Raw genomic sequence first — 72,089 nt, forward strand, 5'->3', positions numbered from 1 at the left:
TACAATAATTCTTATGGTAATTTTAATAAGATGCCCTCTGATTTTGAGAATAGTGTTAAAGAATTTATGATCTCTCAAAAGAATTTTAATTCCTTGCTTGAAGAAAAATTGCTTAAAGTCGATGATTTGGCTAGGAACGTTGATAGACTTTTGCTTGATGTTGATTCTTTGAAACTTAGATCTACTCCTCCTAAGTGTGATATCAACGAGTCTCTCAAAGCTATGAGAATTTCCATTGATGAGTGCAAGGAAAGAACTACTAGATTGCGTGCTAAGAAAGATTGCTTTGTAAAGGCGTGTTCTTCTAGTTTCCATGAAAATAATGATGAAGATCTAAAAGTTATTGATGTGTCCCCTATTAAATCTTTGTTTTCCAGTATGAATCTTAATAATGATGGGACTGGAGATGAGTCAACTTTAGTTAAAAGGCGTCCCAATGATTCAGAGTTTTTAGATCTTGATGCTAAATTTGGTAAAAGTGGGATTGGAGAGGTCAATACTTTAAATAGCATTGAACCCACTGTCTTGGATTTCAAGGAATTTAATTATGATAATTGTTCTTTAGAAGGTTGTATTTCCTTGTTGCAATCCATGTTGAATTCTCCTCATGCTTATAGTCAAAATAAAGCTTTTACCCAACATATTGTTGACGCCTCGATGCAATCTTATGATGAAAAACTTAATTTGGAAGTTTCTATACCTAGAAAACTTTATGATGAGTGGGAACCTACTATAAAGATTAAAATTAAAGATCATGAGCGTTATGCTTTGTGTGATTTGGGTGCTAGTGTTTCCACGATTCCGAAAACTTTATGTGATCTTCTAGGTTTCCATGATCTTGATGATTTCTCTTTAAATTTGCACCTTGCGGATTCCACCATTAAAAAGACAATGGGAAGGATCAATGATGTTCTTATTGTTGCAAATAGGAATTTGGTGCCAGTAGATTTTATCATTCTTGATATAGATTGCAATCTTTCATGTCCTATTATTCTTGGTAGACCTTTCCTTAGAACGATTGGTGCGATTATTGATATGAAGGAAGGGAATATTAGATTCCAATTTCCATTAAGGAAAGGCATGGAGCACTTTCCAAGAAAGAAAGTCAAATTACCTTATGAATCTATCATGCGAGCTACGTATGAATTGAGTGCCAAAGATGGCACTACTTAAATATATCCTCGCTTTTATGCCTAGCTAGGGGCGTTAAACGATAGCGCTAGTTGGGACTTGGGAGGCAACCCAATTTTACTTTTTTTTGTTTTTGCTTATGTTTATTACTAAATTTTGCATCTACCTTCTGTTTAGATGTGTTTTCATGTTTTAATTAGTGTTTGTGCCAAGTAGAACCTGTAGGATAACCTATGGTGATAGTTAATCTGATTCTGCTGAAAAACAGAAACTTTGCACGCAGGAAAATAATTTTAGTAATTCACAGAAATGTGATTTTGCGCTGATTCTTTTTTATGTAGATCAATAGACAAATTTTCCAGGACTTCCTATTTTGGTAGAACTTTTAGAGTTCCAGAAGTACCCGAGAGTTACATATTGCTACACACTGTTCTGTTTTTGACAGATTCTGCTTTTCGTGTGTTGTTTGCTTATTTCGATGCATCTATGGCTAGTATGTAGGGGTATGAACCATAGAGAAGTTGTAACACAGTAGGTTTAACACCAATATAAATAAAGAATGAGTTCATTACAGTACCTTATGTGGTGGTTTTTCTTTCTTTCACTAACGGAGCTTATGAGATTTCCTGTTGAGTTTTGTGTTGTGAAGTTTTCAAGTTTTGGGTAAAGATTTGATGGACTATGGAATAAGGAGTGGCAAGAGCCTAAGCTTGGGGATGCCCAAGGCACCGCAAGATATTCAAGAATAGCCAAAATCCTAAGCTTGGGGATGCCTCGGAAGGCATCCCCTCTTTCGTCTTCGTTCATCGGTAACTTTACTTGGAGCTATATTTTTCGCCACATGATATGTGTTTTGCTTGGAGCGTCTTTTATGATATTAGTCTTTGCTTTTTTTTCGTTTACCACAATCGTCCTTGCTGTACACACCTTTTGGGAGAACCCACTTGATTGGAATTTATTAGAATACTCTATGTGCTTCACTTATATCTTTTGAGCTAGATAGTTTTGCTCTAGTGCTTCACTTATATCTTTTAGAGCACGGCGGTGGCTTAATTTTGTAGAAATTGTTAATCTCACATGCTTCACTTATATTATTTTGAGAGTCTCTTAGAACAGCATGGTATTTGCTATGGTTATAAAATTGGTCCTAGAATGATAGGCATCCAAGTTGGGTATAATAAAAACTATCATAGGAAGTGAATTGGATGCTATGATCAATTTGATACTTGATAATTGTTTTGAGATATGGAGGTAGTGATATTAGAGTCATACTAGTTGGGTGATTATGAATTTAAAGAATGCTTGTGTTGAAGTTAGCAAGTCCCGTAGCATGCACGTATGGTAAAAGTTATGTAACAAATTTGAAACATGAGGTGTTCTTAGATTGTGCATCCTTATGAGTGGCGGTCGGGGACGAGCGATGGTCTTTTCCTACCAATCTATCCCCCTAGGAGCATGTGCGTAGTGCTTGGTTTTTGATGACTTGTAGATTTTTGCAATAAGTATATGAGTTCTTTTTTGACTAATGTTGAGTCCATGGATTATACGCACTCTCACCCTTCCATCATTGCTAGCCTCTTCGGTACCGTGCATTGCCCTTTCTCACCTTGAGAGTTGGTGCAAACTTCGCCGGTGCATCTAAACCCCGTGATACGATACGCTCTATCACACATAAACCTCCTTATATCTTCCTCAAAACAGCCACCATACCTACCTATTATGGCATTTCCATAGCCATTCTGAGATATATTGCCATGCAACTTTCCACCGTTCCGTTCATCATCATGACACACATTATCATTATCATATTGCCTTGCATGATCATGTAGTTGACATCGTATTTTTGGCAAAGCCACCATGCATAATTTTTCATACATGTCACTCTTGATTCATTGCCCATCCCGGTACACCGCCGGAGGCATTCATATATAGTCATATCTTGTTCTAGTTTTGGGTTGTAATTCATGAGTTGTAAATAAATAAAAGTGTGATGATCATCATTATTAGAGCATTGTCCCCAAATAAAAAAAAGGCCAAAAGGGCCAAAGAAAAAAAACAAAGGCCAAAAGAAAAAAAAAGAACAGAAAAAAGAAAATAAAAATAAAAAAAGGGGGCAATGTTACTATCCTTTTCCACACTTGTGCTTCAAAGTAGCACCATGTTCTTCATATATAAAGTCTTATATGTTTTCACTTTCATATACTAGTGGGAATTTTTCATTATAGAACTTGGCTTGTATATTCCTACGATGGGCTCCCTCAAAATGCCCTAGGTCTTTGTGAGCAAGCAAGTTGGATGCACACCCACTAGTTTCTTTTGTTGAGCTTTCATACATTTATAGCTCTAGTGCATCCGTTGCATGGCAATCCCTACTCCTCATGTTGACATCCATTGATGGGCATCTCCATAGCCCGTTGATTATCCTCTTCAATGTGAGACTTTCTCCTTTTTTGTTTTATCCACACAACCTCCATCATCATATTCTATTCCACCCATAGTGCTATATCCATGGCTCACACTCATATTGCGTGAAAGTTGAAAAAGTTTGAGATTATTTAAGTACGAAACAATTGCTTGGCTTGTCATTGGGGGTGTGCAAGATGGGAGTATTTTTGTGTGACGAAAATGAAGCATGACCTAACTATATGATTTTGTAGGGATGAACTTTCTTTAGCCATGTTATTTTGAGAAGACATTATTACTTTGATTAGTATGCTTGAAGTGTTACTATTTCTTATGTCAATATGAACTTTTATTTTGAATCATTTGGATCTAAACATTCATGCCACAATAAAGAAAATTACATTGAGAATTATGCTAGGTAGCATTCCACATAAAAAATTCTGTTTTTATCATTTACCTACTTGAGGACGAGTAGGAATTAAGCTTGGGGATGCTTGATACGTCTCCAACGTATCTATAATTTTTGATTGTTCCATGCTATTGTATTACCCGTTTTGGATGTTTATGGTCTTTACTTTACACATTTATATCATTTTTGGGACTAACCTACTAACCGGAGGCCCAGCCCGGATTGCTGTTTCTTTGCCTATTTCAGTGTTTCGAAGAAAAGGAATATCAAACGGAGTCCAAACAGAATGAAACCTTCGGGAGCGATCTTTTTGGAACAAACGTGATCCAGAGGACTTGGAGTGGAAGTCAAGAAACAAGGGAGGTGGCCACGAGGGTGCCCGGCGCGCCCCCTAGGGCTGGGCGCGCCCCCACCCTCGTGGGCCCCTCGGGCGTCCACCGACCTACTTCTTCCTCCTATATATACCCATGTACCCAGAAAACATCAGAAGCGACCACGAAAAACTATTTCCACCGTCGTAACCTTCTGTATCCGTGAGATCCCATCTTGGAGCCTTCGTCGGCGCTCCGCCGGAGATGGAATCGATAATGGAGGGCCTCTACATCAACTCCAAGGCCTCTCGGATGAGTTGTGAGTAGTTTACACAGACCTTCGGGTCCATAGTTATTAGCTAGATGGCTTATTCTCTCTCTTTGAATCTCAATACCATGTTCTCCTCGATCTTCTTGGAGATCTATTCGATGTAACTCTTTTTGCGGTGTGTTTGTCGAGATCCGATGAATTGTGGGTTTATGATCAAGTTTATCTATGAGAAATATTTGAATCTCCTCTGAATTCTTTTATGTGTGATTAAGTTATCTTTTCAAGTCTCTTCGAATTATCAGTTTAGTTTGGCCTATTAGATTGATCTTTCTTGCAATGGGAGAAGTGCTTAGCTTTGGGTTCAATCTTGCGGTGTCATTTCCAAGTGACAGCAGGGGCAGCAAGGCACGTATTGTATTGTTGCCATCGAGGATAAAAAGATGGGCTTTATATCATATTGCATGAGTTTATCCCTCTACATCATGTCATTTTTCTTAATGCATTACTCTGTTCTTTATGAACTTAATACTCTAGATGCATGCTGGATAGCGGTTGATGTGCGGAGTAATAGTAGTAGATGCAGGCAGGAGTCGGTCTACTTGTCACGGACGTGATGCCTATATACATGATCATGCCAAGATAATCTTATAATTATTCGCTTTTCTATCAATTACTCGACAGTAATTTGTTCACCCACCGTAGTACTTATGCTATCTTGAGAGAAGCCACTAGTGAAACCTATGGCCCCCGGGTCTATCTCTTATCATATAAGCTTTCAATCTACTTTTATTTGCATCTTTACTTTTCCTATCTATATTATAAAATACCAAAAATATTTATCCTATCATATTATCTCTATCAGATCTCACTTTCGCAAGTGGCCTTGAAGGGATTGACAACCCTTTTATTGCGTTGATTCCGAGTTCTTGTTTGTTTGTGTTGGTGTGTGGGACTTTTGAGGAGCCTCCTACTGGATTGATACCTTGGTTCTCAAAAACTGATGGAAATACTTACGCTACTATTGCTGCATCACCCTTTCCTCTTCAAGGAAAACCAACGCAAGCTCAAGACATAACATCTCATCACTGAGGGAAATACCTACCGTCGCTATACTGCATCATCCCTTCCTCTTTGGGGGAATACCGACGTAGTTCTAGCAGACATCACCACTCTACAAACTGCTCAAAAATACCAAGAACTTCTAGTGGACAGATGAAGCAACCATGGCACCCGAAGAGATTAAAACACTCCTCGATGGCAACCCTATCATGGTCGCACTCGGCATCGGCGAACCCAAGCTACTATACATTTCAGCCACCAATCAGGTGGTCAGCATGCTGATCATTGTGGAGCAGGAATCCGAGGGCCACAAGCTCCAAGTCTAGAAGCCGGTCTACTATGTGGAGCAGGAATCAGGTGGTCAGCGTGCTGATCATTGTGGAGCAGGAATCTGATCATTGTGTCCAAGGTGCTTACGCCATGCAAATCACGATACTCGCACTATCAAAAGATAGACTGCACGATTTTCATGGCATCTCGAAAGCTACATCACTACTTTCAAGAATGTTCGATCACAGTGGCATCAGAGGTCCCCCTTGAATGACTTAATCAATAACAGGACACCACAGGCCACATCGCCAAATGGTCCATCTCGCTTCTCCCCTTCGAGATAACATACAAGCCACGCCGAGCCATTAAATCTCAGGTGCTGGCCGATTTCATAGCCGAATGGACCGAGGCCGAACTACCCTGGGAGTATTCTACATACTCACACTGGACAACGTACTTCGACGGCTCAAAGATGTTAGCCAGACTGGGGGTTGAGGTCATCCTAATCCCCCCCATAGGCGACACTATTCGGTATGTCCTCCAAATAATGTACAAGCAGCCAAGTACGAAGCACTACTACATGGTCTTCATATGGCCACATCAATGGGCGTGAAGTGCCTCGAAGTAAGGGAAGATTCAAACTTGGCAATCCCTCGAGTCAACGGCGAATTTGAGGCCAAAGACCCCAAGATGGCGGCTGTAACGTCCATTTTGCATCATGCTTATATTGATATTTATTGCATTATGTGTTGTTATTACACATTATAGCACAATACTTATGCCTTTTCTCTCTTATTTCACAAGGTTTACATGAAGAGGGAGAATGCCGGCAGCTGGAATTCTGGACTAGAAAAGGAGCAAATATTAGAGACCTATTCTGCACAACTCCAAAAGTCCTGAAACTTCACGGAGAATTATTTTGGAATATATCAAAAATATTGGGCGAAGAAAGCACCAAAGGGGGGCCACCAGCCATCCACAAGGGCGGGGGCGCGCTCTACCCCCCTATGCGTGCCCCCTACCTTGTGGGCCACCTAGCAGGCCCCCGATGCCCATCTTCTACTATATGGTGAATTTTGACCTGGAAAAATTAAGAGAAATCTTTCGTGACGAAGCGCCACTGTCTCGAGGCAGAACTTGGGCAGAACCAATCTAGGGCTCCAACGAAACTGTTCTACCGAGGAAAATTCCTCCCGGAGGGGGAAATCGAAGCCATCGTCATAACCAATGATCCTATCATCGAGAGGGGGTCAATCTCTATCAACATCTTCACCAGCACCATCTCCTCTCAAACCCAAGTTCATCTTTTGTATCCGATCTTTGTCTCAAAACCTCGGATTGGTACCTGTGGGTTTCTAGTAGTGATGATTACTCGTTGTAGATGATGCTAGTTGGTTTATTCGGTGGAAGATCATATGTTTAGATCCTTAATGATAATTAATACTCCTCTAAATATGAACATGAATATGCTTTGTGAGTAGTTACGTTTGTTCCTGAGGACATGGGATAAGTCTTGTTATAAGTAATCATCTGAATTTGGTATTCGTTCGATAATTTGATGAGATTTATGTTGTCTCTCCTCTAGTGGTGTTATGTGAACGTCGACTACATGACACTTCACCATGATCTGGGACTAGGGGAAGGCATTGGGAAGTAATAAGTAGATGATGGGTTGCTAGAGTGACAAAAGCTTAAACCATGGTTTATGCGTTGCTTCGTAAGGGACTGATTTGGATCCATATGTTTCATGCTATGGTTACATTTATCTTAGTTCTTCTTTCGTAGTTGCGGACGCTTGCGAGAGGGGTTAATCATAAGTGGGAGGCTTGTCCAAGTAAGGGAAGCACCCAAGCACCGGTCCACCCACATATCAAATTATCAAAGTAACAAATGCGAATCATATGAGCGTGATGAAAACTAGCTTGACAGTAATTCCCATGTGTCCTCAGGAGCGCTTTTCATTATATAAGAGTTCATCCAGGCTTGTCCTTTGCTACAAAAAGGATTGGGCCACCTTGCTGCACCTTAGTTACTTTAGTTACTTGTTACCAATTACAAATTATCTTATCACACAACTATGTATTACCGATAATTTCAGCGCTTGCAGAGAATACCTTGCTGAAAACCGCTTGTCATTTCCTTCTGCTCCTCATTGGGTTCGACACTCTTACTTATCAAAAGGACTACGATTGATCCCCTGTACTTGTGGGTCATCAAGACTCTTTTCTGGCGCCGTCGCCAGGGAGTGAAGCGCCTTTAGTGAGTCGAATTTGGTAAAGAAAACATTTGTATTATGTGCTGAAATTTAATGTAACTTGTCACTATGGAAAACAATCCTTTGAGGGGCTTGTTCGGGGTATCTTCACCTCGACCGGTAGAGCAAAGAGTTGCTCCTCAACCTACTGACCTACTGAAAATATTTATTATGAAATTCCTTCGGGTATGATAGAGAAACTGCTAGCTAATCCTTATGCAGGAGACATAACATTACATCCTGATATGCATCTAATATATGTGGATGAAGTTTGTGGATTATTTAAGCTTGCATGTTTTCCCGAGGATGATGTCAAGAAGAAGGTCTTCCCTTTATCTTTGAAGGGAAAGGCATTGACATGGTATAGGCTATGTGATGATATCGGATCATGGAACTACAACCGACTAAAATTGGAATTTCATTAGAAGTTTTATCCTATGCATCTGGTTCATTGTGATCGTAATGATATTCCTGCCCCAATCATGAGCTCTCAAGAGAAATTATTATTCAAAATTTTTATGCTCGGCTTTCTCGTAATGATCAATCCATGCTCGATACTTCTTGTACTGGTTCTTTTATGAAGAGGACTATTGAATTCAAATGGGATTTATTGGAAAGAATTAAACACAACTCTGAAGATTGGGAACTCGACGAAGGTAATGTGTCAGGTATAAACCTTAAGTTTGATTGTGTTAAATCTTTTATGGATGCCGATGTTTTTCATGATTTTACCACTAAACATGGACTTGACTCTGAGATAGTAGCTTCTTTTTGTGAATCTTTTGCTACTCATGTTGATCTCCCCAAGGAGAAGTGGTTTAAATATCATCCTCCCATTAAAGTGAAAGTTGTAGAACCTACTAAAGTTGAAGAAGAAACTATTACTTATAATGTTGATCCTATTGTTCCTACTGCTTATATTGAGAAACAACCTTTTCCTGTTAGAATAAAGGGTCGTGCTAAAGCTTCAACTGTGGTTCGTAAGAGTTATACTAGAACACCTACACCCCATGAAATAATTAAAGTTGAACCTAGTATTGATTTGGTTAAAGATTTCTTGGTCTATAATATTGATGGGCATGTTATTTATTTCTGTGATGAAGCTGGTAGAATTGCTAAACCCAATATTAAAGATTAACCTAGACATGTTGTTGGCATGCATGTTGTTTCTGTTAAAATAGGAGAACATTGTTATCATGGCTTATGTGATGTGGGTGCTAGTGTGAGTGCAATTCCTTTTACCTTATATCAAGAAATTATGAATGATATTGCACCTGCTGAGATAGAAGATATTGATGTTACTATTAAGGTTGCCAATACAGATACTATATCACCAATAGGGGTTGTAGAGATGTTGAAGTCTTGTGTGGGAAAATAAAACACCCTACCGATTTTCTTGTTTTTGCTTCCCCACAAGATGATTTTTGTCCCATTATATTTGGTAGACCTTTCTTGAATATTGTTAATGCTAAGATAGACTGTGAGAAAGAAATTGTTGCTGCAAGTTTTGGGGATATGCCTCATGATTTTAGTTTCTCTAAATTTCGTAGACAACCCCATGATAAAGAATTGCCTAGTAAGGATGAAATTATTGGTATTGCTTCTATTGTCGTGCCTCCTACTGATCCTTTAGAACAATATTTGCTACACCATGAAAATGATATGTTTATGAATGAAAGAAAGTAACTAGATGAAATATTCTTTAATCAAGGGCCTGTTTTGAAACACAATTTGCCTATTGAAATCTTTCGAGATCCTCCTCCACCCAAGGGTGATCCTATGTTTGAGCTCAAACAATTACCTGACATTAAAATATGCTTAACTTGATGAAAATAAGATATATACTGCTATTATTAGTGCTAACCTTTCAGAGCATGCAGAAAAGAGATTATTAAAAACTCTGAAGAAGCACCGGGCCGCTATTGGATATACTCTTGATGATCTTAAGGGCATTAGTCCCACTCTATGTCGGCACAAAATTAATTTGGAGCCTGATGCTAAACCAGTTGTTGATCATTGATACGTCTCCAACATATCTATAATTTTTTATCATTCCATGTTATTTTATTATCAATCTTGGGTGTTTTATAATAATTATATAGTCATTTTATATCATTTTTTGGTACTAACCTATTGACATAGTGCCAAGTGCCAATTGTTGTTTTCTGCATGTTTTTTACATCGCAGGAAATCAATATAAGAAGGGGTCCAAAAACCACGTCAATTTATGATGATTTTTTATGGACCAGAAGGAACACAATGGGCCCTGGTTACACCTGGGGGGAGTCCCAAGGAGGGGACAACCCACCTGGGGGCGCCAGGAGGCCCAGGCGTGCCCAGGTGGGTAGTGCCCACCTCGGGTGCCCCCTGGACCGACTCTTTGCTCTATAAATACCACAATATTCCAGAAACCCTAGGGGAGTCAACGAAATTTTCATTCGGCCGCCGCAGAGTCCAGAACACCGAGATCCAATCTAGACACCATCACGGAGGGGTTCACCACTTCCATTGGTGCCACTCCGATGATGCATGAGTAGTTCTTTGTAGACCTTCGAGTCCGTAGTTAGTAGTTAGATGGTTTCCTCTCTCTCTCTCTCTTGATTATCAATACAATGATCTCTTGTAGGTCCATATGATGTAAGTCATTTATGCGGTGTTTGTTGGGATATGATGAACTTCAAGTTTATGATCAGTTATATCTTTTTGTATCCATGAAAGTTATTTGAGTTCTTTGTTCTCTTATATGTGTGATCTCTTATAGCCTCGTATTTCTTCTCTGATATTTGGGTTTTGTTTGCCAACTAGATCTATTTATCTTGCAATGGGAAGAGCTGCCCGGTAGTGGGTTCGATCTTACGGTGCTTGATCCCAGTGACAGAAAGGGAACTGACATGTATGTATCGTTGCTACTAAGGATAAAAAGACGGGATCCATATCTGCCGCAATTGATAAACAGATCTTGTCTACATCATGTCATCGTTCTTATTGCATTACTCCATTTTCCCATGAACTTAATACACTAGATGCATGCTGGATAGCGGTCAATGTGTGGAGTAATAGTAGTAGATGCAGGCAGGAGTCGGTCTACTAATATTGGACGTGATGCCTATGTAATGATCATTGCCTAGATATCGTCATGATTATTTGAAGTTCTATCAATTTCCCAACAGTAATTTGTTCACCCACCGTTTGCTATTTTTCTCGAGAGAAGCCACTAGTGAAACCTATGGCCCCCGGGTCTTATTTCTCATATATTTGCCTTGCGATCTACTTTTTCCTTGCGTTTATTTTCAGATCTATTAAACTAAAAAATAAAAAAATACCTTGCTGCAATTTATTTGTTCCATGATCTATTTATCTTATCTACAAATTTACCTCGCGTCCTTTGCCTATCTTGAGGTGTCGTACCCCGAAAGGGATTGACAACCCCTTTAACACGTCGGGTTGCGAGGTGTTGTTATTTGTGTGCAGGGGCTTTTTACATTGTGTTGCTTGGTTCTCCTACTGGTTTGATAACCTTGGTTTCATATCTGAGGGAAATACCCACCACCGCTGTGCTGCATCATCCCTTCCACTTTGGGGGAAAATCGACGTAGCTTCAAGTGACATCAAAAGGAATTTCTGGTGTTGTTGCCAGGGAGGATCTTCAACATAACTAGGTTCCTAATCACAAATCTCATTGCCGTGCAATTTACATTATTCTTCTCTCATTTTCCTCTCCCCCACTTCACAAAAAATTGGCGTTTTATTCGCCTCTGTTTTTCCGTTCGTCATTTTCTTGCCGGATCTATTTTTGAGTGCAATCTTGTTATGTGGTCATCAAGACTTATGAGAACCCCAAACTACGTGACTTCTCAAATACCAACAACAATGATTTTATTGGCACTCTGCTTGCTCCTCCCGCCACTAGTGCAGTGACTTGTGATATTAATACTGCTTTGCTGAATCTAGTTATGAAACACCAATTTTCCGGTACTCCTAATGAGGATGTCGCGTCCCATCTTAATACCTTCATGGAATTATGCAATATGCAAAAGAAAAAATATGTGGACAATGATGTGGTGAAGATGAAATTATTTCCGTTTTCCTTGCGTGATTCCACAAAAGTTTGGTTCTCTTCTTTGCCTCGCAATAGTATTGATTCTTGGAATAAGTGCAAGGATGCTTTTATCACTAAGTATTTTCCTCCCACAAAAATTATCTCCCTTAGAACCAAGATCATGAATTTCAAGCAACTTGAACATGAGCATGCTGCACAATCTTGGGAAAGGATGCAAATGATGCTAAGGAATTTCCTAACTCATGGGTTAAATCTTTGAATGATCATACAAAAAATTTATGCGGGGTTGAATTTTGTTTCTCGTAATATTTTAGATTCCGCCGCGGGTGGTACTTTTATGGAAATTACTTTGGGATAAGCCACCAAATTTCTTGATAATATCATGGCAAATTATTCACAATGGCATACCGAAAGGGCTCCTACTTGTAAAAAGGTTAATTCGGTTGAAGAAATTTCTTCTTTGAGTGAAAAAGTTGATGCTCTTATGAAATTGGTTGCTAGTAAAAGTGGTCCTATTGATTTTAATGATATGCCTTTGTCTACTTTGATTGAGCAAAATAGTGATGCCATAGATGTGAATTTTATTTCTCGCAATAATTTCAACAACAATGCTTATAGAGGTAATTTTAACCCTAGGCCTTTTCCTAGTAATTCCTCTAATAATTATGGTAATTCCTATGGAAATAAATCTTACAATAATAATAGGAACACCTCTGATCATGAGAATAATATTAAAGAATTTATCAACACGCAAAAAGTTTTCAACACTTCCATAGAAAAAAAGTTGAATAAGATTGATGATTTGTCTAGAAGTGTTGATAGAATTGCTCATCATGTGGAAAATCTCAAGATGAAATTTTTTGTGCCTAAAGTAGATGAATCAATTAAAGCTCTCTATGTTTCTATGGATGAAAGTAAGAAAAGAACCGCTATGCTTAGAACTAAAAGAGATTTTTTAGGAAAGGCGTTTTCTAGTGATTTCTTTCGCAAAAGTGATGAAGATCTTAAAATGATTGGTGTTTCTTCTATTGATTCCTTGTTTAGTAAAAATAAGATTGATGAAAAAGGAACTGGAGAAGAGTCAACTTTAGGTAGAAGGCGTCCCAATATTTTGGAGGGTGAAAATCTTGTCGAGAAAATTGATAAAAGTGGCTTTATGTTAACAATGGGTTACAATGATGGCTCCCCCACCCCCACTCCAGCGATCTCCACACCCCTCCGATGATCTGCTCCACTAGCCACCAAATTCTAGTGTCTCTCCACTAGATCTCTCCGGCATCTCGGGATCTACACGCTCATACCCATCTCACATGGGTTCCAATGATGGTTCTACCCTTAGCTTGGATTTCTCCAAGGGTTTGGTTTTCGCGGATAAGGTTTTTCAATCTACAGGCTTTTCGGTGCACCCCATGGATGACTCGGATATCTTCACCATGGTGGTTTCCTTTGGACATCACAATTTTTGTTTGAACAATGATTCGGTGGCAGTGGCTCTGGAGGCGGCCATTGGCGGCTTGGATATTGATCTCATGGTTTTCTTGATCAAGGATAAGGTATTTGGTTTTCAAGTCTCTTGCAAGGCCGTAGCCATGATCATTCTTAGTCTTAGAGTGCGATCATTTCAAATGTTACTTTCATCTTTGGAGTAACGGTGGTCCTAACTGGAGTCGTGAGTTTAAGATCTGGAAGTTAGAATGTGATGCTGAGTGGATCCTTGTTAGTCCCTCAAAATGGTGTGCTGCTCTTGGTGTGTTGGCCATGCATTCTAAGCCATCCAAATCATCGTTCAAATCTTCTCGTTTGGTTTGCAAGAAATTATCGTTTGCAGTCTTCCAAATTTACACTGCTTGTCGGTGTTACCGTTATCCTGCCATGGAAAATTGCATTCAAACATCTGAAGATGTGGGTTATTTGATTCCTCCTCATGAGCGGGTAGTCATCCGTCCAACCTGGCCGGCGAATCTCCGGTGGACGTCGGCAAGGCCATCCATTTCTTTTGGTATGCTTCAAGATCTCCTATCTCCGGCTGATCGTACGCCATCATTCTCGGGCGGGAATTCGGGTTCTTTGAATGTGGACGTGCAAAGCCATGTTGGGCCAGCTTCCACATGTGCGACGGGCCAAGCCCAGCCTACCACATCTGCTGGGCCAGACCGGGCTGAGCCGGAGCCTTCTGTGGGGCGTTTGGAAATCCCCTCTTCTCAGCAAGCTGCGGATGATTTTGATAATTTGATTTCTGGAATGGTTGAGGAAATTCATATGTGTCAGAAGTGTTTAAAAAGGGCCATTTTTCTTCTGCTTGCACATCTAAGCTCTGGTGCATTTCTTGCCTTCGGTCCGGTCACGTCAAGAAGGATTGTAACAGATTTGCTCAGATTGTGGGTCTCGTTTGGCAAGCTAAACCCGCTAACGCTGCAACTTCCGAGGCGCGCTGCGAGAATATCTCTCTGACAACGCTTTTACCAATCTTGGACCTTCCCTCCACTTCCGCCTTTACTTCCTCGTCTAGTTCCATTAGCCCCGGCCCCAAGACTCCATCGACCTTGCCGCCTGCAACCCCTCCTCCGCTGTTACACTCGTCGTCGGCGGAGGGAGACTTCTCTGTTCCGATGGCCAACTTCCACCTGGACCCTCTAAAGTACATACCAGCTGGCCATCACATCATCGATGGCGGGGAAGATCGTCTGCCGAGGACTTTTGTGATGCCACATACCCCAATTGTGCGCCGTCATGAAGAGTTCATGCTCGCTGAGGTAATGCCTATTCCCTAGCCTGATGAGATTGGTGTTGCTAGAGAGGATGTGGTGTAGTGGATTCCAGCACACGGAGTTCTAGTCAGGTCTGCGCAGCCTTGGATTCGTTCAGTTGGGTTGTTTGAGCTTCGAGATGCTGCTGTCAGGTTTTAATTGTTGCAGCTTCCGTCTCAGCCGCTGGGTAATGATCGTTTTGTGCATTTTATGAAGCATGATGAGGGGGACTCTTTCCGTGGCATCCAAGGTTTTCGCCAGGGACTGCTTATGTTCCTAGGTATTCCTCTAGATCTTCGCAATACTGAATGCATTAGAGTTGTTGTTAACACATTTGGCAAGTTTCACCATTGGGTTAGCGAGGACCCCTAACTGGTTCGATCTTTGGTTTTTGCCTCTTTCCCGGAGGATATGCCTGTGCCTCGTGATGTGGTGTTCATGGACTTTTGCGGCTTAGGGAGGTGCCAGAGTTTCTTGGACTGCGCCCCTGTATATTCTGGGTGCAAATTTTGCTGAGCAGATGCCACGGGATGAAGATTGGATGCCCATCAATGGCAATCCTCACCCTGTTCCTGGGGTTCCTTTCCATGAACTGCCTCCGTTCAACTTGCCAGATTTTCCTGCTTTGGGTTGGAATGCAGTCCCCCCTCCCCCTCCGGAACCAGTGAACAATGAGGTGGCCGATGACAATTGGGGCAATTGGAATGAGCCCGTGTATCCTGAGGTGTAGCCTGCCCAAGCTCTGATGCAGTCCACCAGGCGCCCGCCACTCCTGTTGTTTTGATTGATGATGATATGCCTGAAGATCCAAATGCTCCTTTGAATGTTGATGAGGAGGCAACAAACCAGTGGGCCATTGTTGTTTATCAGCCTCCTGCTATCAGAAATGTCGTTGCTTTGCCAGCGGTTCCCTATGCGCCTCCTCTGCCCCCTGATATGGTTTGGAAGAGAACTTTTGAAAATCTTCTGCAAGCACCTGCTGTTTTTTCCGTTCCAAATCCCATTATGTTGCAGCCTCTGTCGCCAGTTGTTCTGTCAAAGGGAAGCTGGGATTTTGCTTTCAGAGACATGGACCTGCCATTACTCACCTGGAAGGACCACGAGCCAGCCAGGCCAGTCGCCAGGGCTTTGTTCTCGGACGATGTTGAAGAAACATCTGAGAAGGCAATCTCTGATGTGGCTTTGGTTTCTAAAGTCAGGAGGCCCCGCAAAACTTTGGCGCCAACTCCAATTGTGGATACTTCTGTTAGGCGATGCACCAGGAGCTCATTCCAACGTGATGTGTTCAAGCCCACCTTCCAAGATCTCACTCTACAGCCTGAGGAAGAAGCCCAGAGCCAAGCCTTTCACTGCCTAGATGCCTGATGAGCCCGCTTCAGAAGGGATCCCTCCTGCTACGCCTGTCAGTCGCCTGCAAGATATTCGAAGGGAGCTAGAAATTGATGCCACTCTCCTCTGTGGATGCACTTATGGTGGACCCACCAGCTGCTGTATCCACTAACTCTGATGATTAGTGTGACCATGTCTTCTTCGGTTTGGCAAGCCCATAAGTTTGCTAGTAATCTGTCCTTTTGCTGGATGCCTTTTCATGAAAACTTTTACGTATTAATGTTGGATCAGACTATTATATGCTCTTTTGGACATGTGGCATTGTGTGCCATGTGGTTCATGGGTGTTATTATATTGTGCTCTAATGAGTAATCTTTGTAGAAATTGGAATGTGTTATGCTGGAATGTTAGAGGTTTAAATTCTGAAGCTAGGCAGAGAGCTGTCAGGAAGAAAATTGAGGAAAGCCAGTGTTCTATAGCCTGTTTGAAAGAAACTAAGTGCTCTTCTTTTGACTCTAGGTCAATTAAAAGTTTCTGTCCTAAAATATTTGATTCTTTTGCTTGCTCTCCTTCCATGGGAGCTTATGGTGGTATTCTTGTGGTTTGGAATTCTTCTGTTTTTATTGGAACTCTAATTGAAGTGCAAAAATTTGCTGTGGTTATTCAGTTTGTATCCAGACAAAATAATGAAAAGTGGACTTTGGTAGTTGTTTATGGCCCTTGCCAGGGTGAAGCCAGAGAAAATTTTGTTACTTGGTTGTATAACTTGTATATTCCTGTTGATGAGCACTGGTTATTGCTTGGTGACTCCAATTTCATAAGATCCATGGACAATAGGAATTTACCTGGTGGGGATATAAATGACATGTTTATCTTCAATGAGATAATTGGGCACTTGGGCCTCCTTTAATTGCCCATCAAAGGCAGATCCTTCACCTGGTCTGATATGCAAGATACCCCACTTCTTGAGCAATTAGATTGGTTCTTCACCTCAGTGGACTGGATTACAGACTACCCCATGACTGAGGTGCTGCCCTTGTCCAGGACTGCATCTAATCATGTCCCATGTTTGGTTTCTATTAAGATTTCCATCCCAAAGTCAAATCTTTTTTGGTTTGAGAATTATCGGATGGAGTTGGAGGGTTTCATGGAATGTGTTGAATCCTCATGGCAAAAAACTTCTAGGAAGGGGCACATAACTGCTAGGATTGCAGATAAATTCAAATCTTTGAGAATGTGCCTTAAATGGTGGCAAATAAATGTCTCCAAGTTAAAATTATTGATTAGCAAAAGAAATCATGTTGTTTTCCTCTTGGATGAGTTAGAGGAGTGGAGGCCTCTATTTAGGCAGGAGATAAACTTCAGAAGAATTGTCAAGAGCCACCTGGAAAAGCTTTTGCATATGTAGTTTGTTTATTGGAAAAAGAGATGCACTATCAGGTACTTCAAGGTTGGAGGAGAATATACCAAATTTTTCCATGCCATGGCCACTGAGAGACACGGGAGGAACTCCATTGCTAGTCTTAAGCTATCTGATGGTTCTGTGGTCTCTGATCATTCCCAAATGGCTGGAATCATTCGGAGTTGTTTTAAAAATAGAATGGGCACCTCAAGAGGGATTGTGATGGGTTTTGATTTATCTTCACTAATTTCCCTTGTGGAGGGCCTTGATTTGCTCACTAAGCCTTTTGAAAAGGAGGAAATGGATAGAGTGGTCAAGCACATGCCTGTGGATAAAGCCCCATGACCTGATGGATTTAATGGTCTGTTCTTCAAGAAATGTTGGCACATAATTTCACAGGACTTCTATGATTTAGTTCAGGCTTTCCATGAGGCACTATTGTCTTGGAGAATATCAATAGTTCTTTTATCACCCTGGTGCCCAAAAAGCTCACACCTGAGGAAGTGGGTGATTATAGGCCTTTTTCTCTCACTAGCATGGGTCTGAAATTTCTTTCCAAAATGGCTGCCAACAGGTTTCAAGAGGTGATTATGAAGTGTATTCATAAGAATCAATATGGTTTCATAAAGAGCAGAACAATCCAGGATTGTATTGGTTGTACCTTTGAGTACTTGCACCAATGCCATCAGTCCAAGAGGCCAATTGTAATTCTTATTGACTTTGAGAAGGCCTTTGACTCTGTGGAGCATGAAGCAATCTTTCAAATCCTGAGGCATAAAGGTTTCAATGAGAAATGGATCCTTTGGATGAAACAGCTTCTGGCCACTGGTACTTATGTTCTTCTTAATGGAGTCCCTGGGAGGAAATTTGTTTGCAAAAAGGGAGTTAGGCAGGGTGACCCTGTCTCTCCTCTTTTATTTGTTATACCTGCTGATCTTTTGCAAACAGTTATCAATGATATGTTCAAAAGAGGATTTCTACACCTTCCCATTCCATGTCATGATAAGGACTACCAAGTGATCCAATATGCTAATGATACTTTGATCATCCTCCCTGCTAACAGGGCTTAGCTTTTGGCTTTGAAATATATGTTGAAGGTGTTCTCTCAGTCCACAGGTCTTGATGTGAATTAACACAAATCATTTATTATTCCAATAAATGTTGACCCAGTTTTGATGATGGATTTAGCTGCTGATTTTGGCTGCCAAATTGGAAAGTTGCATTTTACCTATCTTGGCTTGCCAGTGGGAACCACAAGGCCAAAAATGGTGGATTTTATGCATTTAGTGGACTGTATGGAAAGAAGAATGACTGCCACCTCCTCTTTTGTTAATCAAGGTGAAAGGTTGTAATTCTTGAACTCTGCTTTGTCCTTCATGCCAATTTTCTTTTTGTGTAGCCTGGTTGTTCCTGCTGGCATCGTTAAACAGTTAGAGAGAATCCAGAGACAGTGCCTTTGGAGGAAACATAGAGATGAGCCAGTTCTTTCTCTTGTAGCTTGGGAGCTTATTTGCAGGCCAAAAAACAAAGGAGGACTTGATATCCTCAACCTGGGTGTTTAGAATGTGGCCCTGCTCCTAAAGCATGCTAGTAATTTCCTAAACAAAAGAGATATTCCATGGGTGTCTCTAATCTGGGACTCATATTACTATGGAAGGGTGCCCCAGGGAACAAATGATTGTGGCTCTTTTTGGTGGAGGGATATTTGCAAGGTGAAGCAAAATTTAAGGGATTGCTCTTGGGTGCAGATAAATGAAGACGACACTACTCTTTTTTGGTCTGATAATTGGAATCTTGGTAATGAGATTTCTAGCCTACATACTAGATTTCCAAGGCTATTTTCATATGCTAAGGATCCTTGGATTTCAGTTAAGAAATTTTTCAGTACCCATGACATGTACCAGCATTTTCATCTTCCTTTGTCTGCTCAAGATTTTGATGATTTGAACATGATCCAAGATATGATGGGGTCTCACAACAAAGAATCTGGCTCTAAGGATGTGTGGTTGTGGCAGGGCTCATCCAAGCAGTACAAGCCCAAGATGTTTTACTCTCACACTTTTGTGTGTGAAACTTCAATCCCTTGACTTGTTGGATTTGGAAGTCTTCTTGCACCCTCAAGATTAAGGTGTTTGCTTGGATGCTCATGGTGAACACAAAGGATATGGTGGAAAGGAGGCACTGGCACATGGAGGATGGAGTTCATTGTAGGCTATGTCCTTTGCAGACAAGAGAAACCGGGACCATCTGTTCTTTAACTGTAACTTCAGTGTTAGAATTTGAAATTATTTGCAGATTGATTGGTCTGCTGGTAACTCCATGTCTGACTTGGTTATTCAGGCAAGGAGAAGATTTGATAAGCCTTTCTTCACTGAAGTGGTGTTCACTGCTTGCTGGAATATCTGGATCATTAGAAATGCCAAAGTTTTTAGAAGTGAGAGGGCAAGTTTTAATAAATGGAGAGGTGCTTTTAGGCATGATATTAGACTTCTTCTTTTTTGTTTTCTGGATTACCCCTTGTGATCATCTTGTTGTAATTGTTGTCTTTCATTAATAAAGTTTTGATATGTTGTGGGGGTTTGCCCCACAGTTCCTAGTCATTTTTTTTGATAAAAGTGGGTTTGAAGAGGTCAAAACTTTAACTAGTGATGTGCCCACTACTTTGGATTACAAAGACTTTAATTATGATAGTTGCTATTTGATTGATTGTATTTATTTATTGCAATCCATGATAACTTCACCCCATGCTTATGAACAAAATAAAGCTTTTACTAAACATATTGTCGATGCCATGATGAAAGCTTTTGAAGAAAAATTGGAATAAGAAGTTTTAATTCCTAGAAAATTGCATGATGAATGGGAACCTACTATCAAAGTCAAGATTAAAAATTATGAGTGTTTTGCTTTGTGTGACTTGGGTGCTAGTGTTTCTACAATTCTGAAATCTTTATGTGATGTGCTTGGTCTTACCAATATTGAAGAATGCTCATTAAATTTGCACTTAGCGGATTCCACTATTAAAAAGCATATGGGTAGAATTAATGATGTTCTTATTCTTACAAATAGAAATTATGTGCCCATAGATTTTATTGTTCTTGATATTGATTGCAATCCGTCTTGTCCAACTATTCTTGGTAGACCGTTTTTACGCACTATCGGTGCAGTGATTGATATGAAAGAAGGCAATATTAAGTTCCAATTTCCCTTGAGGAAAGGTATGGAACACTTTCCTAGAACAAGAATTAATACACCATATGAATCAATCATGAGGGCATCTTATGGATATAGCACCAAAGATGACAAAACTTAGATCCTTGCTTTATGCCTAGCTAAGGGCGTAAAACTATAGCGCTTGTTGGGAGGCAACCCAATGAATAAAATTTACTTTTTGCTTTTTTCTTTCTGTTATTTTGTGTTAACACAATTATTCCACTGTATTGATTGTGTTTTTTGTGTTTTAATTAGTGTTTGTGCCAAGTAAAGCCTTTAGGATCTTCCGGGGTGATAGTTGTTCGATCTTGCTGAAAAAGACAGAAACTTTGCGCTCACGGAAATAATTATCATAAATCACAGAAAAGAGCTTTTTCTCTGATTATTTCTGCAGAAGATTAATATACAAATTATGCTGGTCGTCCTAGTTTTGTAGAATTGTTGGAGTGACAGAAGTATTATAAAGTTCCAGATTACTACAGACTGTTCTGTTTTGACAGATTCTGTTTTCTTTGTGTCGTGTGCTTATTTTGATGGCTCTATGGTTTTCTTTGATGAGTTTTTGCCATAGAAAAGTTGGAATACAGTAGATAAAAAAATAAGAATTGGTTTGACACAGCACTTATAGTAGTGGTTTGCTTTCTTTTACTAACGGATCTCACAAGGGTTTTGTTGAGTTTTGTGTGATTGAAGTTTTCAAGTTTTGGGTTATCTTACAATGGATGAAAGAAGGATAGAAGAGCCTAAGATTGGGGATGCCCCGGCATCCCAAGCTATTATCCAAGAATGAACAACCAACTAAGCTTGGGGATGCCCCCGAGTGGCATCCCCTCTTTCTTCTAACGACCATCGGTATTTTACTCGAGACTATATTTTTATTCGTCACATGATATGTGTTTTGCTTGGAGCATCTTGTATGATATGTGTCTTTGCTTGTTTTATTTTGTTTTAAGTAATCAATTCTTGCTGGACACACCTATTTGAGAGAGCCAAAGTTATGTCATGACTTGCTAGAATTGCTCTCTATGCTTCACTTAAATTTTTTATGAGCAATGGACTTGCTCTAGTGTTTCACTTATATCTTTTTGAGCACGGTGTGCTTAGTAATTTGGAAGAAATGCTCTCTTGCTTCACTTAGATTTATTTGAGAGTTAGTAAAATTTTGAAGAAATTCTCTCTTGCTTCACTTAAATTATTTTGAGAGAAATAAAATATGATATGCTCATGATCTTCACTTATATTTGTTTGAGCTTATGAAAAGCAACACATGAAAATTAGTCCCAAAGTGATAGATATCCAAGAAGGATAAAAAAATGTCATGAAGATCATTGGACAAACTAAACTTGATTCTTAGTAATAGTTTTGAGATATGATGATGTGATATGTGAGTCATGTTGGTGAGTAATTATGCGCTAGTAGGAATATTGGTGTTAAGGTTTGTGATTCCCTATGCATGCATGTAAGTCAATAATCATGCAATGAAAATCATATCCTACTTATGGTGCATCATTCGGTGTTAATTATGCTTAATGCTTGCTTATGAGATTATTCGTTTCTTGGTTGGTCGCTTCTCAATCTTTTTGCTAGCCTTCATCTTGCACCAAGTATGATCTCTACTTGTGCATCCAAAATCCTTTAAACCATTTTTGCCACATCAGTCCATTATATCTACCTATATACGGTATTCTTTTGTCGTTTTAAGAAAATTTGCATGTGCCATCTCTAATTTTCAAAATGAACTTCTCTTTTGTGTGTTTGTTTTGCTCGCGGAATGGTAACGGGTAGCTAATATTTTCCATGCTAGAAGTGTTATTCTCACAATGAGTGTTCATTCACTTGTCATTGCACGAGAGTAAGGCAAAGGTATTAGGGATGCCCAGTCCTGAAATGCAAAAATGAATTTACTTTATGTTGTCAAATAATAAATTCCTTGGAAAGTGTTGGTATGGAGGGCACCCGTGGATATGGTTAGCCATGGAAAGTGAAAGTTATGGTGCAAAAAGGAATACACTTTATTTCTGTTTCGGAACCGCCTATGATATATCTAGCATGGAAAGTGTTGGGATGCTCCAAGTCATTTTCGTTGGTGGGATGGATACACCTCCGAAAATATTTTTATCTCTAATTTTTCACTTTGAGCTCTGGCACCTCTACAAATCCCTACTTCCCTCTATGAAGGGCCTTTCTTTTACTTTATGCAATTTTTATTTTGAAATTGAGTCTCCATCCTCTCTTATAAAAGCACCAACTAGGGGACAATATGATCGTACTTAAGTATTGGGTGTAGCTAATATTTGAGTGTGTTTCATGAATGGATCAATGTTTGAGCATGATGGGCTAGGGATAACTTATTTTAGCATTGATATTTTGAAAGACATGGTTGCTCGTTGATATGCTTGAGTACTAAATTATTATGTCAAAACTAGACTATTTCTTTGAATCACATAAAAGTCCAAATGTCCATGCTATGAAGAAAATAATATGATATGACATGATAAACATCACTCCACATCAAAAATTCTGTTTTATCACTTACCTACTCGAGGGCGAGCAGGAGTTAAGCTTGGGGATGTTGATACGTCTCCAACGTATCTATAATTTTTTTATCATCCCATGCTATTTTATTATCAATCTTGGATGTTTTATAATCATTATATAGTCATTTTATATCATTTTTTGGTACTAACCTATTGACATAGTGCCAAGTGCCAGTTGCTGTTTTCTGCATGTTTCTTACATCACAGGAAATCAATATCAGAAGTAGTCCAAATACCACGCCAATTTATGAAGATTTTTTATGGACCAGAAGGAACACAATGGGCCCTGGTTGCACCTGGGGGGCGTCCCGAGGAGGGGACAACCCACCTGTGCGCGCTAGGAGGCCCAGGCTCGCCCAGGTGGGTTGTGCCCAGCTCGGGTGCCCCCTGGACCGACTCTTTGCTCTATAAATACCCCAATATTCCATAAACCCTAGGGGAGTCGACGAAATTTTCATCCAACCGCCGTAGAGTCCAGAACACCAAGATCCAATCTAGAGACCATCACAGAGGGGTTCACTACTTCCATTGGTGCCTCTCTGATGATGTGTGAGTAGTTCTTTGTAGAACTTCGGGTTCGTAGTTAGTAGCTAGATGGCTTCCTCTCTCTCTCTCTCTCTCTCTCTCTCTCTCTCTCTCTCTCTCTTGATTATCAATACAATGATCTCTTGGAGATCCATATGATGTAAGTCCTTTTTGCGGTGTGTTTGTTGGGATTTGATGAACTTCGAGTTTATGACAAGTTATATCTTTTTGTATCCATGAAAGTTATTTGAGTTATTTGATCTCTTATATGTGTGATCTCTTATAGCATCGTAATTATTTACTGATATTTGGGTTCTGTTTGTCCAACTTGATCTATTTATCTTGCAATGGGAAGAGGTGCCCGGTAGTGGGTTCGATATTACGGTGCTTGATCCCAGTGACAGAAAGGGAACCGACATGTATGTATCGTTGCTACTAAGGATAAAAATACGGGATCCATATCTTCCGCAATAGATAAACGGATCTTGTCTACATCATGTCATCGTTCTTATTGCATTACTCCATTTTTTCATGAACTTAATACACTAGATGCATGCTGGATAGCGGTCAATGCATGGAGTAGTAGTAGTAGATGCAGGCAGGAGTCGGTCTACTAATCTTGGACATGATGCCGATGTAATGATCATTGCCTGGATATCGTCATGTTTATTTGAAGTTCTACCCATTTCCCAATAGTAATTTGTTCACCCACCGTTTGCTATTTTTCTCGAGAGAAGCCACTAGTGAAACCTACGACCCCTAGGTCTTCTTTCTCATATATTTGCCTTGCGATCTACTTTTTCCTTGCATTTTTTTCAGACCTATTAAACTAAAAAAATACAAAAATACCTTGCTACAATTTATTTGTTCCGTGATCTATTTACCATATCTACAAATTTACCTCATGTCCTTTGCCTATCTTGAGGTGTCGTACCCCAAAAGGGATTGACAACCCCTTTAACACATCGGGTTGCGAGGTGTTGTTATTTGTGTGCAGGGGCTGTTTATGTTGTGTTTCTTGGTTCTCCTACTGGTTCGATAACCTTGGTTTTATATCTAATGGAAATACCTACCACCGCTGTGCTACATCATCCCTTCCTCTTTGGGGAAAAACTGACGTAGCTTCAAGCGACATCAATCAGCAACAATGTTTAAATCCTAAGATGAAAGAAGTGGTAACAAATGAAATACCAGAGCTTCTGGAGGTAGGTATAATTTATCCTATTGCTGATAGTAGATGGGTAAGTCCTGTTCTTTGTGTCCCTAAGAAGGGAGGTATTATTTTTGTTCCTAATGATAAGAATGAACTTATTCCACAAAGAAATGTTACATGTTATAGAATGGTAATTGATTTTCACAAATTGAACAAAGCTACTAGAAAAGGTCATTACCCTCTACCTTTTATTGATAAAATGCTATAACAATTATCCAAACATACACATTTTGCTTTCTAGATGGTTATTCTGGTTTCTCTCAAATACCTGTGTCAAAAGAGGACCAAGAAAAGACCACTTTTACTTGACCTTTCGGTACTTTTGCTTCTAGACGTATGCCTTTTGGTTTATGCAATGCACCTGCTACCTTTCAATGATGTATGACTGCAATATTCTTTGACTTTTGTGAAAAGAGTGTTGAGGTTTTCATGGATGATTTCTCCGTTTATGGAACTTCTTTTGATGATTGCTTAAGCAACCTTGATCGAGTTTTCCAGAGATGTGAAGAAACTAATCTTGTTTTGAATTGGGATAAGTGCCTCTTTATGGTTAATGAAGGTATTGTCTTGGCGCATAAAATTTCTGAAGATCTATTGAAGTTGATAAAGCTAAAGTAGATGCTATTGAAAAGATGTCGTGTCCTAAAGATCAAAGGTATAAGAAGTTTCCTTGGTCATGCTGGTTTCTATAGGAGGTTTATTAAAGACTTCTCTAAAATTTCTAGGCCTCTCACTATTCTCTTGCAAAAAATATGTTCCTTTGTTTTTGATGATTATTGTGTAGAGGCATTTGAAATACTTAAGAAAGCCTTGATTTATGCACCTATTATTCAACCACCTGATTGGAATCTACCCTATGAAATTATGTGTGATGCTAGTGATTATGTTGTTGGTGTTGTTCTAGGACAAAGAGTTGATAAGAAATTGAATGTTATTCATTATGCTAGTAAAACTCTAGACGGTGCCCAGAGAAATTATGCTACTACCGAAAAGGAATTTTTAGCAGTTGTTTTTGCTTGTGATAAGTTCAGATCTTATATTGTTGATTCCAAAGTAACTGTTCACACTGATCATACTACTATTAAATATCTTATGGAAAAGAAAGATGCTAATCCTAGACTTATCAGATGGGTTCTCTTGCTGCAAGAATTTGATTTGCATATTATTGATAGAAATGGAGCTAAGAACCCCGTTGCAAACAACTTGCCTAGGTTAGAAAATGTTCGTGATGACCCACTGCCTATTGATGATAGCTTTCCTGATGACCAATTAGTTGTTATAAATGCTTCTCGTAATACTCCATGGTATGCTGATTATGCTAATTACATTGTTGCTAAATTTATACCACCTAGTCTCACATACCAGCAAAAGAAAAGGGTTTTCTATGATTTAAGACATTACTTTTGGGATGACCCACACCTTTATAAAGGAGTAGATGGTGTTATTAGACGTTGTGTACCTGAGCATGAATAGGAACAGATCTTACGCAAGTGCCACTCTGATTCCTACGGTGGGCACCACACTGGAGATAGAACCGCACATAAGGTATTGCAATATGGTTTTTATTGGCCTACTCTCTTTGAGGATGCTTGTAAGTTTGTCTTGTCTTATGATGAATGCCAAAGAATTGGCAATATTAGTAGATGTCAGGAAATCCCTATGAATTATTCACTTGTTATTGAACCATTTGATGTTTGGGGCTTTGATTATGTGGGACCTTTTCCTTCCTCTAATGGGTATACAAATATTTTAGTTGTTGTTGATTACGTTACTAAGTGGGTAGAAGCTATTCCAACTAGTAGTGCTGATCATAACACTTCTATTAAGATGCTTAAAGAAGTTATTTTTTCGAGGTTTGGAGTCCGTAGATATTTAATGATTGATGGTGGTTCACGTTTTATTCATGGTACTTTCCGTAAGATGCTTGCTAGTGTGATGTTAACTATAGAATTGCATCTCCATATCATCCTCAGTCTAGTGGTCAAGTAGAATTGAGCAATAGAGAGATTAAATTGATTTGCAAAAGATTGTTAATAGATCTAGGAAGAATTGGTCTAAGAAACTTGATGATGCATTATGGACTTATAGAACTTCTTATAAGAGTCCTATGGGCATGTCTCCATATAAAATGGTTTATGGAAAGGTACGTCACTTACCTCTTGAACTAGTACATAAAGCTTATTCGGCAATCAAAGAGCTCAATTATGATTTCAAACTTGTCGGTGAGAAGAGGTTATTTGACATTAGCTCGCTTGATGAATGGAGAACCCAAGCCTATGAGAATGCCAAGTTGTTTAAAGAAAAGGTTAAAAGATGGCATGAAAAAAAGGATACAAAAGCGTGAGTTTAATGTAGGTGATCATGTTTTGCTATACAACTCTCGTTTAAGATTTTTTGCAGGAAAGCTTCTCTCTAAATGGAAGGTCCTTACATTATCGAGGAGGTCTATCATTCCGGTGCTATAAAAATGGACAACGCCGAAGGCACAAATCCGATGGTGGTAAACGGTCAAAGAATCACACATTATATCTCGGGTATTCCCATAAATGTTGAGACCAATATAATTAATACCATAACACCGAAAGAGTACATAAGGGATACTTTCCAGAACTTTCACGCTCTGAAAAGGAATAGCTATGTGGTACGGTAAGTAAACCGACTCCAAAACGTTTCCAATGGCAATTTTTCTCTGTTCTGGAATATTAAAAAAATTAGGAAAATTAAAAGTAGTCCGAAAGATGCATGAGGAGACCACAAGAGTGGAGGGTGCGCCCTACTCCCCTGTGTGCCCCTTGCCTTGTGGACACCTCGTGTGCTCTTCGGACACCGTTTTCTTGCACAACACTTGTTTTGGTTGGTAAAAATTCATTATATAATCTCCCAAAGGTTTTGACCACCGTACCACGACAATATCTCATGTTTTCGTTTTGAGCTGTTTTCTGCCAGAGTTTTCAAGGCTAGGCATCATGTCTTCCCCCTCCTCCAACAATGGGGACGACGATGCTTGGCTGATGAAGATAGAGATGAAGAGAGAAGAACTTGGGGAAACCAATGAGGATGATAAGATCAAGAAGGCCGCGAGAGATCAAGTTCCGGCAGCAGAAGAAGAAGACATCCTTCAACCATACTACAATCATATTACCCCTACTGAAATTGAAGCTTTGAAGATCATTGAAATAGTTCTTGTGCAAAATAAATATCTCACTCATGAAAATATTCTGTTGCAAGAGCATATCATCGCCCTCCAGAGCATCATTCGCAGATTGGAGTATCTCCTGCGCTTGAGGTGTGGCACTACTTCATTAACAACTCCATCATCACCACCTCCAAAGAAAGAGACATAAATACATGGGTATGAGCACTCCCCTTGGCAACTGCCAAGCTTGGGGGAGGTGCCCCGGTATCGTATCACCATCACACCTTTACCTTTATCGTTTTTCTTAGTTCGATCCATTTGGTTATATCTTGATCTAGTAGAATAAAGTTTTAGTATGATCTAGCTTTGAGTTTTGTTTCGAGATCTATCTATGTAATTGAGTCCCTGAGTTATATATATAACAAAGAGTAGTTTTGAGTTCAGGGCTTTGCTTTCTTGCTATGATCTTGAGGGAATAAAATAAAAAAAGAGAATAAAAAGAAATAAAAAGATCGTATATTGATCTTATGGAGAGTAATGACTTCACATATAAAGAGTATGATGAATAAAAGTTGTTGAGAGTTGACGAACATAGTTTTGGTCATTGTTGCAATTAATAGGAAGTAATAAAGAAAGAGAGGCTTCACATATAAATATACTATCTTGGACATCTTTTGTAATTGTGAGCACTCATTAAAATATGTGTAACAACCCAAATTTCTAATTTGGAATGTTATACATTATATCATCACTGCATATCATGTTTATTGCATTTTGGCTCGATCCTAGAAATTCTACGCAACTCGAGGACCCACGGAGAGAGTTGGGGATTTCGTTATTTTCATATTTGAGTTTTCTCGAATTTTGAAAATAGGATCATTTGATTTTATTTATTGTTTCTTCAATTATTTCTATTATAAAAATATGAGAGAGGGAATAAAATGACTTTCCCAAAATAAAGAAATATTGAGGATTTGATAATAAAATAAAATAAGATTTTATTTTGGAGTTTATTGCTATTATATTTGAATTTAGGAAAAATGCGCGTTTTTTAAAATTGCATTTAGGCCCCAAATAAATGTTCATCTTGTCCAGCTTGATTTTAGAAGCCGGGAAAAATTTATTTCGGGATTTTTGGAGTCCGTTTAGTATTTCTTTTAATTGTTTTTCTGCGTGTAATGTTTTTTAAAAAAAGAAGAGGAAACCGACTTTGGGCCATGCCCGAGCGGGACTCCGCCCGGGGGGCTTTATAAGCCGCCACCCCGGTGCCCGCTAGCCCAACCCGCCAGCCCAAACCGCCGTCGCCACCGAAACCCTCGCCGTCGCCGCCGCCGCCCCACCGCCCGATGCCGCCCCGACCGCCGCCCTCGCCGCCGGACCCCGCCGCCGTCGACCGCCGCCACCCCGTCGCCCCTCGCCTGAGTAGCCACCGCCGCCGGAGCCGACCCGCACCCCGAGGTAGCCGCCGGTTTCTAATAAAACCAATCGGTTTTTTTTTAAACCCTAGATCCGTTTTTTTATTAGATCTGGTTCGGTTTATTTTTTTTTCGTTTTAGTCTATTTAGCGAATGCCCGTTCGTTCGTTCATTTTAACGAACGGTTTTCATCGTTTAGCCGCAGACAGCGAACGTTCGTTCGTTAGCCTGTTCGTCCATTTTTCTTTTTCTCGGATTTTCTGCGATTATTTCTGATCGCGATTTCTCATCCGATTTTCGTTTTAGTATAACTTCTCGCTCGTTTATCGGAATCAGGCGATTCAAGCGCCTAGAGTTTCATCTCGAAACTCTCTTTCCGTTTAACTAATTCAAACAAGTTTTTGCTACTGTAAAATTTAACTTAGGTCTAGATTAGTAAACGAAGCTTGTTTCTTTCGCCGTTTGAGTTTCGTTGCTTTGTTTGATTTGATTCTTTTTGCAAACCGGAGTTCTTAAGTTGATCTTTCTGGTTAGATCTCTTATTTGAGTTTTACCTGTGCATTAGATGAGTGCTTATTGTATGATTGTTTGTTTGCGATAGAGTACCCAGAGTGCGCCGCTTGCTACTTCGAATCTCTAGGTTTTAGGGGTCATCAGCAAGGCAAGTAACATTTTGATCATACCTCTTTACTACCCAGTTTTATTGCATTAGATCAATCCTCAAACAATTGCATGATTAGGATCTGATTAACATGTGGGTTTTGGGAAGTAGATGAGGTAGAACCTATTACCTGTTTATTATCAAACCTTTGGGAGTTACTTCTACGTTTGCTTATATTGCCATGCTATGCTAGTAGACGTGGATTGGGTGAGTGTTTCCATGATAGATGTGAGATTTTTTAATTAATGGTTTACTTAAGGTGGCAACTTAAATTCACATCTGGGTGGATTGAGGCACCTGGGGAACCCAGTGTTGCCTGTATTTTTGGAAATCCCGGGGTACCATGTGATTCTCCTATGGACCGCCACCCAGGCTCAAAGGGATCATGAGATTATTCATGCTAGAAACTTCCGTGTGCAGCCACAAGCTACTATGGGCTCAAGCATAGTTGATTAAGTTGCGTGAGCACTTGAAGAGGTAGACTAGCAGATGTAGGGGATGTAGGTTGGTACTGTCTACCCGGAGTAGAGAGTTAATGCTTCTGAAAGACTGTGTCTCGGTCATCCATTTCTCAAACACCTTGTAGTGCGAGAAATCAAGCGAAGGAGATCGAGTCTTGCAGGGAAAAGTGCGCAAACCTCTGCAGAGTGTATAAACTAATCATGGTTAGTCGTGTCCCCGGTTATGGACGTTTTGAGTATCTAGTACTTGGATTATCATGTGAATCTCATCATGTTACTTAATTAAATTTTGTTGGGTTTAATGATGATGCTTAATTGGGATTGAGTTGGAGTACCCTTCTCAATGTTTAACAACCACCATGATAGTTAAATAAAATGTATTCCTTTGCAGTAGGGAAAAATTGGCTTTATGCAAAAAACTGTAACCATAGAGCTTTTCCACCAACCATATATGCATGTAGTATAGCATTATTATTTCAATTACTCCCTATGTGTTACATTGCCAGCATATTCCATGTGCTGACCCGTTTTCGGGCTGCAACATTCATGTTGCAGACTTTTCAGACGACGAGTAAGGTGCCTTAGGTCGTGGTTCTATACTCAGTGATGCCGTTGGAGTTGATGGACTCGCTTATCTTCCAAGCCTTCCGCTGTTATCGTTATTAGATGGTCTTAAGCCATATTTATTGTAATAAGTTCTCTTTTGAGACATCCGATGTAATAAGTGTATGATTGCTACTCTGTTATAAATCCTTCAAGTACTATGCGTGTCAGCATTACCGATCCAGGGATGACACTGATGCACAGAGATCAAACTGTTTGAGGTCTGGCCGCTACAATATGACATGCTAAAAGGTTGATGTTGGACAAGGAAGACAACATAATGGGTAATGTTTTCTTATATCCGAATAGAAGTTATATTGTCATGTATCCTCCAACATGTTGAGCTTGCTTTTCTCTCTCATGCTAGCCAAATTCTTTGCACCAAGTAGAGATACTACTTGTGCTTCCAAACATCCCTTAAACCAGTTTTTCCATGAGAGTCCAGCATACCTACCTATGGATTGAGTAAGATCCTTCAAGTAAGTTGTCATCGGTGCAAGCAATAAAAATTTCTCTCTTAATATATATGATTCATTAGTATGAAGAAAATAAGCTTTATACGAACTTGTGATGTGGAAGAAATAAAAGTGACGGACTAGATAATAAAGTTCCTTATCACAAGCGGCAATATAAAGTGACGTTCTTTTGCATTAATATTTTGTGTATCCAACCATAAAAGTGCATGACAATCTCTGCTTCCCTCTATGAAGGGCCTATCTTTTACTTCATCTTCTACCCTTATACAAGATTCGTGGTGATCTTCACCTTTCCTTTGTATACCTTTTCTTTTGGCAAGCACTATGTCTCGGAGAGATCCAGATAAATATCCAGTCGGATGTAGGTTATCATAAAGTATTATTGTTGACATTACCCTTGAGGTAAAAGGTTGGGAGGCAAAACTATAAGTCCCTATCTATCTCTGTGTCTGACTAAAACTTTGAACCCATAAGTATCACGTGGGTGTTAGCAATTGTGAAAGACTAAATGATAGTTGAGTATGTGGACTTGCTGAAAAGCTCTTGAATTGACTCTTTCCGATGTTATGATAAATTGCAATTGCTTCGATGACTGAGATCATAGTTTGTTAGTTTTCAACAAAGTTTCTAATTCATACTTTACCTTGTGAATGAATTGTTACTTTAGCATAAGAAATTATATGACACTATATGTTGTTGTTCTAAAGAGGATCATGATGCCCTCATGTCCGTATTTTATTTTATCGACACCTCTATCTCTAAACATGTGGACATATTTTTCAATTTCGGCTTTCGCTTGAGGAAAAGCGAGGTCTAAGCTTGGGGGAGTTGATACATCCATTTGCATCATGCTTTTATATTGATATTTATTGCATTATGGGATGTTATTACACATTATAGCATAATAATTATGCCTTTTCTCTCTTATTTTACAAGGTTTACATGAAGAGGGAGAATGTCGGCAGCTGGAATTTTAGACTTGAAAAGGAGCAAATAATAGAGACCTATTCTGCACAACTCCAAAGGTCCTGAAACTTCACGGAGAATTATTTTGGAATATATAAAAAATATTGGGCGAAGAAAGCACCAGAGGGGCGCCACCAGCCATCCGCAAGGGTGGGGGCGCGCCCTACCCGCTAGGAGCGCCCCATGCCTTGTGGGCCACCTAGCAGGCCCCCGATGCCCATCTTCTACTATATGGTGTGTTTTGACCTGGAAAAAATCAAGAGAAAGCTTTCGGGACAAAGCGCCGCCATCTCGAAGCGAAACTTAGGCAGAGAAAATTCAGTCTACCAATGGCTCCCCCACCCCACCCCGGCGATCTCCTCCACTAGCCACCCAATTCTAGTTTCTCTCCACTAGATCTCTCTGGATTCTCGGGATCTACTCGCTCATACCCATCTAACATGGGTTCCAATGATGGATCTACCCTTGGCTTGGATTTATCCAAGGGTTTAGTTTTTGCAGATAAGGTGTCGGTGTACTAGAGTAGGGGTACCTTAGTATCCCGAACTTGTGCACGGGCAGTTGCAGCACCCCGCGGCAGGGCCCGCCAGGTCACCGCCAAGACCCTCTGTGGCTCTTCAGAAAAAAAGACCCCGGCAAGAGGAGATTGCCGGGAGGCCATTCAAGAACAAAGTATTCAAGATGAGAAGACAAGGCCCCGGCAAGAGGAGCTTGCCAAGAAGGCCAACCATGGCACCTCAAGAAACACTTGCTGCGACGCACCACGCATCCCGGCAAGGCTCGGTGAGCGGCAAGCTCCCGGGCCCGACAAGGTAGTGCCTGCGGCGAGATGCTTGCCGCGGGAAGCGGTCGCTCCGCACCCAGGCTCCAGCACATCCGCCAACGTGTCGCCTTGGGACCCTTCCAGGCACGCGTGGCAGAAGGCTATGCAGCCAGCGGTGCGTGGTGGCCAGCGGCGCTGACAAGAAGAGGCCATCGTGGCGAACAGTGGCGCTCCTAACGGTCGCTTTTTGCACTGTTTGGGCGAGTCCGACGGGCATTCAATGCCCTTGTCCCCTGCCGTCAGGGTTAGGTAGAGTACACTTTGGCTACAGTAGAAGTAGCTGTACCAACCGCATTCTTTTTCCATTTTTACCCCTCTAGCCTACGTTGCCACTTGTCGGTGACCCCTTGAGCGTATAAAAGGAGGCCCACGCTCAACGTAGAAAGGGTTCGACTCATTCGAAGCTAGCACACTCCCACGCTCAGTCCTGTAGCTCATCTCGCTCCCGAGCAAGAACACCCAATACAATCAAGTAGCAGTAGGAGTGTTATCTCTCCAGAGAGCTCCGAAGCTTGGTAAACTGCTCGTGTGCACTGCCTCGATCCGCTCTTCGTGCGGCCTCCGCCCTCTACCGAACCGAAAGGGGCTCGGTCCCCATAGGTGTCCGCGGATCAGTTTCCCCGACATCTTTGGCGCGCCAGGTAGGGGGCGTCGAGTCCGTGTGAACCCGATCTGGTGTGCGCACGAGCTGCATCTTCATCGTCTTCATCAACATGCCACCGAAGAAGAAGGCTTCGGGGGCAACAGCCCCGTCGGCGTTGCTTCCCCCGCTTCCGGAGCAAGCGGACGGTGGGGTGGACGCCGGCGGAAGAGCGGGCGCCGACGAGGGAGCTCACAGCGCTGCCAGGTCCAAAGACAAGGTGGCGCAGACCTCGGCGTCCGTGCGTGCACCGCGCCCGTCTCAGGAGGCGCGGGAGCAGCAGCGTCATGGCGTTCGCAGCGCCATACGCCCGCTACCCCAAGACCAAGCTGGTGGTTCGCGTGGCGTTCAAGACCAGCATGCACACCAGCGTGCTGGCCCCAGCGAGGTGCGGTCGCCCGGACGGGACACTGCTCCTTCTAACTTGGTTAGGAGTCCGAGCATGTCCCGCTCCTTGCACCGTTCGCCTCTGCCGCCAACCACGCCAGCGGAAGCCTTGGCGCTGGCCCAGCTACTCCTAGACTACCCTCCGACGGCGGACAAGACCGACGAATGGAGGGCCACTATCCAGAGCCTCATCGGCTTCGCCAACGGCGACACTGCGCGGCAACCCAGCGTTTTGCTGCCGCGGCAAGATTGCCGGACGCGAGCCGGTGGCGACAAGAGCGACGGAGGTGCAACTTCCATGCACTCTCCGCCAAGAAGGCCAAGATCGCCGACTCGCCGGATCCACCCCGACAGCGGCTCTACCGCGTCGTCGGATCCACGAGCTCGTCGCGACCAGCGCCAAGTTCTCCACGAACGGCAACAAGAGGACGCTCGTACTCGCATCGAGCGCCGAAGAGAAGCGCGGCGTCAGTCTGACCAGCGCGTTGGGCCCTCTGTCGACATGCGTGCGCCGGGGGAACCAGGCGACTTGCCGTACGCGGTGGGTTGCCCTGCGTTCACCCATGAGCTGCGGCAAGTCCAGTGGCCCAGCAAGAAGAACTTCAAACTAGACGTACCAGAGAAGTACGACGGCAAGTCGCATCCGTCGGAGTTCCTCAGCATCTACACCATCGCGGTGCAGGCTGCCAGGGGACAGGACGACAAGATCCTTGCCAACTACTTCCCGCTGGTGCTCAAGCCCAACGTCAGGTCCTGGCTCATGCACTTGTCGGACAACTCCATTTCTTCTTGGGCAGATCTGTGCCATCAGTTTGTCGGCGCCTTCACGGGCGGCCACAAACCACATGGACAAGAGAGCGACCTTCATCTGCTCGCCCAGAAGGAAGGAGAGTCCCTGCGCAAGTTTATTCAGAGATTCAGCCGTGTGCAACACAACATCCCAGACGTCCACCCTGCCGCGGTCATCAGCGCGTTCCATCAGAACATGCGAAACCGCAGGATGAGGTAGGAGATGGCGATGTGCAAGATCAGAGACGTCGCCAAGCTTTATGGCTGACAAGTGCGCACGTGCTGAAGAGGGGAGAAGACTCCCCGGAGAGGATGCAGGAGCAGGAGGATCAGACAGTGAGGATGCCGCCCCGGCAAGGAAAGGCCGGCGGCGGAACAATAGAAGGAGGAAGGGCAAGGAAGTGCTAGCTGTTGAGCAGTCCGGCGACGGAGGTGGCGCCAAGGAAGCTAAGGATGGTGGCTCCGGCAAGGAGACCCAGCCTGTAGCGGCCGCCGACAAGCAGGACAGCTCCGGCAAGCAGTATTGCAAGATCCACCGCACCAAGGGCCACGATCTCCAGAGTTGCAAGAAAGTTGAGCAGCTTGTTGAGCTGCAAAAAGCTGAATACGAGCGACGCGGCAAGGAGAAGGCCCAGGAAGGTGCTGGAGGAGCTGGCAAGAAACGCCCCGGCCGGGGAGGGCGCCGCGGCAAGGCTAAGCAGCGGCAAGGAGATAAACCTCCCTGTGGCCGCGACAAGGATGAAGACGACGACGATGACGAAGACATGGAGGATGATGAGGCCAATGAGCAGGAGTTTCAGAAAGCCACAGAGGTCCTGTGCGTTGACGGTGGTGCTTCTCTGCATACTTCGCACCGCCAACTCAAGCAGTGGATGCGGGAGGTTAATGCAGCAGAGCCATCCGTAGAGTCACGCAAGCCTCTGAAATGGTCCAGCATGCCTATCATCTTCGATATTGAGGATCACCCTGATCGCGTAACTGCGGTCGGGTGCTTGCCGATGTTGGTTTCACCAACTATCCGCAACCTCAAGGTCACGAAGATGCTAGTTGACGGCGGCGCCGGCTTGAATTTGATCTCCTCCGCAGTCCTTCAGAAACTCCAGATCCCCGACAGCGAGCTCGAAGAGACCGGCACATTCCAAGGAATAAACCCGGGAAGGAGCAAGCCGAAGGGGAAGATCACGCTGCCGGTCACATTTGGCAGCGAACTGAACTTCAGGACTGAGAGGGTCACATTTGACGTTGCCGACTTTCCATTGCCCTACAATGGGATTCTTGGCCGTCCAGCACTCGCCAAGTTTATGGCAGCCTCTCACTATGCATACAACATGCTCAAGATGCCAGGCCCGATAAGTGTCATCTCTGTCCCTGGCGACAAGAAGGATGCCCTTATCTGCGCCGACAAGATCTACCGGGAAGCAGCAGCCACAGCTGATCGCAACACACTTGCCGCTGAAGCTCCCGGGGGGAAGAAGAAGAAGACCAAGTCCGGCAAGAGCCCTGGTGCCCACTCCGGCAAGCACACCTCTTCGGAGTGCTGCGCTATCGTCAAGGACGCACCATCGAGCTCCACTGGCAAGTACAAGAAGACAATGGCGGCTCCACCAGAGACCAAGAAGGTGTCTGCCAAGGAGGACGGCACTGTTGGTACCTTCACCATCAGTGCCACGCTTGACCCTAAATAGGAAAGCGCGCTCATTGCTTTCCTGCGGGCGAATGTTGACGTGTTTGCATGGCAACCGTCCAATATCCCCGGTGTTCCCAGGAAAGTAATTGAGCACCACCTAGCCGTTTGTCCTCACGCGCGGCCCGTCAAGCAGAAAGTCAGGAAGCAAGCAGTGGAGCGCCAAGAGTTCATTGCGGAAGAGATCAGGAAATTGGAAGCAGCAGGCCTTGTCAGAGGAGTGCTCCATCCCACGTGGTTGGCCAATCCTGTAGTTGTGCGCAAGGCCAACGGGAAATGGAGGCTTTGTATAGACTTCATTGATGTCAATAAAGCTTGTCCCAAGGACCCATTTCCCTTGCCGCGCATAGACCAGATTGTTGACTCCACGGCCGGATGTGATTTGCTTTCATTTCTTGATGCTTACTCAGGATACCATCAGATCTTCATGGCAGAAGAGGATGAGGAGAAAACCGCATTCATCACCCCTTGTGGCACATACTGCTTTGTGCGGATGCCCTTCGGATTGAAGAATGCTGGTTCAACATTTGCAAGAGTAGTCCATGTCACTTTTGAGCCGCAGATACACAGAAATGTGGAAGCCTACATGGATGATATAGTGGTCAAGAGCAAGGACAAGGCTACCCTAATCCAAGATTTAGAAGAAACTTTTGCAAATCTGCGCAAGATCAACCTCAAACTCAACCCCGAGAAGTGCGTGTTTGGAGTCCCTTCCGGCAAGCTTCTCGGGTTCTTTGTGTCTCAGCGGGGAATTGAAGCCAACCCCGACAAGATCAAGGCCATTGAGCAGATCGAAGCACCGAAGCGCGTCAAGGATGTGCGAAGGCTTGCCGGTTGCGTGGCTGCTCTCAGCAGGTTTATCTCTAAGTCAGCTGAGCGCGCCCTGCCGTTTTTCAAGATATTGAAAAAGGCAGGTCCAATGAAATGGACTCCGGAAGCGGAGGCTGCGCTGCAGGACTTGAAGAGGTACCTGTCCTCCACTCCAATACTTGTCGCACCTAAGCCACAAGAGAAGTTGCTGCTATATCTAGCGGCAACCAATCAAGTGGTTAGTGCTGCGTTAGTAGCGGAGAGAGAGGCAGATGATGAGCCAGCAACCCCGGCAAGCGCATCCACCGACAAGCAGGGGGCTTCTCCGACAAGCTCTGGTCCGGACAAAGATGAATCTGCGCAGGCATGCAAAGAGGTGCAGAAGAAAGTGGTGCAGCGCCCAGTTTACTTTGTCAGCTCCCTTCTCTAGGTGTGCAGAAATTGCTTTTCGGCCTTCTCATGGCCTCGAGAAAGCTGCGCCATTACTTCCAGGCACACGAGATAACAGTTGTCACTCGCTTCCCGCTGAAGAGGATACTGCAGAATCCAGAAGCAACAGGCAGGATTGTTGAGTGGGCACTGGAACTGTCAAGCTTTGGCCTCAAGTTTGAGAGCACTTCAACTATCCAGAGCAGAGCATTGGCAGAGTTCATAGTAGAGTGGACGCCAACCCCAGACGAAGAAATTCCAGAAACGAGCATCCCCGTCAAGGAGACAGGCAAGGAGTGGCTCATGTACTTTGATGGTGCCTTCTCGCTGCAAGGCGCCGGTGCTGGCGTGCTGCTTATCGCACCCACCGGAGAGCACCTCAAGTATGTAGTCCAGATGCACTTTCCCAAGGAGCAAGCAACAAACAATACTGCAGAGTGTGAGGGTCTGCTTGCCGGCCTCAGAATTGCAGCCGACCTTGGGATCAAGAAGCTCATTGTCAGGGGAGACTCGCAGCTTGTCGTCCGCCAAGTGAATAAGAACTACCAGAGTCCATTGATGGAAGCTTATGTTGATGAAGTGAGGAAGCTAGAAGAATACTTTGACGGCCTGCAAATGGAGCATGTTCCACGAGCTCAGAATGATATTGTTGATGGCCTGTCAAAGTGTGCTGCACTAAAGCTACCTGTGGAACCAGGGATCTTTGTGCTCAAGCTGACTCAACCATCCGTGACACCATCAACTAGACAGAACAAAAAGAGAAAGTTGATTTCTGGCGACTACTTTCCGGCAGAGCTTCCCGAAGCCGCCGCCAAGAAGGTCCCCAAGATCGACGCCAAGAGTGCTGAGGAGCAGTTTGCTCCGGCAAGCCTTATGGTTTGTTCCGTTGAAGCAGACGCTCCCGACAAGTCTTGCTCCGGTAGGCTTGCCGGGGGGCACCACGCTCCGGCTGAACCCCAGGTTCTTGCCGTAGAAGCGGATGTTCCCGCAGCAACATATGTGCCTTTGGTCCTTGTTGTCTAGCCACAGGCTCCAGCATGGGCGCAGCAGATTGTCCGTTTCCTTCAGACAGGAGAGCTTCCCGAAGAGCAAGAAGAAGCAGAAAAAGTAGCCCGGCAGTCAAGTATGTACAAGTTTGTTGACAGCACACTGTACAGAATAAGACTCAACGGTGTGAAATTGAAGTGCATTTTCCGGGAAGATGGACAACAGCTGTTGGCAGAGATACATGGAGGCATATGTGGTCACCACATTGGCGCAAGAGCACTTGCCGGCAAAGCGTTCCGGCAAGGTTTCTTCTGGCCGACAGCCCTCCAGGATGCAACTGCACAAGTAACCAAGTGTGAAGCGTGCCAGTTCCATTCCAAGCAGATACACCAGCCAGCTCAAGCTCTCCAGACGATCCCTTTATCCTGGCCATTTTCGGTCTGGGGGCTCGACATCCTCGGCCCCTTCCCCCGAGCTGTCGGGGGCTTTGAGTTCTTGTACGTTGCAATCGACAAGTTCACAAAGTGGCCGGAAGTGGAACCAGTGAGGAAGGTGACAACACAGTCAGCAGTCAAGTTCTTCAGGTCGATTGTTTGCCGTTTCGGGATTCCTAACAGGATCATCACCAACAACGGCACGCAATTTACGAGCCGCACCTTCATGCAATATGTCCAAGATCTTGGCGCCAAGGTCTGCTTCGCTTCTGTTGCTCACCTGAGAAGCAACGGTCAAGCAGAGAGGGCAAACCCTGAAGTGCTGCGGGGACTCAAGACCAGAACTTTCGACAGGCTGCACAAGTGCAGAAGCAACTGGATCGAGGAGCTGCCGGTGGTTCTTTGGTCGATCAGAACGACGCCAAATCGAGCCACTGGCCAGACACCTTTCGCTCTAGTCTACGGAGCAGAGGCAGTTCTCCCCACGGAACTCGTTTATGGGTCGCCTCGAGTGCTCGCTTATGATGACCTCGAGCAAGAGCAGCTGCGACAAGATGACGCGCTGCTCCTTGAGGAAGACCGTCTTCAGGCTGCTGTGCAAGCCGCTCGCTACCAGCAAGCTTTGCGTCGCTACCATAGCCGCAAAGTTAAGGCCAGAAGCTTCGAGGAAGGTGACCTTGTTCTTCGGCGTGTTCAGTCCGCCAAGAATTCCAACAAGTTGATGCCGAAGTGGGAAGGCCCTTATCGGGTGAAACGAGTCACTAGGCCCGGCGCTGTCCGCCCGGAGACCAAAGATGGCATTCCGGTGAGCAACTCCTGGAACATTGAACATCTTTGTAAGTTCTACCCATAGGGCGCGGTTGCCGGAAGCTCTTCCGGCAACCACCTTTGTACAAGTCTTGCCGCTGTCGCATGTAATCCTTTGTACAAAGCCGGGCGCAGATCCCGTGCGTAAATAAAGCTCATGTGCTTCGCACATCTTGTCGATTTCATGCTTTATTTCTTTTTTCGCATGTATCATCTGACACTTTGTGCAGCACCAGACTCCGGTAAGCACTAATGAGCAATAAGGCTCCATATCATTACTTTCTCTTTCTATCCCTTTCTCAAAGGAAAGAAGGTTCCCTCACCCACAAAGTTTGCCGGGGGGGAAAGAGGAGATAATGGTGTGGACCAAAGCCGTTCAAGAAAGTTTCGCCTTGCCGGGAAGCAAACGACAGAAAAGATAAGTTGCCAAAGTTTGAGCAATCAGTTTTTAAATTTTTAAGTTATTTTCCTTGAACGACCGCGCTTTGTATGGAAAACCTGTGCGCGAAGGAACCAACTCGCAGCTAGTTGCGCCCTTACTTTGTTTCGAGTCCGCTCAACAACTTAAGTGAGCTGCGACTAGTTGTGACAAGGTTGCTTGTCGGTAGCGGCCCCGCCAGCAGGCTGCTGAAGTTCCGCACTCGGCGCTCGCGGCGAGGGTGCCTGCACCGGCAAGTTTCCCTAGAAAGCGTAGGGCAGAAACATACAAAGCCAAGAGTCGAGTAAAGGAAGTAACATAGCAAATATTACCTAAGATAGAGTTATGTTACAAAAACTAGCTTGTCGCGCTTCTAACAAAGTGTTCCTATGACATGACTGGCAGCGACAAGCAAAGCAGAAAACAGACGGCCTAATCTACGCGGCCGCCTTCAACTCTCTTGACCTTGTTCACCCTGTTTACGATGGGTGCGACGAGGGCCTTGAGGGCGTCAAGATCAGCATCCGTCGGCAGCCTCTTGAGGACGTTGGTGAGGTTCAGGCCCGAATTGCGGAAGGCCACCTTCACCAGCACCTTCTCCAAGACCCCGGTGCAAATCGAGCGCAACTCATCGGCCAGCTGCTTTGGGATCCTTTCCCGGAGCTGCTGGAGAGCCATTGCCACACCCTTGAAGAACAGAGTGAGCTTGACGCTGGGCTGGAGATTCTCGTCGGAGGAGTACCCGAAGCCTTCCACCCCAAGTTGCAACAGCTCTTCGTCGATCACCGCGGCAATGTTCACGAGGCCTTTTGTCCAGAGCTCCACAGTATCTCTGAGAAGATTCTGGGTATCAATGGCCTTCGTCAACAACGCCTCGTTGGCCTCGACCTCTTTCTTCAAGTCTGCCTCCCGCTTCTTGGCGCCGTCCAACGTTTCCGTCAGGGTGGCCAGCTTCAGCGCCAGATCGGCGTTGGAGTCCTTGGCGGCGCTCAGCTCCTTGCCCTTCTCGGCAAGTTGGCCCTGCAGCTCGCCATGGGCATGGGCATCCTTCTCGCGCTCCAGCTTGAGCGCGGCAAGCTCTTCGCCGCCCACCTTCAGATCTGCCTCCAGCTGCTCCACCCTTACTTCCAATTCCTTCTTGGCGGTTTCAGCAGCCGCAGCCGCATCCTTTGCTTCTTGGAGCGACCCGCCAAGTGACTGCTCACGCACGGTGAGTTCTTCCTCGTAGCTGTCGAGGTTCACTTTGCGCTGAGTCAGCTCGCCTTCTTGCGCTTGCAGCTTCTCGCCGGCGAGCCGCTGCTGCTCTTCAGCTTCGGCCTTCTCGAGAAGGAAGGCCTTCCTCTCCTCTGCTAGCTGCTCCCGCTCCTCCGCCAAGGCCTGGAGAGCTTCCTGGCGAAGACCCCAGAGCTCCTCCACGCGCTTCTCTATGTCCACGCTCGCCTTCGCAACGAGCGCTTCCCTGGACTCCAACTTGGCTTGGCGGGCGCGGTAGACCGCCAGCAGCCTCCGCAGCAGTCGCTCTTCCTCAGGCTCGCTGCTGCTTCCCGGCGCGTCGACGACCAACAACCCTGCGGAGGCAAGCACTTCCCCATCAAGAGCTTCTCCTTCCACCGGCGCCCTGGAGCTCGACGCCCAGGGGAGCTTGACGTAGATGCCCTCGCCGGCCTTCAGATAGGCGTCGGGCTGGGACTCCTCGGAGTCCGGCGCTGCGGCAGCGGCGGAGGGATCAGCGGTCGGTGCAGCGCCTGGCGCTCCTGCGGCCTCGGGGCCATCAGTGCGGCCGCCAGATCCCTCGCCGGCTCACTCGTCAGCAGCCCTGGCGGCCTCTTCGCCGGCGGGCACATCGGCGCCAACTCTTTTTCCGGTGGCCGCGGCATCACCAGTGTTGCCGCGCGCATTCTCCTCGCCGCCCGCTTCGGTCTCCATCAGGTCCGCGGAGGGTGGATCTGACGACCGGAGGAGAAGGAGAAATCAAATAAACACTCAAGAAGAAAAATCAGCAGAGGAACGTAAAAGATATTTCAAGCAAGAAGTTACCTGCGCTGGGTTCCGTGACCACGGGCTCCACTACCGGAGGCTCGTTGGTGCCGCCCCTTGCCGGAGACTCCCCTCTTGCCGGAGATGGCTCCCTTGCCGGGGAACGCCTCCTTGCCGGAGAGTCCGCCCTTGGCGGCGTAGTCGAAGAAGACGACGAATCGGAGGTGATCACCACGCCATCATGATGAAGTTGTTCTGCTCGTGCGAAAACAAATCAGCGATCAGATGTCAACAAAGGAAAAAGAGCGACCACGCGTGCCCAGAACCAGAAAGTAGACCAAGTACTTACGCTAGGGGCTGCGCTGGGGGCTGCTCTGCGGGGTAGTGGCCGGATCCGGCAAGGTAACCTCGGGTGCGCCTCCTGCTGTCGGGGTAGGCTCATCCTCGATGGTGACCACCGGAGTCTTGGCCCTCTTCGCCGCCCTCTGGGCTAGAGTCCTGAAAAGGAAGAGTCCATGGTGGATCAGATCAGATGCAAGACAAAAATAGCAAGTTAAAGAACTACAAGAACGGCAAGGGAAGCTTACTCTTCTTCTTCCTCCTCGTCGGAGCTAAGCGTGGAGAGGTCGAAGTTCGGGCCACCCCCGGCGCGACGAGGTGGAGGAGTGGGGTCCCTTGGCCGCTTGGCGGGGACTGCGGCGGCGGCCTGAGACGACCCTGATCCGGTTGCTGCCGCGGCGGAGCGTGTCGCACGGCGCTGCGGCTATTGGCCCGCTTGCCGCCCTGCTGCATCCCCGGTCCTGCGGAGGCGCCTTCTCGGTTGCGCTGGGTGCTGCGCTCGCGGCAAGCTTCTCGGAGATGGCAGGCCGCTCGAACCCTTGGCGGGCTCGCTCGATTCGGCGTCAGGCGTGGCGAGCTCTTCTTCTTCTTCGGGCCACTCCCGTTCGGCAAGACTCGTCGCCAGCGCTGCGTCTGCTTCTTCCACTGTGAACCCAAATTCGCCCGCGGCTGCGGCTGCCGCCGCCTCCTCCGCCCTGGTGGCTATGCGCTCCATCTCCTGGTCGGTGGTGTCGCGGGTGAGGAGCTTTTTCTCGTCGGCGTTGACTGCCACCTCCACTAGGCCGTCAAAGAACTGCTGCACGACCTCGTCGGCAGGTTCTTGCCAAGTGGGGATGATCCCGTGCGAATCGCACAGTGGCATCATCGCGCAGATGCGGTCGCGCGACGAGTTGTTGCACAGAGGGACAACGCCGGCTGGCAACCTGAACCACTCGGGGTGCTGCGGGTCGTGCTTGAATGTTTCCTTGAGTATCCCGTCAAGCTCAAGCACAGTAAAGTTGTAATTCAGGCCCGGGCGCAACCTCATGATGTCTGCCGGGCCTCCAAATCCCAGGCCGGTCTCCCCCTCGCCTGCAGGGGGGCGATGCGGCGGCGAAGGTAATCTGCGCCTACAGCTCCTATAGTCAGCCCGGCAAGTCTAAGACGCAGGATCTGGGTGGTGGCGATCTTCAGCTTGTCGTCATCCGCGGACAGAGTGCTCCAGTCATTGCCGCGCACTGCTGGGGCTTGGCACAGGGCGGTGAATGGCTGCGGGTTCTCCTCTACAACCCAGCACCAATCGGCTCTCCACTCGTCCCATTTGCTGCGGAGTTCCCCCTCCAGATAGGTCTCCTTCTTGCCGGCCCGCGAGATCCAGGCGATCCCTCCGGCAAGAGTCGCTCCCCTCTCGATGCGAGGCATGAAGAAATGGCGGAAGAGAGCTACGTTGGGGTGGATTCCGACAAAGTTTTTGCATAAGTGGGCGAAAACTGCCATGGTCAAGACAGCATTAGGGGTGAAGTCAAGGAGGTGGAGGCCATAGGTGTTCATGACGTCACAGAAGAAATCAGAGAAGGGCGGGCAGAGCCCGCAGTAGAAGAAAACGACGAAGAAGGGGTACCCGCCAACCGGAGCTTCTTGCGAGGTGGTGGCGGAAAGTAGCTTCGTGCGCGGGTGCGCACGCGTCGCCGTCGCCCAGAAGAGTTAATACCAATCCCTCAGCTCCTTCGCGGTGAGCTCCGGGGGAAAGGTAGCCCGCTCCTTCCGCAGCGCCTCGAGCCGCTGCGCCTCGGTCGACTTCACGGCCTTCGCGGCCGCGGTCTTCGCGGCCTTCCCCTTCGCGGCTTTCGGAGCCATAGCGGAGGCGGTGAGGAGGTCGACAGCGCAAGTGGTGGCGGCGGCGGCGGGGGCGGAGCACTACTCTCTTTCGGCTTTGGAAGCGGAGGGGAGCGGCGGAGATTTCTGAGAAGGCAGCGGTGAAATGGTGAAGGTGGGTAACTGCCTCTGTCCCCTCTGCTTATAAAGAGGGAGGGGACGGACGTTACGCATTGTTAGAATAAAGAATACCCCCACGTCCTCTCCCACGACACCGCAATCAACGCATGCCGTTGGGGGGGAGGCGCGGTGGATGCAGAGTAGGAAACGGCACGACCAGGCCGCGTGTGCCCGTGCCCTGTTTTGGGCCTGGCCCAACAGCGCTTGGCACCGTGTGTGGCCCAGGCCCGGGGGCTCCTGTCGGTGTACTAGAGTAGGGGTACCTTAGTATCCCGAACTTGTGCACGGGCAGTTGCAGCACCCCGCGGCAGGGCCCGCCAGGTCACCGCCAAGACCCTCTGTGGCTCTTCAGAAAACAAGACCCCGGCAAGAGGAGCTTGCCGGGAGGCCATTCAAGAACAAAGTATTCAAGATGAGAAGACAAGGCCCCGGCAAGAGGAGCTTGCCGGGAAGAAGCAAGACCCCGACAAGAGGAGCTTGCCGGGAAGGCCAACCATGGCACCTCAAGAAACACTTGCTGCGACGCACCACGCGTCCCGGCAAGGCTCGGTGAGCGGCAAGCTCCCGGGCCCGACAAGGTAGCACCCGCAGCGAGATGCTTGCCGTGGGAAGCGGTCGCTCCGCACCCAGGCTCCAGCACATCCGCCAACATGTCGCCTTGGGACACTTCCAGGCACGCGTGGCGGAAGGCTGTGCAGCCAGCGGTGCGTGGTGGCCAGCGGCGCTGACACGAAGAGGCCATCATGGCGAACGGTGGCGCTCCTAACGGTCGCTTTTTGCACTGTTTGGGCGAGTCCGACGGGCATTCAATGCCCTTGTCCCCTGCCGTCAGGGTTAGGTAGAGTACACTGTGGCTACAGTAGAACTAGCTGTACCAGCCGCATTCTTTTTCCATTTTTACCCCTCTAGCCTACGTTGCCACTTGTCGGTGACCCCTTGAGCGTATAAAAGGAGGCCCATGCGCAATGTAGAAAGGGTTCGACTCATTCGAAGCTAGCACACTCCCACGCTCGGTCCTGTAGCTCATCTCGCTCCCGAGCAAGAACACCCAATACAATCAAGCAGCAGTAGGAGTGTTATCTCTCCGGAGAGCTCCGAAGGTGGGTAAACTGCTCGTGTGCACTGCCTCGATCCGCTCTTCGTGCGGCCTCCGCCCTCTGCCGAACCGAAAGGGGCTCGGTCCCCATAGGTGTCCACGGATCAGTTTCCCTGACATAAGGTTTTTCAATCTACGGGCCATTTGGTGCACCCCATGGGTGACTCGGACATCTTCACCATGGTGGTCTCTTTTGGACGTCACAATTTTCGTTTGAACAAAGATTCGGTGGTGGCGGCTCTGGAGGCGGCCATTGGCGGCTCGGTATTGATTTCATGGTTTTCTTGATCAAGGATAAGGTATTTGGTTTTCAAGTCTCTTGTAAGGCTGTTGCCATGATCATTCTTAGTCTTAGATCTTTTGCTTGCGACCATTTCAAATGTTACTTTCTTCTTTGGAGTAACGGTGGTCCTAATTGGAGTCGTGACTTTAAGCTCTAGAAGTTAGAATGTGATGCTGAGTGGATCCTTGTTAGTCCCTCAAAAAGGTGTGCTGCTCTTGGGGTTTTGGCCATGCATTCTAAGCCATCCAAATCATCGTTCAAATCTACTCGTTCGATGGGCAAGAAATTGTCGTTTGCAGTCTTTCAAAATTACGCTGCTTGTCGGGGTTATCGTTATCCGGCCATGGAAAATTGCATTCAAACATCTGAAGATGCGGGTTATTCGATTCCTCACCATGAGCGGGTTGTCATCTGCCCAACTGTGCCGGCGAATCTCCGGTGGACGTCGGTGAGGCCATCCATTTCTTTTGGTACAATTCAAGGTCTCCTACCTTCGGCTGATCGTACGCCACCATTCTCGGGCGGGAATTCTGGTTCTTTGAATGTGGATGTGCAAAGCCATGTTGGGCCAACTTCTGCATGTGCCACGGGCCAAGTCCAGCCTACCTCTTCTGCTTGGCCAGACCAGGCTGAGCCGGAGCCTTCTGTGGGGCGTTTGGAAATCCCCTCTTCTCAGCAAGCTAAGGATGATTTTGATAATTTGATTTCTGGAATGGTTGAGGAAGTTCATACATGTCAGAAGTGTTTAAATAAGGGACATCTTTCCTCTGCCTGCACCTCTAAGCTCTGGTGCATTTCTTGCCTCCGGTCCGTTCGCGTCAAGAAAGATTGTAACAGATTTGCTCGAATTTTGGGGCTCGTTTGGCAAGCTAAACCCGCTAACGCTGCAACTTCCGAGGCGTCTGCGAGAGTATCTCTTAGACAACATTTCTACCAAACTTGGACCTCCCTTCCACTTCCGCATTTACTCCCTCGTCCAGTTCCATCAGCCCCGGCCCCTGGACTCCATCGTCCTCGTCGCCTGCAGCCCCTCCACCGCTGTTACACTCACCATCGGTGGAGGAAGAATCCTCTGTCCTGATGGCCAACTTCCACCTGGATCCTCTGTCGTACGTACCAGCAGGCCATCACATCATCGATGGCGGGGAAGATCATCTGCCAAGAACTTTTGTGACGCCACATACCCCAATTGTGTGCCGTCATGAGGAGTTCATGCTTGCTGAGGTAATGCCTATCCCCCAGCCTGATGAGATTGGTGCTGCTAGAGAGGAAGTGGTTCAGTGGCTTCAAGTACATGGAGTTCTTGTCAGGTCTGCGCAGCCTTGGATTCATTCGGTTGGGCTCTTTGAGCTTCAGGACGCTGCTGTCAGGTTTTCTTTGTTGCAGCTTCCGCCTCAGCCGCTGGGTAATGACCATTTTGTTCGTTTTATAAAGCATGATGAGGGAGAATCTTTTCGTGGCGTCCAGGGTTTTTGTAGGGTCTGCTTATGTTCCTGGGTATTCCTTTAGATCTTCGTAATGCTGAATGCATTAGAGTTGTTGTTAACACATTTGGCAAGTTTCATCATTGGGTGAGCGAGGACCCATACCTGGTTCAATCTCTAGTTTTTGCATCTTTCCCGGAGGATATGCTTCTGCCTCGTGATGTGGTTTTCAAGGACTTTATAGCTTGGGGAGGTGCACGTGTTTCCTGGACTGTGCCCTTGTATATTTTGGGTGCAAATTTTGCCGAGCAGATGCCGCAGGATGAAGATTGGATGGCCATCAATGGCAATCCACACCCTATTCCTGGTGTTCCTTTCCCTGAGCTGCCTCCGTTCAACCTGCTAGCTTTTCCTGCTTTGGGGTGGAATGCAGTCCCCCCTCCCCCTCCAGAGCCTCTGATCAATGAGGTGGCCGATGACAATTGGGCCAATTGGAATGACCCCGTGGACCCTGAGGTGCAGCCTGCCCAAGACCAGGAGTCAATGGTGGTCGATCTCTCTGCCCAGCCAAGCCCTGATTAAGACCACCAGCAACCTACCACTACTGTTGTGTTGATTGATGACGATCTGCCTGAAGCTCCAATTACTCCTTTGAATGCTGATGATGACGCAGACAACCACTGGGCCATTGTTGTCTACCAGCCTCCTGCTGTCAAGAATGTAGTTGCTTTGCCAGCGGTTGCATATGGGCCTCCTCTGCCTCCTGATATGGTGTGGAAGAGAACTTTGAAAGTCTTCTACTAGCTCATGTTGTTTTTCCAGTCCCAAAGCCAATTCTGTTGCAGCCTCTGTCGCCAGTTGTTCTGTCCAAGAGAAGCTGGGATTTTGCTTTCAATGACTTGGACCTACCGTTACTCACCTGGAAGGACCAGGAGACAGCTAGGCCAGTCGCCAAGGCTTTGTTCCCACAGTTCTCTGGTAATGTTGAAGATGCATCTGTGAAGGTGATCTCTCCTGTGGTTGTGGTTGCTAAAGCAAGGAGGCCCCGAAAAACATTGGCGCCAACTCCAATTGTGGATACTTCAGTTAGGCGATGCACCAGAAGCTCTGTCCAACATGATGGATTCAAGCCCACCTTCTAGGAGATCACTCTTCAGCCCAAGAGGAAGAAGCCCAGAGCCAAGCCTTTCACGGCCCAGATGCCCGATGAGCCTGCTTTAGAAGGAGTCCCTCCTGCTACGCCCGTCAGTCGCTTGCAAGAGATTGGGAGGGAGCTGGAAATTGATGCCACTCTCCTTTCTATGGATGCACTTATGGTGGACCCACTAGCTACTGTCTCCACTAACTCTGATGATTAGTGTGTCCGTGTCTTATTGGGTTTAGCAAGCCCATAAGTTTGCTTGTTATTTGTCCTTTTGCTGGAAGCTTTATCATGAACACTATTATGTTTTAATGTTGGGTAAGACTTTTATGTGCTCTTTTGGACATGTGGCATTGTGTGCCATGTGGATTATGACTATTATTATAGTGTGCTATAATGAGTAATCTTTGTAGAAATTGGAATGTGTTGTGTTGGAATGTAAGGGGTTTAAATTCTGAAGCTAGGCAGAGAGCTGTCAGGCAGAAGATTGAGGAGAGCCAGTGTTCTATAGCTTGTTTGCAAGAAACTAAGTGCTCTTCTTTTGACTCTAGGTCAATTAAAAGTTTATGTCCTAAAAGATTTGATTCTTTTTCTTGCTCTCCTTCCATGGGAGCTTCTGGTGGTATCCTTGTGGTCTATAATTCTTCTATTTTTATTGGAACCCTAATTGAAGTGCAACAATTTGCTGTGGTTGTTTAGTTTACTTCCAGACAAAATAATGCAAAGTGGAGTTTGGTTGTTGTTTATGGCCCTTGCCAGGGTGAAGCCAGAGACAATTTTGTTACTTGGTTGTATAACCTGTGTACCCCTGTTGATGAGTATTGGTTATTGCTTGGTGATTTCAATTTCATAAGGTCAACGAACAATAGAAACTTACCTGGTGGGGACATAAATGACTGTTTATTTTCAGTGAGATAATTGGGCACTTGGGCCTCCTTGAATTGCCCATTAAAGGTAGATCCTTCACCTGGTCTAATATGCAAGATACCCCACTTCTTGAGCAATTAGATTGGTTCTTCACCTCAGTGGACTGGATTACAAACTATCCTATGACTGAGGTGCCGCCATTGGCCAGGACTGCATCTGATCATGTCCCATGTTTGGTTTCTATTAAGACTTCCATCCCCAAGTCAAATCTTTTTAGGTTTGAGAATTATTGGATGGATGCTGTGGGGGTTTGCCCCACAGTTCCCAGTCAAAAAAAAACTCTGGCAGAACCAATCTAGGGCTCCGGCGGAGCTGTTCTGCCGGGAAACTTCCCTCCAGGTGGGGGAAATCGAAGCCATCGTCATCACCAACGATCCTCTCATCGAGAGGGGGTCAATCACCATCAACATCTTCACCAGCAGCATCTCCTCTCAAACCCTAGTTCATCTCTTGTATCCGATCTTTGTCTCAAAACCTTAGATTGGTACTTGTGGGTTGCTAGTAGTGTTGATTACTCGTTGTAGTTAATGCTAGTTGGTTTATTCAGTGGAAGATCATATGTTAAGATCCTTAATGATAATTAATACTCCTATGATGATGAACATGAATATGCTTTGTGAGTAGTTACGTTTGTTCCTGAGGACATGGGAGAAGTCTTGTTATAAGTAATCAGGTGAATTTTGTATTTGTTTGATATTTTGATGAGATGTATGTTGTGTCTCCTCTAGTGGTGTTATGTGAACGTCGACTACATGACACTTCACCATGATTGTGGGCCTAGGGGAAGGCATTGGGAAGTAATAATTAGATGATGGGTTGCTAGATTGATAGAATCTTAAACCCTAGTTTTTGTGTTGCTTCGTAAGGGACTAATTTGGATCCATATGTTTCATGCTATGGTTAGTTTTATCCTAATTCTTCTTTCATTATTGCGGATGCTAGCGAGAGGGGTTAATCATAAGTGGGAAGCTTGTCCAAGGAAGGGCAGCACCCAAGCACCAGTCCACCCACATATCAACTTATCAAAGTAACGAACGTGAATCATATGAGCATGATGAAAACTAGCTTGACAGTAATTCCCATGTGTCCTTGGGAGCGCTCTGCATTATATAAGAGTTCGTCCAGGCTTGTCCTTTTCTACAAAAAGGATTGGGCCACCTTACTGCACCTTAGTTACTTTAGTTACTTGTTACCCATTATGAATTATCTTATCACACAACTATCTGTTACCGATAATTTCAATGCTTGTAGAGAATACCTTGTTGAAAACCGCTTGTCATTTCCTTCTGCTCCTTGTTGGGTTTGACACTCTTACTTAGCAAAAGGAATATGATAGATCCTCTATACTTGTGGGTCATTAGTGGCATATAGAAACGCGGTCCTCCGGATATCAGCTCGATTTGAGGGTCTAGAATTTCACCATGTCGCTAGAGACAACAATCAAGCAGCCGATGTCCTCGCCCGTATGGGCGCCAAGCGCGATCCGATTCCCAAAAACACCTTCCTCGCCCTCCATGGTGTGACCGGACAATGTCGTCGGTGTACTATCCAACGAGCCCACTCACAATGCCTCGCCCAAAAATGAACAAGATGATCACGTCATCGATGGCTCCGCACTCGAGGAAACACCTTTCGCACACGAGGTAATGGCCGTAATCCCACCCTGGACAGAACCCCTGCTAGCCTACCTCACACAACATCAGCTTCCGGAGGATCAAACCGAAGCATGACGCATAGTTCGGTGCTCTAAAGCATACAAGGTCCATGAGGGTGAACTCTATAAGAAGAGCACCACAGGAGTTTTACAAAGGTGCATCTCCGAAGAATAGGGGTAGCAGCTCTAGGCAGAGATACACGCGGGCATGGGTGGACACCACACGGCAGCTCGGGCTTTGGTCAGCAAGGCTTTCTGATCAGGTTTTTTTGGCCTACCTCCCATGAAGATGCACGGACATTAGTCCAACATTGCGTCAGATGCTAGCTACCTCCCATGAAGCCACATGCCCCCCACTGCTCTTCAGACAGTACTGATCACATGGACTTTTGCAGTCTAGGGTCTCGACATGGTCGGGCCACTCAAAGGGGGGACAAACAAAAAGAAGTACCTATTGGTCATGGTCGACAAATTCACCAAGTGGATCGAGGCAAGACCCGTCACTTCGGCAGAATCCGGACGTCAACTTCTTATCCGATGTCGTACACCATTATGGTGTCCCCCATAGTATAGTTACCGATAATGGTACCAACTTCAACACCCAGGAAGTTAAAGATTGGTGTGATACAATGGGCATTAAGCTCGATTTTGCCTCAGTGTACCACCCACAGACCAATGGACAAGTCGAACGAGCCAGTGGACTCATTATGAGCGGCAGTAAGCCTCGCCTAGTTTGATCCCTTGAACAATCAGACTGCCATTGGGTCGAGGAACTCAATTCCGTACTATGGGGGTTGCGCACAACTCCTAATCGGTTAACCGGATACACACCATTCTTTATGGTATACGGCGCGGAAGTAGTTCTCCCATGCGACCTTATCCATAATGCGCCTAGAGTGGGCATGTATGAAGAAAAGGAAGCCAAGCTCGATCGGCAGGATGATCTAGACGCTCTAGAACAAGAACGGGACATAGCTCGAGCTCAGTCTGTGTTGTATCAACAACAAGCGCGACGTTACCACAACCTGAAGTCTGGGCGAAGACATATAACGTGGGAACCACGTCCTCCGGCTCCCTGAGAAACAGAAGAATAAACTATCACCCAAATGGGAGGGACCATACATCATTGACAAAGTACTCATTGGAGGAGCATATCGTCTTCACCACCCGTTTGACAACTGCCTCGAGCTGAACCTGTAAAACGTAGCCCAGCTGCAGCGTTTTTACGCCTGAGCTTGACATACATCTCCACCTTTTACTTCTTTTATTTTTCCCCTTTTTCTCTATTTTCGACATGTTGCTAGTTCGGCTAAACCAAACCATACCAAGCTCGCTTTATATACATCACTAAATGTAACACCCAGTTGTGCATGGGGGCTCCCTTAGAAGAGCCGAATAAATGTATAAATTGCATTCGTACGGATTGAGTCCTTCTCACACACATGTTAAGCCAACATATGCACTTGTTCGACTTAAGATCTTTGCCAAGCTGGGTTGCCTGGCTCCTGTGCTTACCCCTACGTTCCCCATTGTTTGGCTAGGGTGTAAATGGAGCACCTCTGCAATTGTTACGACCGGGTCATCCGGGACCGTACCTCAGACGAGTAAAGCCGAAAGCTAGCATTCTTATAGAATACAACAAGTCGGCCTAAGGGAAGTGAATATAGCCTCGAGCTTACTGCCAGGGTACTTTTTCAAAGCCATTGGTGTCCATTGATCCTACTTATCCGGACTATAATTTTACCCGATGAAAGGAACCCTTGGAGGAACTATTTTCATCGGAAGATGTTTCTTACGTTAAACAGTAATATAACATAGCTCTCTGCATATGTTTCGTCTGTTCAAACCAGAGGGCCGGATTGCCTGGTTCCCGAATTGTTGCCTTGTTTCCCATGGCACACAGTACAGAACACTCCCCAATCTCTAATTGGGGAGGTAGAAGCCGATGGCCGGTTAAGACAACATTCTTTCAAAAAATAACATTAAGAACGCAGATTGAGCACGGTCAACGTAAAGTACATAGATACATAGAATTGACAAGACTACTCATTCTCGACATTGCCTATCAATTTTTCCAAAGCACAATCCTTTTGAGAATAGCGAGCGGCTGGCATCACCTCATCGTACACCAAGCTCAGTGGTATCTCTCGGCCGTCAGGACCCACGGGACCAACCCAGGCCGTATGCACCGGGTCTAGCTTGCTGAAACGGGTCTTTACCATAGCCCATGCCTCGCGCGCTCCTTCTCGACAGGCTGCGATCTTCCATAATTCGAACCTTTGCCGAGCCCCTTTAAAGCGATTGGCTAGTTCAGCCATACCCTCCGGCGGCACATCTAACGGCCATAATGCCTTCGCCATGCTCTTCATAGCTTTCCGGGCCTTTTCATAAGTCTTCGACGGCTCCTTTAAAAGGTTCCCGTCATAAGTGATTGCTTCTACCTCAGGCCGCCCAGTCAGGAGACCTAACAAGCAGGTGTTGCACATCGTCATCAACACATCAATGATACTTGCCAATAGCACGGAACGATCAGCGTTTACTGAATATGCCACCTTTTAGCTTATGGTTTTCCTCCAAAGTCTGGGTCAGCTGAGTTTTCAAACTCTTAATTTCCTCGGCATGCCATTGATTTTCAGCCTTGAGCTCATTTTTCTCCTCCTGACTTCGTGTCAGCACTCGTTTACCAACCTCCAGCTCCCTTCGCAGCTCATTTATAGCTCCTGTAGCTATACGGAGAATACGGTGTTAATACTTAACATACAACGCATATCTGCGAAATAGTCTTTCCTCCTTACCAGATAATTTGTCGCTGGCTTTTCGAGTCGCATCCAGTTCGGCCTTGGCTTCGACCAACTATGTCTGACTCACTCCAAGGTCCCCGGACTGCTTTTAATCTTCTCCCTTGCGGCCTACAAAAATAACATCAGTAGACACCCTTAACTCGGCCGTCCCGCCCAAATTAAGGCTTGGGGGCTGGTTGGTTTGGGAACATGATCTGCTTTCTGTTGGGGAACATAGTAATTTCAAAAAAATTCCTACGCACACGCAAGATCATAGTGATGGCATAGAAACGAGAGGGGAGAGTGTTTGTCCACATACCCTCGTAGACTATAAGCGGAAGCGTTATGACAACGCGGTTGATGTAGTGATACGTCTTCACGATCCGACCGATCCAAGTACTGAACGTACGGCACCTCCGAGTTCAGCACACGTTCAGCTCGATGACGATCCCCGGGCTCCGATCTAGCAAAGCTTCGGGGATGAGTTCCGTCAGCACGACGGCGTGGTGACGATGATGATGTTCTACCGGCGCAGGGCTTCGCCCAAACTCCACGACGATATGACCGAGGTGGAATATGGTGGAAGGGGGCACCGCACACGGCTAAGGAACGATCCGTAGATCAACTTGTGTGTCATGGGGTGCCCCCCTGCCCCCGTATATAAAGGAGCAAGGGGAGGAGGGCCGGCCAAGGAGGAGGAGGCGCGCCCAAGGGGGGCAATCCTACTCCAAGTAGGATTCCCCCCCTCTTTCCAAGTCCTACTAGGAGAAGGGAAGGAAGGGGAGGAGAAGGAGAAGGAAGGAGAGGGAGGAGAAGAAGGAAAGGGGGGCCGGCCCCCTAGTCCAATTCGGTTTGGGCTAGGGGGGCCGCGCGCCCTACCTCCTCTCTTCCACCACTTGGCCCATGAGGTCCATTGCTTCTTCCTCATATTCCCGTAACTCCCCGGTACCCCCGAAAATACCCGAATCACTCGGAACCTTTCCGAAGTCCGAATATAGTCGTCCAATATATCGATCTTTACGTCTCGACCATTTCGAGACTCCTCATCACGTCCCCGATCTCATCCGGGACTCCGAACTCCTTCGGTACATCAAAACTCATAAACTCATAATAAAACTGTCATCGAAACCTTAAGCGTGCGGACCCTACGGGTTCCAGAACTATGTAGACATGACCTAGAACTATTCTCGGTCAATAACCAATAGCGGAACCTGGATGCCCATATTGGCTCCTACATATTCTACGAAGATCTTTATCGGTCAAACCGCATAACAACATACGTTGTTCCCTTTGTCATCGGTATGTTACTTGACCGAGATTCGATCGTCGGTATCCAATACCTAGTTCAATCTCGTTACCGGCAAGTCTCTCTTACTCGTTATGTAATGCATCATCCCGCAACTAACTTATTATTCACATTGCTTGCAAGGCTTATAGTGATGTGCATTACCGAGAGGGCCCAGAGATACCTCTCCGACAATCGGAGTGACAAAACCTAATCTCGAAATATGCCAACCCAACATGTACCATTGGAGACACCTGTAGTACTCCTTTATAATCACCTAGTTATGTTGTGACGTTTGGTAGTACCCAAAGTGTTCCTCCGGTAAACGGGAGTTGCATAATCTCATACTTACAGGAACATGTATAAGTTATGAAGAAAGCAATAGCAACATACTAAACGATCAAGTGCTAGGCTAACGGAATGGGTCATGTCAATCACATCATTCTCCTAATGATGTGATCCCGTTAATCAAATGACAACACATGTCTATGGTTAGGAAACTTAACCATCTTTGATTCACGAGCTAGTCAAGTAGAGGCATACTAGTGACACTATGTTTGTCTATGTATTCACACATGTATTATGTTTCCGGTTAATACAATTCTAGCATGAATAATAAACATTTATCATGAAATAAGAAAATAAATAATAACTTTAATATTGCCTCTAGGGCATATTTCCTTCAGTCTCCCACTTGCACTAGAGTCAATAATCTAGTTCACATCGCCATGTGATTTGACACCAATATTCATATCTGTGTATGATTAACATCCATAGTTCACATCGTCATATGACCAACACCCAAAGGGTTTACTAGAGTCAATAATCTAGTTCACATCGCTATGTGATTAACACCCAAAGAGTACTAAGGTGTGATCATGTTTTGCTCGTGAGAGAAGCTTAGTCAACGGGTCTGTCACATTCAGAGCCTGTATTTTGCAAATATTCTATGTCCACAATGCTCTGCACGGAGCTACTCTTGCTAATTGCTCCCACTTTCAATATGTATCCAGATTGAGACTTAGAGTCATCTGGATCAGTGTAAAAGTTTGCACCGATGTAACTTTTACAATGAACTCTTTTATCACCTCCATAATCGAGAAACATCTCCTTAGTCCTTACTAAGGATATTCTTGACCGATGTCCAGTGATCTACTATTAGATCAAAATTGTATTCCTTTGCCAAACTCAGAGCAAGGTATACAATATGTCTGGTTCACAACATAGCATACTTTATAGAACCTATGACTGAGGCATAGGGAATGACTTTTCATTCTATTTTCTGCCATGGTCGGGTCTTGAGTCTTACTCAATTTCACACCTTGCAACACAGGCAAGAACTCCTTCTTTGACTGTTCCATTTTGAACTATTTCAAAAATTTATCAAGGTATGTATTCATTGAAAAATCTTATCAAGCGTCTTGATCTATCTATATAGATCTTGATGCTCAATGTGTAAGAAGCTTCTCCGAGGTCTTTCTTTGAAAAACTCTTATTCAAGTATCCTTTCATGCTTTGCAGAATAATTCTACATTATTTCCGATCAACACTATGTCATTCACATATACTTATCAGAAATGATGTAGTGCTCCCACTCACTTTCTTGTAAATACAGGCTTCACCGCAAGTCTGTATAAAACTATATGCTTTGATCAACTTATCAAAGCGTATATTCCAACTCTGAGATGCTTGCACCAGTCCATAGATGGATCGCTGGAGCTTGCACATTTTGTTAACACCTTTAGGATCGACAAAACCTTCTGGTTGCATCATATACAACTCTTCTTTAATAAATCCATTAAGGAATGCAGTCTTGTTTATCCATTTGCCAGATTTCATAAAATGCGGCAATTGCTAACATGATTCGGACAGACTTAAGCATAGATACGAGTGAGAAACTCTCATCGTAGTCAACACTTTGAACTTGTCGAAAACCTTTTGCGACAATTCTAGCTTTGTAGATAGTAACAATACTATCAGCGTCCGTCTTCCTCTTAAAATCCATTTAATTAACATGGTTTGCTGATCATCGAGCAAGTCAATCAAAGTCCATACTTTGTTCTCATACATGGATCATATCTTAGATTTTATGGCCTCAAGCCATTTCGTGGAATCTGGGCTCATCATCGCTTCCTCATAGTTCGTAGGTTCATCATGGTCTAGTAACATGACTTCCAGAATAGGATTACCGTACCACTCTGGTGCGGATCTTACTCTGGTTGATCTACGAAGTTCAGTAACAACTTGATCTAAAGTTTCATGATCATCATCATTAACTTCCTCACTAATTGGTGTAGGTGTCATAGGAACCGATTTTTGTGATGAACTACTTTCCAATAAGGGAGCTGGTACTGTTACCTCATCAAGTTCTACTTTCCTCCCACTCAATTCTTTCGAGAGAAACTCCTTCTCTAGAAAGGATCCATCTTTAGCAACGAATATCTTGCATTCGGATCTGTGATAGAAGGTGTACCCAACAGTTTCCTTTGGGTATTCTATGAAGATGCACTTCTCCAATTTAGGTTTGAGCTTATCAGGATGAAACTTTTTCACACAAGCATTGCAGCCCCAAACTTTAAGAAACGACAACTTGGGTTTCTTGCTAAACCACAGTTCATATGCTGTCGTCTCAACGGATTTAGATGGTGCCCTTTTAACGTGAATGCAACTGTCTCTAATGCATAACCCCAAAACAATAGTGGTAAATCAGTAAGAGACATCATAGATCGCACCATATCCAATAAAGTGCGGTTACGACGTTCGGACACACCATAATGTTGTGGTGTTCCAGGTGGCGTGAGCTGTGAAACTATTCCACATTGTTTTAATTGAAGACCAAACTCGTAACTCAAATATTCGTCTCCGCGATCAGATCGCAGAAACTTTATTTTCTTGTTATGATGATTTTTCCACTTCACTCTGAAATTCTTTGAACCTTTCAATTATTTTAGACTTATGTTTCATCAAGTAGATATACCCATATCTTCTCAAATCATCTTGTGAAGGTCAGAAAATAACGATACTTGCCACGAGCATCAATACTCATTGGATCGCATACATCGGTATGTATTATTTCCAATAAGTCAGTAGCTTGTTCCATTGTTCTAGAGAACGGAGTTTTAGTCATCTTGCCCAAAAAGGCACGGTTCGCAAGCATCAAATGATTTATAACCAAGTGATTCCTAAAATCCATCTTTATGGACTTTCTTCATGCGTTTTACACCGATATGACCCAAACGGCAGTGCCATAAATAAGTTGCACTATCATTATTAACTTTGCATCTTTTGGCATCAATATTATGAATATGTGTATCACCACGATCGAGATCCAACAAACTATTTTTATTGGGTGTATAACCATCGAAGGTCTTATTCATGTAAACAGAATAACGATTATTCTTCAACTTCAAATGAATAACCGTATCGCAATAAACATGATCTTATCATATTTATGCTCAACGCAAACACCAAATAACATTTATTTAGGTTTAACACTAATCTCGAATATAGGGAGTGTGTGATGATGATCATATCAATCTTGGAACTACTTCCAACACTCATTGTCACTTCCCCTTCAACTAGTCTCTGTTTATTCTGTAACTCCTGTTTCGAGTTACTAATCTTAGCAACCGAACAAGTATCAAATACTCAAGGGCTACTATAAACACTAGTAAGGCACACATCAATAACCTGTATATCAAATATACCCTTGTTCACTTTGCCATCCTTCTTATCCACCAAATATTCAGGGCATTTCCGCTTCCAGTGACCATTTCCTTTGCAGTGTAATCACTCAGTTTCAGGGTTTGGTCCAGCTTTGGTCTTCTTCACGGGAGTGACAACTTGTTTGCCATTCTACTTGAAGTTTCCCTTTCTTTCCCTTTGCTCTTTTCTTGAAACTAGTGGTCTTGTCAATCATCAACACTTGATGCTCTTTCTTGATTTCTACCTTCGTCAATTTCAATATCACGAAGAGCTCGGGAATCGTTTTCGTCATCCCTTGCATACTATAGTTCATCACGAAGTTCTAGTAACTTAGTGATGGTGACTAGAGAATTCTGCCAATCACTATCTTATCTGGAAGATTAACTCCCACTTGATTCAAGCGATTGAAGTACCCAGAGAATCTGAGCACATGCTCACTAGTTGAGCGATTCTCCTCCATCTTTTAGCTATAGAACTTGTTAGAGACTTCATATCTCTCAACTCGGGTATTAACTTCAACTCTTGGAACATCTCATATGGTCCATGACGTTCAAAACGTCTTTGAAGTCCTGATTCTAAGCCGTTAAGCATGGTGCACTAAACTATCAAGTAGTCATCATATTGAGCTAGCCAAACATTCATAACGTCTGCATCTGCTCCTGCAATAGGTTTGTCACCTAGCGGTGCATCAAAGACATAATTCTTCTGTGCAGCAATGAGGATAAACCTCAGACCACGGATCCAATCTGAATCATTGCTACTAACATCTTTCAACACAGTTTTCTCTAGGAACATATCAAAATAAACATATGAAAGCAATAACGCGAGCTATTAATCTATAACATAATTTGCAAAATACTACCAGGACTAAGTTAATGATAAATTAAAGTTCAATTAATCATATTACTTAAGAACTCCCACTTAGACAGACATCCCTCTAGTCATCTAAGTGATCACGTGATCCAAATCAACTAAACCATGTCCGATCATCACGTGAGATGGAGTAGTTTTCAATGGTGAACATCAATATGTTGATCATATCTACTATATGATTCATGCTCGACCTTTCGGTCTCCGTGTTCCGAGGCGATATCTGTATATGCTAGGCTCGTCAAGTTTAACCTGAGTATTCCGTGTGTTGTGTGTGTTGTCCCGGAGGAACACCTCGCCTCCACCGCCGCCGACATGGTGCAGGCTCTGGCCCAGAAGAAGTGCCCCGACGACTACCCCCTAGGACTTAACAGGTATGATCTAACCAGCTAAGTCTTACCAATACCACTTGCAATGGCTATGTTTTGTATGGTTGATGTATTAAGCATGTCCGTGCCTTGTTTATTTCAGTGTTGTACACTGTGTGATGTTCAAGTATTAACTGTTCAGTTCAATTTCACCAATACCAGCAACAAACTTTGCTACCATGCTACTCTCCGCAATAAAGATATACTAGAGATGCTGCCCATTTGCTATTTTTGGTGGATGCTAACCCTGTTGTACTTAACATGCCTATCCATGTACTTACCCAGGGCCATAATGGGTGATGATGTTGTATGCCGTCGAGGTTAGCTGCATCCCATGTCTTACAGTATTTTACATCATTTGTGCAACTGTAGTTTGGCTTCTAACATTTACTTTCTTCTTGTAGGTACACATGTCGGGGGCACTGATCCATGCTTCGACCCGGAGGAAGAGCTTGCCTCCGCCGCCGATGACTTTGGGTGGGCTCTGGCCAAGATGAAGTGCCCTAGCAACTACCTCTCAGGACTTACCAAGTATGAACTCACGAGTTCAATCTTACCAATACTAGTTGCAATTAATGGCTATGTTTTGTATGGTCGATGTCTTAAGCATCTTGTAGTAAACATGCCTAACACGCTTTAGCTAGTTCCCCTACCTTTTTATAGACAACTGGGCCATTATCTGCTCTGGCAACACCTGCCTTGTGATGTTTAACTCTGCCAATTGCATTTTTATCAGTACTGGTTTCAATGGCCATTAAGCCTATTGCAATTAACAGTTGTATCCATTTTTAAACAGTTGTATTTCCATGGCTACAAACTTACAAAACATGAATTAGGATGCTGTTAAGCCTGTTGCAATTAATAGTTGTATCCATTTTTTAATCCGTCCCTTTGCTACCGTGCTACTCTTTCGCAATGAAGATATCACTACAGATGCTGCCGTTTTATTACCATTTGCTATTTTTGGTGGATGTTAACCCTGTTGTAGTTAACATTGGCTTTGCATGTACTTACACAGGGCTACAATGGGGGATGCTGTTGTTTGTTGTTGAGGTTAGCTACATCCCATGTCTTATACACCACCTATTCCTAAATTTAAGTATTTTTAGAGATTCCAATATAGACTACATAAGGAGCAAAATGAGTGAATCTAGATTCTAATCTAAACTATATCTATAATTCTATATATATATTCATATGTAATTCATATTGAAATCTCTAAAAATACTTGTACTTAGGAATGTAGGTAGTTGTATTTTACATCCTTTGTGTAATCTCATTTAGCTTCTAACATTTACTGGTTGCTTGTAGGTAGAGCTGTACTGATCCACGCTTCTATCCCTTTTGTGTATGGGGCAATGAGATATTCATGAACAAGCGTCAAGTGAGGAAACTAAGAAAGATTGTTAGGCGAAAGAAACGGGTGATGGGAATTAAGCTCTTTATTTACAGTTTGTCCAAGACATCAGTGAACTTTAGGATGGTAAGTAATATGTTGCCTTTTTCCCCTGCCCACAACAAGTGACTCTATTAGACCTCATGATCTGATATTTTTCTCTTTTCAGTGGTTTTCGAAGCTATTTACTGATGATTACCTTGCAAACTACATGATCGGAGTGGAGGCAACTAAGGTTAAAGTATATAATTCATGCTACCATGATAATACTCTAGAAGTCTTCCTGAAGGCGGTGAAGGATAAGCGGGCGATCATCACAAGGGGTTGGACAAAACTTGTTCATGCCTATGGCATGCAGGAAGGCACATTATGGGCATTCCGCTTCTTCAACAACATCGGCAGTCAAAATGATTTACACTTGTCTCTTCACCTTTACCGCCTGTAAATATTGTGGTTCATCATAATTAAGTGTTGTCTAATCTTGTAATTACTGAACATATTGTACTGACAATTTTATTTATGGATTCATTGTTGAACCATTGTGCTGAGAATTTGAATTCCACGTTTCCTATTTCAAAAATTCCAATTCGAATAATAAACTACAGCCAAAAAAGTTTCACAAGAGCGAATAAAATAATGTCCACACGGTTAGAAAGAAAATAGCGTGTGCGATGAAAAAAGAAAATAGACGGTCCTTTGACGTGAAACATTTGCGATGCCCTTCGGACACACACACGGTTTCGTCTCATATGCGTGTCCGATTCATGGTAATACGGCAAACGTTGCAAACCAGTGTGCGTGTGTGATAGGAATACCAATCGCACACAGTTACGAAAATGTACACATTGGCGTTAGTAGAGGCACCGCACACATTTTACATTCTTGAACCGTGTGCGATAACGTACCTATCACAAACATATCGGCAGATTAAATGTTGATGTTCACCTTTTTCACACGACTATGGCGGCCTAATCGTTTGGGATGTACATAAGAACGAAAACATACTCCTTGGATTGACTGTGTGTGATATACATACGAATGGAAATGTTTTTCTGGGATTCACCGTGTGGGATGTACATGCAAATGGAAACAATTGGGTTTCCATGCCTCGCCCGATCGCACACGAGCCAGCTTGTGTGCCAGGAGGGCCTATCCCCGACGGTTTCTGGGTCATGTGGGAAGGACCCCCCTATCACCCACACTCACTTGGCGACGGTTCCAAATGTCGTCATGGAAAGGGGTTTGAAACCGTTTGTATAGCACTGACGCATACCAGTGAATGCCTATCTCCATCATTATTTGTGTATGATCATTCACTTATGTCTTTGGTGATGCATGCATGTTATTTCACTCATATCATTTCGTGTGCTCCACCAAAATGTATGTGACATGGAAGAGTAACCCATGATCCTAATCGATTGTGCATTTCATTCAAACGCAATTTTTTGATAATGCACAAATTTAGGGGGAGCTCTTGCTTATCACATACTTCTCAAAGCGATGATGTATTTCATTCATTTAATCATTTGTCGAAGCTTTGATCTATATGTTGTCATCAATTACCAAAAAAGGTGAGATTGAAAGTGCAACTAATCCCCGGGTGATTTTGGTACTTCATAACAACATATATCTCATTGAACTAATGCCCATTCAAGAAAAACATTTCAGGATGTTCACTGATTGGCATAGCATGGAGTAGAGATGTGGACCCCTCAAAATAATAAGTACAAAGATTGGCAAAAGCTGAAGACTCAACATTTTTGTTTTAGTGATCCAAGATCACATTGAGTCCATAGGAAAAACCAATACTATTAAAAGGGGATGAGGTGTTACTTAATGGTCTACTTGCTCAAGTGCTTAGTGATATTGCTCCAAAACCCATAGACACTTTCTCCATCCAAATATGTCCAAAACCTAATTCCCAACTCGGCCCCACCGATATTTCCTATCCGGCGCCACCAAGTTCATTTTGACATAGCCACAGCCAAAACCCTAACAGTTCAGTCACATCGATACGGATCTCGGTCTCACCGAGATGGCCTAGCCAGCGCTCTGTGACTTGTTGCATTCACTTCGGTGTCACCGAGATGTTCAATCAGTCCCACCGAGTTGGCTTAACTGATTCTTTGTTTCTCATTGCATTTGCTTCGATCTCACCGAGATGATGCAATCGGTGCCACCGAGATGAAGTTTTCCCTAAGCCCTAGCACATCGGTCCCGCCAAGTTGTTCCCGTCGGTCCCATAGAGATTCCTAACATTCATATTTTTGTACTGATTGGTGCTACCAAGTTTACTGATCGGTGCCACCGAGATGGACCAAAAGTGTGTAACGGTTAGATTTTGTGTGGAGGCTATATATACCCCTCTACCCCCTTCTTCTCATAAGAGAGAGCCATCAGAACATGCCTACACTTCCACCATTAGTTGTCTGAGAGAGAACCACCTACTCATGTGTTGAGATCAAGAGATTCCATTCCTACCATTTGAACCTTGATTTCTAGCCTTCCCCAAGTTGCTTTCCACTCAAATCCTTCTTCCACCATAGCCAAATCTGTGAGAGAGAGTTGAGTGTTGGGGAGACTATCATTTGATGCACAAGAGTAAGGGGTTCATCCTCAACACACCGTCTATTACCTTTTGGATAGTGGTGTCTCCTAGATTGGTTAGGTGTCGCTTGGGAGCCTTCGTCGTGATGTGGAGTTGAACCAAAAAGTTTGTAAGGGCAAGGAGATCGCCTACTTCCTGAAGATCTACCCGAGTGAGGCAAGTCCTTCATGGGCGATGGCCATGGTGGGATAGACAAGGTTGCTTCTTCGTCGTGGACCCTTCATGGGTGGAGCTCTCCGTGAACTCGCGCAACTGTTACCCTTCATGGGTTGAAATCTCCATCAACGTGGACATACGATAGCACCACCTATCGGAACCATGCCAAAAATCTTCGTGTCACCATTGCGTTTGCCTTCTCCAAACCCTTTCCTTTACCTTAATATGCAATGTTTTACTTTCCGCTGCTATACTCTTAGAATTGTATGTGTGGGTTGATTGTTTGACTTGTCACAAATGCTAAAATCTGTCCACAACTAAATTTGGGAAAATGAAAGATTTTTATTTGGTCAAGTAGTCGAATCACCCCCTCTAGACATACTTTCTATCCTACAATAGAGATCAACATCGACACAACTCAACAAAATAGAACGTGTCCATGACTACCATCCTTGCCAACGGAAGCTCTTGGCTCTGCCTGAACTCGTGTAGATGTTCGTCCAAGCGGTTGACACGCTCGTAGTACATCTGAAGCATGATCTCGAGCTCCAAGTTGGCTATTTCATCGAAGATCACCAGCTCGAGGATGTGACGACCATGTTCCTCTACTACGCCTAGGTGGACACCTAGGCCAAGGAGGCGCTCGATCCTAGCGACCAACACGTTGGCATAAAGTGGGCCGTGGACAAGGCTATAGGAACGAGAGTATGTCTAGAGGGGGTGATTAGACTACTTGACCAAATAAAAATATATCCTTTTCCCAATTTTAGTTGTGGGCAGATTTTAGCAATTAGCAGAAGTCAAGCAATCAACCTACACATGCAATTCTAATAGTATAGCAGCGGAAAGTAAAACATTGCATAAGAAGGTAAAGGGAAGGGTTTGGAGAAGGCAAACGCAATGGATACATGAAGATTTTTGGCGTGGTTCTGATAGGTGGTGCTATCGTACGTCCACGTTGATGGAGACTTCAACCCACGAAGGGAGTTTGCGCGAGTCCACGGAGGGCTCCACCCACAAAGGGTCCGAAGAAGCAACCTTGTCTATCCCACCATGGCCACCGTCCACGAAGGACTTGCCTCACTCGGGTAGATCTTCATGAAGTAGGCGATCTCCTTGCCCTTACAAACTTCTTGGTTCAACTCCACATCACGACGGAGGCTCCCAAGCGACAGCTAACCAATCTAGGAGACACCACTCTCCAAGAGGTAATACATATGGTGTGTTGATGATGAACTCCTTGCTCTTGTGCTTCAAATGATGGTCTCCCCAACACTCAACTCTCTCTCTCTCTCTCTCAGATTTGGCTATGGTGGAAGAGGGATTTGAGTGGAAAGCAACTTGGGGAAGGCTAGAAATCAAGATTCAAATGGTAAGAATGGAATCTCTTGATCTCAACACATGATTAGGTGGTTCTCTCTTAGGAAATGTATGGTGGAAGTGTAGGCACGTTATGATGGCTCTCTCACAAATGGAAAAGGGGTGGAGGGGTATATATAGCCTCCACATAAAATCCAACCATTACACACATTTGGGTCATCTCAGTGCACCGATTAGTTAAACTCGGTGGAACCGATCAGTTCAAAAATATGAATGTTAGGAATCTTAGTTTGACCGATGTGCTAGGGCCTAGGGCAAACATCATCTCGGTGGTGCCGATTGCATCAACTCGGTGGGACCAAAGTGAAGCAATAAGCAACAGAGAATCTGTCAAGCCAACTCGGTGAGACCGATTGCACAAACTCGGTGGGACCGAAGCGAATGTAGTAGATCACAGAGCACTGGCAAGGCCATCTCGGCGGGATCGAGATCTGTATTGGTGTGACCGAACTGTTAGGGTTTCTAGCAGTGGCTATGTCGTATGAACTCAGTGGCTCTGGATAGAAAGAATCGGTGATTACGAGTTTAGAATTTGAGTTTGAACATATTTGGATGGAGAAAGTGGTTGAGGGTTTTGGAGCAATATCACTAAGCACTTGAGCAAGTAGACAAATAAGCAACACATCATCCCCTTTTAAAAGTATTGGCTTTCCTATGGACTCAATGTGATCTTGGTTCACTAAAATAGAAATGAAGAGTCTTAAGGTTTTGGCAACCTTTGCCTTAGCATTTTGATGGGTCCACATCTCTAGTCCATGCCATGCCAATCATTGAACATCCTAAAATATTTATCTTGAAAGGATAGTAGTTCAATGAGCTATATGTTGATATGAATTACCAAAACCACCCGGGGATTAGTTGCACTTTCAATCTCCCCCTTTTTGGTAATTGATGACAACATATAGATCAAAGCTTCGACAAATGATCAATTGAATGAAATACATCGTCGCTTTGAGAAGTATGTGATAAGCAAGAGCTCCCCCTAAATTTGTGCATTATTAAAAATTTGCATTTGAATGCAAATGCACAATCGATTATGATCGTGGGCTACTCTTCCATGTCACATACATCTTGGTGGAGCGCACAAAAAGATAGGAGTGAAATGACATGCACGCATCACCAAATACATAAGTGAATGATCATACACAAGTAATCGTAGAGATAAGCATTAAGCACACATTAAAAATAGTATGATCAACCACATAACCAAACATAGTATCTCACGAGCATAAAACCAACCAAATAGCACAAAAAACGAACATAATAGAAACAGTCAAGAAAAACCAACAGGCAAACGAGCAAGACACACACTCTCTCTCTCTCATCCTATGATCTGTACATTTTCTCCCACTTTGGCAAAAAAGTTACCAAAAAGCTCGAAAAAGTATAGTGCTATACGGCAATCAAGGCATGATCCTCTGGATCTCCTGAAGGTGTCTTCTGGCTCGTGGCTCTGGTGTGTGTAGATGGTGTTGAGAGAACTCCTTCTGCAAATGCTTCGGCTGAGGTCTACGAGCTGGTGGTGTAGATACTGGAGGTGGCACTGTAGCAGTAGTGACAAGTGCAGAGTAAGTAGGTCTCGTGTCTACAACTGGCACAACTAAAAGCCTGGGTTCCCTTGGCATAATCTGAAACCTCTCAGTAGTGGTGTGCTCATTTCCATCCTTAGCATCATCTCTAAGCTTCTCCACAATAGACTGGATCTCTGTGACCTTGACATCTAAGTTGTACATCTTGTCCTCCACAATCCTCTCTAAGCTCTCCTGGTTATTGGCTAAGTTGGCCAGACTTTGCTCAAGCCTCAATGTTGCTTCCAGCAGATATGTCATTTGGTCTTGCTTAGACTTGAGTTTTGCTATTGGGGCATTGGGTGCAGTGGCTTCCTTTGTTGCCCTTGCTGCTACTGCTGCTACTGCCTGAGCCTTCTCTTGAGCCTCAACTGATGTAGGGTGTGAAGGATCCATCACCACTATATTGTCCTCAAACTCTAGTTGAAGAGGAAGGTGCTCACGTTCTAGCAGATATGTGCATGTACCAACTTTGGAGTCGATAAGCATCTGGATGTGTGGGGTATATCCACATGACCTCTTCTAGTCAGCAACTGTCCTCTTGATTGTCTCTACTATCAGGATCATGACTTTGAATTTCTGAGGTGGGGAATCAAACAAGTGAAGCAGATTGATGGAGTGTCCACGGATCATCCTCTCATCTCCAGATTTGGGTAACAGAGTGTGCCTCAAAATGTAGTTTGTGGTGGCCAATCCTGCTAGCAAGTGCTTGATTTACTCAAGCTTATGAGTTTCCAAATCATCATCAAGAATGGTCTTATACATGTTAGCCATTGAGTTGTGATCCATCCTGGGCTTCCCATAGACATCAACATCATCATCATCTTCTTCGGGGGTGTAACACCCCCAGTGTCCTGCTACAGTAACCCACTGTGATTAAGCTAATCAGTTTTTTTCAAATAGTGCTTAATCACCTTTGATTCAAATCTCATTTGAAATTCCACTTTGGAATCAAATTCAATTTGCAAGTGATTATTGAAGTTGCACAAAAGTTGCTGCAAAATAGTCCATCATTTAGTGAAAATTCCATAACAAATGATTGTTAAGGAAAACAACATCACCTCCGAGCTAAGATGGACTATAGCAAATTAAAACAGTGCCAACTCAACAAATTGATTGATTTTCCATCTTTTTGCAAATTTCATCTAATTCAAACTTCTTCCAAACTTTTTGTGGCTGTGTCAAACATTGCATTGTAATTATGTGGCCAAGTGTCACATTTTACAGAATCCTTTTGGCAGCTCCAAAAATTTGCAAAGCATTCCGTAAAAAGAGAAAAGAAATAGAAATGCAAAAAAAAGAAGAAGGAAAAGGGAACCCCCCCTGCCCCTGGGCCTAAGGCCACAGAGACAGGCCCAGCCGGCCAGGCCCAGCTCCCCGCCCCGGTCATCTCCCCCACTGTTCCCCCGGTACGCGTCGCTACAGGAGGCTGGTCGCCGCCGAACCACCTCGCCGGCGACAACCCCCGCGAGAGGATAAGGCCTCCACGCCCCTGGACGCCTCGAGTCCTTCCCCCCACCTACCTCCACCCACTTCTCACTCCCTCTGGAGGACCCTCTCTCCCTCGTCACTCTCTCTCTCTCTCTCGCCCAGATCCGCCTCGACCACCACCGTCGTCGCCAAGAACTCCATCGCCCCTGCAGCCACCGTGCATCCCGCGGGCTAGGAGGTTGCCCCGGAGCTCCGTCGAGCTTCGCTGCTTCGGCTACGAGGACCGGTTCAAGCTCAGCGCCCTGGCAACGACAAGATCAAGCTCTTCTTCCTCCTATGGATGCCGCCGTTTTCGTTGAACTGCTTCACTCCGGCCTCCCCCGGCTTCACCGAATCACCCGCGAGAACCACTGTGAGCGTTCCCCCATTTCCCATAGTTCGTTTTTGCCCCGCACGCGCCCTCTGGCTAGATGTTGCCGTGACCATGCCCCGTCCAAAGCTCTGCTTCCACCGCCATGTCTGTTGCCACTGTTGTAGTTAGCTCCGTACTGAAATAACACCATTGCCATGCTGCTGGGGATCCAGGGCAGCGCGTGCACCCCGTAGATGGCCATGCACGTGGCCGTGGCTTCAATTTTGTCCAGCCCTAGCTGTGACCGCCGCGGGACATCGCCAAGCCGATAGCACCGTCCACCCCATGCCTCCTACCTGCCCAGGTCGACTTGCGTCGTCGCCCTCGTCCAGCAATAGATCCTCGCGGACCAAGTGCCCGCCAGGAGGCCAAACCTGAGCCGCCCCCGCACCGACATATGGTCGTCGGCGTACCCTACACGCCCGCTGCCGCCCGCGAAATCCCTTGGATGCGCCCGGAGATCCGCTTCGTCGCCCGGCCATGCCCCCGAGCGCCGACCCGCGCCTCTGCCACTGCTCTCCCGCACCGCCTACGCTTGCCCGCACCTCCCCCACCGCGTCCGCCTCACCGTGGCCATATGCCGCCCCGGCCGCGTGCCCCCGCGGCCCTACCGGCCTCCCTTGTCGCCGCGGACCACTTCCCCGCCCCGCTCCGCGCAGCTCGTCGCCCCCGACGGGCAACCCGTGCCCGCCCCGTTAACCACCCGCTCCAGTGGTCAGATGGGCCACTGCCAGCGGGGCCCCACAGCCCCTTTTCTTTAAAAAATAGGTATTTTAAATAAATAAATAATTAAAGTAATTAATCCAGTTTAAAATACTACTCCCTCCATTCCTAAATATAAGTCTTTGTAAAGTTTTCACTATGAACCACATACGGATGTATATAGATGCATTTTAGAGTGTAGATTCATTCATTTTGCTTCATATGTAGATCATCTAGTGAAATCTCCATAAAGACTTATACTTAGGAATGGAGGGAGTAATTAAGATTAATTGTTCTGCTAATTAAACTAGGTTAATTTTGTAGTTAGCAAAGTAGTCTATGACAGGAGGGCCCCATCCCCTGTTGACTACTCAATAGTTGACTGGTCAACCGGGTCCCCCTGGCCCACATGTCATCCTCTGTGTACACTTCTGTGTACACAGAGCTTGATACCCGTAGCATTTTGTTATTAATTTTTCGAATTAGTATTAATTTTAGAATATTGTTAAAACTTCAGAAATTCATAGAAATTAAACCGTAACTCGGACGAAAATGTTTTCTACATGAAAGTTGCTCAGAAAAACGAGACGAATCCAAATAAGTAGTATGTTTACCTGTCAGATGCTGCTAACTACCTGAACATGTAACTTTCCCCCTCCAGTCATCTGTTTGACAAAGGTCCGGAACCGGGAAAACATTCCCGGTCGAATTTCCCCCTTCACCTTTATCGTGTAGCCATACATTAGGTCACACCCGGCACAGCATATTGCCACATTATGCATTGTGATGCTATGTTTGCTTTATATTTACTGGTTCTTCCCCCTCTTCTCTCCGGTAGACCCCGAGACCGATGCTGCCCCTGTGATCGACTACGTCGATGACGACCCCTCCTTGCCAGAGCAACCAGGCAAGCCCCCCCTTTGATCATCCCGATATCTCCCATTCCATTCTCTCATGCTTGCATTAGATTTTGCTATTGTTATTGTTTGCTCCTATTCTGATGCATAGCCTGCTTTTGTAACCTGCTTATTGTTACCTTACCTGCTTATCCTAAACTGCTTAGTATAGGTTGGTTAGTGATCCATCAGTGACCCCCACCTTGTCCTTGTTGCCCCTGCTTCATCATTGAAGACCCAATCAACGGGATCGAAGACTAGGCCCCGGCACCGTACAAGACTTTACCCTTAGTTGCTCGACACTGCTGGGTTACTATCGAGTGCCGAGGGTGAGACCTCTACAACACTTCTGATATTAACCCTGTAGTGTAGCTATTCGGTCGTGGTCATCGAGGGTGATTCCGACTTAACCACTTCTGATACGACTCTGTCGTGCAACCCCTCAAGTGTGAACCTCGGGGGTGATTCCTCTTACGTTCACCTTGATGATTACATCGAGTGGAATTCATCGGGGGTGATTCCACGGGTTTTTCCCTTGATGTTTAGACACATAGTTACTATGATTACTATGACTTTACACTGAACCATGTTACTAAAGACGGGTCGACCCTGAGGGGTACCCGCGCGAGCATAATTGCGAGTGATGTGGAGTCGGGTTGA

Source organism: Triticum aestivum, chromosome 5B, assembly GCF_018294505.1.
Source record: "Triticum aestivum cultivar Chinese Spring chromosome 5B, IWGSC CS RefSeq v2.1, whole genome shotgun sequence".
Lineage (NCBI taxonomy): Eukaryota > Viridiplantae > Streptophyta > Magnoliopsida > Poales > Poaceae > Triticum > Triticum aestivum.